The sequence below is a fragment of the Henckelia pumila genome, chromosome 3, assembly GCF_033568475.1.
Source record: "Henckelia pumila isolate YLH828 chromosome 3, ASM3356847v2, whole genome shotgun sequence".
Lineage (NCBI taxonomy): Eukaryota > Viridiplantae > Streptophyta > Magnoliopsida > Lamiales > Gesneriaceae > Henckelia > Henckelia pumila.
Genome location: NC_133122.1, coordinates 150,439,990 through 150,512,078, shown reverse-complemented (window position 1 = coordinate 150,512,078; position 72,089 = coordinate 150,439,990). Strand labels below are relative to the sequence as shown.

Sequence of the window (72,089 nt, the reverse complement as noted above, 5' to 3'; positions counted from 1 at the left end):
GGGGGAAGAGAATTGAAATTGGAAGGCTATACCGACTCTAGCTTCCAAAGCGACGTGGATGACTCGAAATTAACCTCTGGATTTGTATTCATGCTCAATGGCGGTGCTGTCTCTTGGAAGAGTTCCAAGCAGGACACCACAGCGGATTCCATCACTGAGGCAGAATACATTGCAGCATCAGCTGCTGGTAAAGAGACCGTTTGGATGAGGAATTTCGTCCAAGAGTTGGGGGTCATTCTTGAAGCTGTTGGTCCAGTCCCGGTGTACTGTGACAACACTGGTGTCGTTGCTCAGGCAAAGGAACCAAGGTCTCATCAAAGATCCAAACACATACTGAGAAAATACCACATCATCCGGGAGATCGTGGAATGAGGAGACATCACTGTCGAGAGAGTGGCCTCTGCAGACAATATCGCTGATCCACTTATTAAGCCCTTTCCAGGACCATTATTTGACAAACATCGCAAAGCAATAGGACTACTGTTGGAGAACGGCGATCAGATCAATCAGAATTGATACCCGGTGCAGCGGAAGTTTAAAAATTTTATATGGAACGATTCCATAATGGGTATCAAAACTTTTACGATTAAATTGTGTGTGTAAAAATTAAATAACAATTATAAATTTTTACCTCCAATCTCGAATCGAGATTATGGACACCAACAGATTGCTCTGCTCTTGTTGTATCTCCCTGGAACCGATGGACGAACTGTTCTTCAATCAGGTCCACGAACAGAGATTTAATCCCTCTGATAGATTGCATTAGAAAATCTATCAGAAGTTTCTACGAAGAGAATTAACGAATTTGATCCGTTAAACCAGACTGTAATTCAAAATTCACAGGCTGGATTTTTCCGACAGAGAGAGGGAGGGGGGGCCACTTTTGAGAGAAAAAACTAGGTTTTCGAAAATTGTGACCTGTTGTGTATAATTTCTGTACTGCAATAACTTATTTATAATGTAGGCCGCTAACAGCTCAGGGCCCATTAGTCATAAGTTCAAGCCCGACAAGCAAAGCCCGCATGTTCAGAAATTAATATAAAATTCATCGTGACTCTGATTGATAAACCGATTTTACCAATGTTCACAGAAACCATTTCTGCACCTTTTAAAGTCAAGATAAATTTTTCTGAATTCGAATTCAGTGATTTCCAAAAATGCCCATCCCTATGTCATTTTAGGAAATCTTACTCCTCTACTCTTAAATAAGAAGTCCAACTTCTTTGTTCATTAAATTTAACTCTTTAAATTTAACTATCTCAATGGGGATTAAAAATCCATTACTCTGTGTGACCCTCAATGGTTCAGGGATACAGCTAGCCGTGGGCTCACAACTCCTTGTGACTCGGAACAACAATTTCCGACTTGCCCATCGAATCATGGTAAGTGCTCCTAGCAACATCGCCCCATGATTCCCTAGGTATCACTGATAGTGCCTACAAGAACCAATAGATTTTGGTTAGCGTACAGTACGGTCCCTTCATCCATATATCCCGATCGAATCAACAACCATTGGTATATCGAGAGTCGTTCGATCGATAACTATGCAATGCATCTTGAAGATTAAATAGTGACATCGCATGTGTTACTAAGAAACCATTTCTTAAAACACATCATGTACTCTGGCCAGAGATTCGTCACACTAATATCTCCTCAGATCGCATAGGATATCCACACTCGAATGTATGTGGTGAATCCTTGACAACAAAGCATCGACTCCTATATGTGTTGTAACTGTACCCAATCCCGGCACCTGATGACCCCAATAGAGTCGGTAAACGAGTCAAAGCACAGTACTAGCATATAGAGTCTCAATGATGTTTCAAGTAGTAAGGACTAATGGTGTACAACCAAAACCGCGGACTTTATCCACTCGATAAGTGATAACCACTTGGAAAGTCCGGATAGGGTAGTTCGATCATTCATCGTATGAATATCCATTTGCATGCTTCGAACATCTCTATGTTCCTTACCAATGAAACGTGGTACTCTGCATCATAAATGCTAGTCTCAATCTCGAGCGATCCTTATCCTTATTAACGGATGGCTCAATCGACTAGGAACAGTTTAGAATATACAGTGACTATAAGATGTGTTTCATGATAGACATCCCCATGTACTACCACATCTTACATACACTATAGTATATTCAAGGTCTTTATCAAAACAACAATAGTATATCACAATATAACAATATGAAGAAAGATAAAGTCATTGCCATTAATAAAAGTGTAAATTATATTAAACAAAAGATTGTTTATACAAAGAGTCATCAAAGCCCTTACCCACAAGTTGGCTCACCGGGCACCCACTCTTTCAATCTCCCACTTGCCCTACAGCCAACTAGTCATACTACGTAGAACCATTGCTTCGCGATGTTTGTCAAATAATGGTCCTGGCAAGGGCTTAGTAAGTGGATCAGCGATATTGTCTGCAGAGGCCACTCTTTCGACAGTGATGTCTCCTCTTTCCACAATCTCCTGGATGATGTGGTATTTCCTCAGTACGTGTTTGGATCTTTGATGAGACCTTGGTTCCTTTGCCTGAGCAATGGCACCCGTGTTGTCACAGTACACCGGGACTGGACCAACAACTTCCGGAATAACGCCCAACTCTTGGACGAAATTCCTCATCCAAACGGCCTCTTTAGCAGCAGCTGATGCTGCAATGTATTCTACCTCAGTGGTGGAATCCGCTGTGGTGTCCTGCTTGGAACTCTTTCAAGAGACAGCACCGCCATTGAGCATGAACACAAATCCAGAGGTTGACTTCGAGTCATCCACGTCACTTTGGAAGCTAGAGTCGGTATAGCCTTCCAATTTTAGTTCTCTTCCTCCATATACCATGAACATATTCTTAGTCCTTCGTAAGTACTTAAGAATGTCCTTCACAGCTTTCCAATGCATTTGATCGGGATTAGCTTGATATCTGCTTGTGACACTCAGAGCAAATGCTACATCCGGTCTGGTAGATATCATCCCATACATGATACTACCTATGGCTGACGCATATGGTACATGTGTCATTTTCTCTATCTCTTCATCAGTCTTGGGACACATAGACTTGGATAGAGAAACTCCATGACACATGGGTAGATGTCCTCTCTTGGACCCATCCATTGAAAACCGTTTCAATATGGTGTCGATGTAGGTTGATTGAGTGAGTCCTATCATTCTCTTAAATCTATCTCTATAGATCTGTATCCCTAGAATATAGGATGCCTCACCCAAATCCTTCATCGAGAATCTACCTGATAACCATATCTTTGTTGACTGCAACATCCCTACGTCATTCCCAATGAGTAGGATGTCATCAACATAAAGTACTAAGAATGTCACAGCATCCTTAACTACTTTCTTGTACACGCATGGTTCCTCCGGGTTCTTGTTGAAACCAAAATCCTTTATTGTTTCATCAAATTTCTGGTTCCAACTTCTTGATGCTTGTTTTAGACCATAGATTGATCTCTGAAGCTTGCATACCTTATGCTCACTTTCCATGGATGTGTATCCCTCAGGCTGCGTCATATAGATCTCTTTCTTAATGTTTCCATTAAGAAATGCAGTCTTCACATCCATTTGCCATATCTCATAGTCATACCAAGCAGCTATGGCAATAAGGATTCTTATGGACTTTAACATTGCAACTGGTGAAAAGGTTTCATCATAGTCAACTCCTTGTCTTTGAGTATAACCTTTCGCCACCAATCGCGCCTTGTAGGTCAATACCTTACCATCAGGCCCAAGCTTTCTCTTGTAGATCCATTTACACCCTATTGGAACAATTCCATCGGGAGGATCTACTAAAGACCAAATTTGGTTTGTATGCATCGAATCTATTTCCGACTGCATAGCTTCAAGCCATAAATTTGAATCCGCATCAGAAATTGCTTCCTTGAAGTTTCTTGGATCACATCCAACATCGGGTTCATCTTGATCCCCTTCAAGAAGAAGACCATATCGAATAGGAGGATTAGAAGTCCTCTCGGATCTTCTAGGTATAGGCGTGTCTATCAATGGTTCCTGAGGTGTAGGATCATTATTTTGTATTTCGGGTTCTTCTCGAATTTCTTCGAGTTCCATCATCTCGCCTTTCTTATCCAATAAGAACTCCTTCTCCAAGAAGGTGGCATTCCTTGAAACAAACACCTTTGTTTCAGCAGGATGATAGAAATAATATCCGATTGAATTCTTCGGATACCCTACAAAATAACATAAGGTGGATCGACTATCCAACTTATCTCCCACTGTCTGCTTCACGTAAGCAGGACATCCCCAAATCCTCAAGTACGAATACTTAGGAGCTTTGCCATTCCATAACTCGTATGGTATTTTGTCCACTGCTTTAGTGTGTATGTTGTTCAACAACAATACCGCCGTTTCAAGCGCATAGCCCCAAAACGAAGGTGGAAGCTCAGTGAAGCTCATCATGGATCGAACCATGTCCAACAAAGTTCGATTACGACGCTCCGATACACCATTCAGCTGAGGTGTCATAGGAGGAGTCCACTGAGAGAGAATCCCATTCTCTTTCAGATAGTCCAAAAACTCGGTACTCAAGTATTCTCCACCTCGATCCGATCAAAGTGCTTTAATACTTTTACCTAGCTTGTTTTCTACTTCAGCCTTGAATTCTTTGATCTTTTCAAATGCTTCAGACTTATATTTCATTAAATATAAATACCCATACCTTGAATAATCATCAGTAAAGGTAATGAAGTAGGTGTGGCCAAATTTAGTACCAATTCTAAATGGACCACAAACATCTGTATGGATCAAATCCAACAGATTTTGACTACGCTCAGGTTTCCCCTTAAAAGGAGATTTAGTCATTTTTCCTTTCAGGCAGGACTCACAAGTAGGTAGAGAGTTAATATCAGACATATCAAACATGCCCTCTCCCACTAGCTTGTTCATCCTCCTTGAGGAAATATGACCTAGCCTAGCATGCCAAAGGTTTGCCGGGTTTTGACTATCGATTTTCCTTTTGTTTGTTGTTGCCGGTTTATCAACATAATTTATTGGAACGTCTTTTAGTTTTAAGTTATATAGATCGTTTTCAAGTTGTCCATTTCCAATCAAACATTCATTCTTGTAAATATTGCAAATCCCATTCACAAAATTGCAAGAAAAACTGTAGTAGCCCGAACCCTAATTGAGTAATTAAAGGATTAATGCTAATTAAATAAATTGGGGATTGGACGGATCGGAAGCTCCGAAGGGACGATCGGAATCTCCGATCGGGATCGGAAGCTCCGATGAGGATCGGAGGCACCGATGATATTACGTCATCCATGACGTGTGGCTGGATCGGAAGCTCCGATCAGGACCGGAGGCTCCGATCACCCCTATCCGGAGTCAACAAGTGATATTTTGACACGTGGCAGATCAGGATCTTCGGAAGCTCCGATGGCAGGATCGGACGTTCCGATCGAAGTTCGGACGTTCCGATCGAGGATCGGAGGCTCCGATCGTTGTCTATAAATAGAAGGCCGAGACTTCATTTCTCCTTGCCAATTCCGGATTTCCTCTCTATTTCTAGTCATATTCGAGTTGTTCTAGCCTTCCTAGGCTTGAACCGGGAGTCGTCTAGACGTTCGGTAGTCGTAGCGGAGTTGTGCCCAAGTTCTGGAGGCATCGACATCAAAGGGCTAACGACGGACGAAGGTATAGATTTTGCTTCCTATAAATATTTAGGAGTATGCAATAGCTTAGTTAAGGCTTTTAGAGCACTTTAATGATAGTAGTATCATTTGGCAGTGTAGAGCAGACTATAGGCGTGGACCTAGAGTTGGTAGAGCTTGCACTGTTTTGAGGTACGAAAGTACTGTTCGAGATATCCTGACTGAGTATGCATGTATTATGTGACTGCATGATTTATATGTCATGATATTATGCTGCATTCATTTGCATCTTGCTGTATCTCCTTCGAGATGTCTGTTAGTAGGGTTGTACCCTATCCTGTTAGTGGATGGACTTCCATCGATTTGGGTCCGGCGTATCCACAGTTATCTCGGTATGGGAGCCACCTCCTGAAGCAACGGCACAGCGTGCTACATACCAGGGCCCGGTCTGTCTCTGTTATCTGATCCTTGACCTCGAGTCTATAGGGAGTTCACTTTGCATGCATGTATACTCATACTCTCGCACTGAGCGTTTTATGCTCACGTCTCGTACTCTGTATTTTCTGGACACCCTATTCCATGGGTCAGGTTTGCGATTGGACGAGGAGGGTGGATCCAAGAGGGGCTAGTCAGTGGTTGGCCAGCTGGAGCTTCGTCTAGGTTTTATTACTGTTGTTTGGGTTTATACAGCTATTCGATTTGGTTGTATATTATTGGATAATTACAGATTCCTTTACTTGGAATTGTATAATGTTATTGGTTTCCGCAGTTTTATTCTGATATCTGTTTTATTAAGTTAATTGCATGCCTAAGTTCTGTTTAGTAGGTGATCCGGGTAAGGGTCACTACATTTATGGTATCAGAGCATGCAAAAGATTTCTTGGGATTTAGTCTCATCTTGAGGTATTTTTGTAGATGTCAAATCGTGATGACCAGAGTTCTCATGGCAGTGTTGGTGGGCGTTGGGGTGATGCCGACCGGGAGCCTCGTCGAGAACGGCGTCATCGTCACCATGACGACGAGCGTTTCACTGTGCGTCGATTCTTAGCTATGGGTCCTAAGCCCTTAGTTGGAGGTGAGTCTCCGGAGGATGCGGAGAACTGGTTAGACCGCATGGAGACGACTTTTCAGACTTTCCAATGCACCGATGAGCAGAAGGTGGAGACCCTTGGCTATCTTCTGGATGGGCGTGCGCGCAGGTGGTGGAGGTTTACTTCTGCACCTTTTGTTGCGGCGAGAGGAGTGGCCACCTGGACCGAATTCCGCACAGCATTCCAAAAGCGGTATTTTCCTCCTGCACTCCGTCAGTCGAAGGCAGGCGAGCTACTGAGTCTGCGACAGGGAGCCATGTCTATCGATGAGTATCAGCAGAGGTTCTTTGATCTGCTATCCTATTGCCCCGAGATTGCTGATAGCTCAGAGATGAAGTATAATCTGTTCCTTCAGGGCCTTAACCCTGAGATCCATGACCGTGTGGCGGTTGGTGACGACATGTCCTACGAGGGTTTGGTGAGCCGTTGTCATCAGGCAGAGGACAGCATTCGGCGGAACAGGTCTTTCTCTCAGTCGAGACCTGCTAGTTCTTTGGGTCCCCGTGCCTAAACTTTCAAGAAGTCTGGATCTTCTTCTTCCTCTGGTTCTGGAGGTATTTTCCGTTATGGTAAGAAGGACAATTGTGATCATTGTGGGAAGAACCATCCATCCGACAAGTGCCGTAGAGCTTCTGGAGCTTGTTTCCGTTGTGGAGAGACTGGTCATATCCGGAGGGATTGTCCACTGTCTGGGGGAGGCGGTTCTGGTTTTGGTTCAGGATCGGGTTCTCAGGCTACCATACAGCAGAGGTCGCAGGGACAGTCTGCTGGGAGTTCTCATTTGAGGCCACGAGCTTCTGGCCAGGTGTTTGCCCTGAGACATGATCAGGCTGTGGAGGAGAATGAGAAAGTCATCGCAGGTACATTTATGCTTTATGGTATACCTGCTCTTGTACTTATTGACACTGGTGCATCTCATTCCTTCATTTCTGCACGTTTTGTTAAGAGGCATAAGTTACCATGCATTGCACTAGACGTAGTGATGTCTGTTTCTACTCCGACGGGCCAATCTGCTTTGGCTAAGCGTCTAGTGATGGGTTGCCCTTTAGAGTTCGAAGGGAACGCTCTGTTAGCGAATCTCATGGTCCTGGCGATGGACGACTTTGATTGCATTCTGGGAATAGATGTGCTGACTACCTATCGAGCTTCAGTGGACTGCTATCAGAGATTAGTCCGCTTTCATCCGGAAGGGAGTGAGAGTTGGTTTTTCTATGGTGAGGGAGCGCGACCCCCGATGCCTTTGGTATCAGCTTTGAGAGCCTGTCGAGCTCTGGAGTCTGGCGGGGAAGGCTACCTTATCTATGCAGTTGATTTGTCCGCTGAGAGTATTGGGATAGAGAGCATTCCTGTTGTGGATGAATTTCCAGATGTGTTTCCTGATGAGATTCCGGGTTTTCCTCCTGCTAGGGAAGTCGAGTTTGGCATAGAGTTGATGCCGGGTACTTCGCCTATTTCTAGAGCACCGTATCGTCTGGCTCCGTCAGAGATGCGTGAGTTAAAGAATCAGCTACAGGATCTTTTGGACAAGGGGTACATTCGTCCTAGTGTATCTCCTTGGGGAGCTCCTGTTCTCTTCGTGAAGAAGAAGGATGGGTCGATGCGGCTGTGCATTGACTATCGGCAGCTGAATCGAGTGACTGTGAAGAACAAGTATCCGTTGCCTCGTGTTGATGACTTGTTTGACCAGCTGCAGGGCACATCAATTTACTCCAAGATTGACTTGAGATCTGGGTATCATCAGTTGAGAGTCCGTGATCAGGACGTAGCCAAGAATGCATTCCGTACTCGCTATGGGCATTACGAGTTCCTAGTGATGCCATTTGGTTTGACTAATGCGCCGGATATATTCATGGATTTTATGAACCGTGTCTTCAGGGAGTATTTGGACAAGTTTGTCGTGGTCTTCATTGACGACATCTTGGTGTATTCGCGTAATACGAAAGAGCATGCTTCTCACTTGCGGTTGGTACTGCATACTCTTTGAGATGAGCAATTGTACGCCAAGCTGAGCAAGTGTGAGTTTTGGATGGATAGAGTGGTCTTTCTTGGCCATATCATATCCAGGGAGGGGATTTCTGTTGATCCAAGAAAGATTGAAGCGGTACTTAATTGGTCGCGTCCGACGACGGTTGCTGAGATCCGTAGTTTTCTGGGTCTAGCAGGGTATTATCGTCGCTTCATTCTGAACTTCTCTCAGTTAGCTCGACCGTTGACGCAGCTTACCCGCAAGGGTGTGGATTTTGAGTGGTCCTCCGAGTGTGAGGAGAATTTCCGTGAGCTTCGACGGCGGTTGACTTCTGCGCCGGTGTTAGCATTACCGTCAGGATCTGGAGGGTATGTAGTTTACACGGATGCTTCTCTTCAGGGGTTAGGTTGTGTCCTGACTCAGAATGGGCATGTGATCGCATACGCTTCTAGACAGCTGAAGCTTCACGAGGACAACTACCCAGTCCATGATTTGGAGTTAGCAGCCATTGTGTTCGCTTTGAAGATCTGGCGTCATTATCTGTATGGCGAGAAATTTGAGATCTTCACCGACCATAAGAGTCTCAAATATTTGTTCACTCAGGCGGAGTTGAACATGAGGCAGAGACGTTGGATGGATTTGCTTAAGGACTATGATTGCGAGATTAAGTACCATCCGGGAGCTGCTAATCTCACCGCTGATGCTTTGAGTCGCAAGGTGCGACTATCCGCACTTCAGACTTGTTCGATGTCTAGTGCGATCTGTGACTGTTGTACTTCAGGTTATACCTTCAAGCATAAGAAAGGTATGCAGAGTATCCAGATGTTTGCAATATTATCTGAGCCAGCCTTGTATTCGCGGATCCGAGATGCTCAGATGTCTGATTCAAAGACCCAGCGTTTAGCTCGTCTAGCTAACGAGGGTAGCTCGTCTGGATTTCATTATCAGTCAGATGGCTTTCTGTGTTTGTCTGGTAGGCTTGTGATTCCACAGGATGAAGAGTTGCGAGAGGAGATTTTATCTCAGGCACATCGCACTAAGTTGAGTATTCATCCTGGGAGCAACAAGATGTACAAGGATCTACGTACTCGTTTCTGGTGGAAGGGAATGAAACGCAGTGTTTATCAGTTTGTTTCGAGATGTCTGGTGTGTCAACAGGTCAAGGCAGAGCACCGACGACCTGGAGGATTGCTTCACAGTCTGCCTATTCCTGAATGGAAATGGGAGTTTATCACTATGGACTTTGTGACCCATTTGCCGGTATCCCCGAGGAACTGTGATGCTATCTGGGTTGTGGTGGACCGACTCACCAAGTCAGCGCATTTCATTGCCTATAGCCGAGAGTACTCTGTAGATCGCATGGCTCGGTTGTACATTTAGGAGATCGTTCGACTTCATGGAGTGCCTGTGAGCATTGTCAGCGATCGGGACCCCAGGTTTACTTCTAGATTCTGGGGGAGTGTTCAGCGTGCGATGGGTACTACTCTCAGTTTGAGTACAGCCTATCATCCGGAGACTGATGGTCAGTCAGAGCGCACTATCCGTACGTTAGAGGATATGCTTAGAGCGTGCGTCTTGGATTTTGGGTCAGCCTGGCAGGATCATTTGCCGTTGATCGAGTTCGCTTACAACAACAGCTATCACACTAGTATTGGGATGGCACCATTTGAGGCGTTGTATGGGCGACGTTGTCGTACTCCACTCTTCTGGGAAGAAGTGGGGGAGAGACAGGCTGAGGGACCGGAGTTTATCCAGCAGGCGATAGATATTGTTGATCAAATCAAGAAACGGATTAAGACTGCACAGGATCGTCAGACCAGTTATGCTAATATCAAGCGTAGGCCTTTGCAGTTCAAGGTCGGGGAGAAAGTGTTTCTGAGAGTGTCACCTTTCCGCAAGATTCTCAGATTTGGCCTTAAGGGCAAGTTGTCTCCCAGATTTATCGGTCCGTTTGAGATCTTGGAGAGTATTGGCGATTTGGCTTATCGACTAGCATTGCCACCGCATCTATCCAGTATTCACGACGTGTTCCACGTATCTCTGTTGCGACGGTATGTGGCGGATGAGTCCCACATTCTGCAGCGGTCTGAGGTTCATGTAGACAAGGATTTGACTTATGTTGAGAAACCTCTTCGTATCCTGGATTATAAGGATAAGGTTTTACGGAACAAAGTCATTCCTTTGGTTTTAGTTCAGTGGCAGCGCCGAGGCACTAAGGAAGCTACTTGGGAGCTTGAGGACAGGATGCGTAAAGACCATCCTGAGTTGTTTTGATTTCATTCTTTAAGTTGTATTCAGTTGCAAACTCTGTAAACGTTTGTTTGAATAAAGAATGTTTCTGATTTCTGTATTTGCATTCGGTACTTAAGATCTGATTTCGAGGACGAAATATCTTAAGTGGGGGAGAATGTAGTAGCCCGAACCCTAATTGAGTAATTAAAGGATTAATGCTAATTAAATAAATTGGGGATTGGACGGATCGGAAGCTCCGAAGGGACGATCGGAAGCTCCGATCGGGATCGGAAGCTCCGATGAGGATCGGAGGCACCGATGATATTACGTCATCCATGACGTGTGGCTGGATCGGAAGCTCCGATCAGGACCGGAGGCTCCGATCACCCCTATCCGGAGTCAACAAGTGATATTTTGACACGTGGCAGATCAGGATCTTCGGAAGCTCCGATGGCAGGATCGGACGTTCCGATCGAAGTTCGGACGTTCCGATCGAGGATCGGAGGCTCCGATCGTTGTCTATAAATAGAAGGCCGAGACTTCATTTCTCCTTGCCAATTCCGGATTTCCTCTCTATTTCTAGTCATATTCGAGTTGTTCTAGCCTTCCTAGGCTTGAACCGGGAGTCGTCTAGACGTTCGGTAGTCGTAGCGGAGTTGTGCCCAAGTTCTGGAGGCATCGACATCAAAGGGCTAACGACGGACGAAGGTATAGCTTTTGCTTCCTATAAATATTTAGGAGTATGCAATAGCTTAGTTAAGGCTTTTAGAGCACTTTAATGATAGTAGTATCATTTCGCAGTGTAGAGCAGACTATAGGCGTGGACCTAGAGTTGGTAGAGCTTGCACTGTTTTGAGGTACGAAAGTACTGTTCGAGATATCCTGACTGAGTATGCATGTATTATGTGACTGCATGATTTATATGCCATGATATTATGCTGCATTCATTTGCATCTTGCTGTATCTCCTTCGAGATGTCTGTTAGTAGGGTTGTACCCTATCCTGTTAGTGGATGGACTTCCATCGATTTGGGTCCGGCGTATCCACAGTTATCTCGGTATGGGAGCCACCTCCTGAAGCAACGGCACAGCGTGCTCCATACCAGGGCCCGATCTGTCTCTGTTATCTGATCCTTGACCTCGAGTCTATAGGGAGTTCACTTTGCATGCATGTATACTCATACTCTCGCACTGAGCGTTTTATGCTCACGTCTCGTACTCTGTATTTTCTGGACACCCTATTCCATGGGGCAGGTTTGCGATTGGACGAGGAGGGTGGATCCAAGAGGGGCTAGTCAGTGGTTGGCCAGCTGGAGCTTCGTCTAGGTTTTATTACTGTTGTTTGGGTTTATACAGCTATTCGATTTGGTTGTATATTATTGGATAATTACAGATTCCTTTACTTGGAATTGTATAATGTTATTGGTTTCCGCAGTTTTATTCTGATATCTGTTTTATTAAGTTAATTGCATGCCTAAGTTCTGTTTAGTAGGTGATCCGGGTAAGGGTCACTACAAAAACCATCTCTATCAAGCATAGAAACAGAAATAATGTTTTTAATCAAATCTGGAACAAATAAAACATCTCTCAAAAGTAACTTAAAACCGTTCTGCAAAATTAAATAAACATCTCCCACAGCTTTAGCTTCAACTCTGGAACCATTTCCGAGCCTCAGCTGGGTCTCATCCATTCTAAGCCTGCGACTTCTTGTCATCACCTGCAAATCATTGCAAATGTGAGATCCACATTCGGTATCCAATACCCAAGAAGTAGTATTAAGTGAAACATTTATTTCAATATAGAACATACCCTTCGCAGTTCGCAACTGCTCTAGATATTCCTTGCAGTTACGCTTCCAATGACCGGGCTTCTTGCAGTAATGGCAAACATCCTTGGATTTTTCCATGTCTGAAGCCTTTGTCTTGTACTTCTTCTCGGGTTCGATTTTTTTGGGTGGGGAAGAACGTTTCTTACCCTTTGTACTTGGCCCCTTCTTAACAGAAGAAGAGGAGCCCACCAAGAAAGCCGGTTTATCCTTCTTTAAAGTGGATTCATATGTTACAAGAATATTGATCATCTCTTCAAGGGAGGCCTCTATCTTGTTCATATTGAAATTCACCACAAATCCGTCAAACGAAGAAGGAAGAGATAGAAGTAGTAAGTCCACGTTGAGTTCATGCTCCAACACCAAATCAAGCGTTACCAACTTCTGTATGAGCCAAATCACTCGTACCCCATGATCACGGACCGAAGTCCCTTCACGCATGTGACACGTCATTAGCTCTTTTACAGTAGCGAACCTTTCAGCCCTCGATTGAGCCCCAAAAAGTTCCTTGAGTTGTACGTGAATGTCAGCAGCATTCACAGTATCCTCAAATCGCCTCTGGAGTTCATCAGACATCAAGGCTTGCATATAACATTTGGCCTTGATATCATGGTCCCACCATGTATCAAGTTTGGCCAACTCTTCCGGACTTACATCAGCTGGTGCTTCCTTCGGAGGAGATTTTTCTAACACGTAGAGCATCTTCTCCGAAGTCAAGACAATCTTCAACTTACGGAACCATTCCGTATAGTTTGCGCCAGTCAATTTATTTTGTTCGAGGATCGAGAAAAGTGGATTACGCGAATTCATCTTTATGAAATACTGAAAAGAAACAGACAAATATCAGTGATTGTTTAATTAATTTACTAAGACATAAAATAGGCGAAATTTATTTTATGAATCTCACTCCCACTATTTTAACGATTTCACTACCCTCTAGTGAAAACGGGAAACTGTTTTCCTTAGTGAGAACATGGAGTCCAATTGACAAACTATGGTCCCGAATAATATCAGCCAACCATAATTTTCAAAAGGTAGAGCCCAATTGCTTCCAAAGCAACCTCCACGTTTTTACCTCATGTCCAATAAGGGCCCAATAATATGACGTCGTTTATTGTGACATGTCAAGATGACCCATCAATATTAAGTTGTGATGGACGGTCGCCATGTGGATCCCCCAATAATATGAGCCGATCCCATGGGAGTTCCACCCAACTTACAACATGTGTCGATCCAATGTATAGCTTTCCGACGAACGGGCCCCCCCCAATAATATGAGCCGGACCGTATCCGCGGGTAGCATCTCATACATTGATCGTTGATGGAAGGTAGGAACATTTAAACAATTTTAAATTTCCTTTATTTATCTTGATATCAATTTTAAATCATATTTAAAATGAGGGATTTTAATTTTGAAAATTTGTCTCATCATTTTAAAATTTGTATGCTTGCCGGATTCACACAATTTAGTCTAAAACATGCATACAACAATAATATCACATATTATATAGGATGATCGATTCCATTTTTAATTGACCCGTGGTTGCCAATCACGAGTCTTAGTCCAATCCTAGGTAATATGCAATATGCAATGCAATCCTATTACATTGAGCTTTCATTTACATTTCTTCTGTCTTTATTGTCTGCTGGGCCCACCTCCATCTTCAAATCTTCATCTCCCACTATCTAATGTATTTACAATAAATAACCATGACAAGTAGGGGATACATTTCAAGGGGTGGGAACGGGCCATAAACCAGGCCCACTTTTATTACATATGACAATTCATATTGGGCCATAAACCAGGCCCATTAATAAATCCAACAACAATAAAAACAAATGTAAATTCCTAACATACACCTATAAAATTGGTCATGGCAATCGATCATCCTTATCCAATAATATTTAATTCAAAATTAATTTATTGGATAACATGCAATGGCAATTTGAATTAAAAGGATAAAATCATATTCCATATATAAAATCTTATTTTACATACAAAATCATATTTTATCTTTTTATCAAATAAAATCATATTTTACATATAAAATCCAATTTTATACATAAAATCATATTTTACTCAATATATCCATAAGATCATATCTTATCATCAATTGTACCAAAAATAATTAATTTCATAAAATCTGATTTAACGGATAAAATATATAAATTTTCCAAAAATTCAAAATTATCCAAAAATCAATTTTAAAATTTTCGGACTCGAACAATTCGATCCGACGCCTCGTGGACCAATCAAAAACAATTTTCGATCGGACCAAAAAAAGAATTTTAACATATTAAAATTTTAATTTTAAAAATTAAAAATTAATTTTTCCGCGGGCCGCCCGGGACGTTCCCGGGCTGCCCGCGCCCCAAAGGGGCTCGGGCCAGGCAGCCCGGCTGCCCCTAGGGCAGCGCCGTGCGCCGCCCTGTGCAGCGCCTAGCGCTGCGCTGGGCAGCGACTCTCGCTGCCCCCCGGGCAGCGATCCAATCGCTGCCCGTGTTTTTGCCCGAAAAATTTTTAATTTAAAAAATTTATTTTGTTTCAAAAACCGAGGCTTAAAAATTTTTGTACAATCGATTAATTTAATCGCTTTATCTGAGCAACCTGTCTCTGATACCACTGTTGGAGAACGGCGATCAGATCAATCAAAATTGATACCTGGTATAGCAGAAGTTTAAAAATTTTATATGGAACGATTCCATAATGGGTATCAAAAATTTTACGATTAAATTGTGTGTGTAAAAATTAAATAACAATTATAAATTTTTACCTCCAATCTCGAATCGAGATTATGGACACCAACAGATTACTCTGCTCTTGTTGTATCTCCCTGGAACTGATGGACGAACTGTTCTTCAATCAGGTCCACGAACAGAGATTTAATCCCTCTGATAGATTGCACTAGAAAATCTATCAGAAGTTTCTACGAAGAGAATTAACGAATTTGATCCGTTAAACCAGACTGTAATTCAAAATTCACAGGCTGGATTTTTCCGACAGAGAGAGGGAGGGGGCGGCCACTTTTGAGAGAAAAAACTAGGTTTTCGAAAATTGTGACCTGTTGTGTATAATTTCTGTACTGCAATAAATTATTTATAATGTAGGCCGCTAACAGCTTAGGACCCATTAGTCATAAGTTCAAGCCCGACAAGCAAAGCCCGCATGTTCAGAAATTAATATAAAATTCATCGTGACTCTGATTGATAAACCGATTTTACCAAAGTTCACAGAAACCATTTCTGCACCTTTTAAAGTCAAGATAAATTTTTCTGAATCCGAATTCAGTGATTTCCAAAAATGCCCATCCCTATGTAATTTTAGGAAATCTTACTCCTCTACTCTTAAATAAGAAGTCCAACTTCTTTGTTCATTAAATTTAACTCTTTAAATTTAACTATCTCAACGGGGATTAAAAATCCATTACTCTGTGTGACCCTCAATGGTTCAGGGATACAGCTAGCCGTGGGCTCACAACTCCTTGTGACTCGGAACAACAATTTCCGACTTGCCCATCGAATCATGGTAAGAGCGCCTAGCAACATCGCCCCATGATTCCCTAGGTATCACTGATAGTGCCTACAAGAACCAATAGATTTTGGTTAGCGTACAGTACAGTCCCTTCATCCATATATCCCGATCGAATCAACAACCATTGGTATATCGAGAGTCGTTCGAGATTCGATAATGTTGGAGAACGCGGCTTTCAGATCAAACAAGATTGATACCCGGTGCAGCGGAAGTTTAAAATATTTATTATATGGAACGATTCCATATTGGGTATCAAATCTTTACGATTAAATTACGTGTGTGTAAAAATTTAAATAACAATTATAAAATTTTTACCTTTAATCTCGTATCGAGATTTTGGACACCAACAGATTTCTCTGCTCTTGTTACATCTCCCTGGAACCGATGGATGAACTGTTCTTCAATCAGGTCCACGAATAGAGATTTAATCCCTCTGATAGATTGCACTAGAAAATCTATCAGAAGTTTTCTACGAAGAGATTAACGAATTTGATTCGTTAAACCAGACTGTAATTCAAAATCACAGGCTGGATTTTTCTGACAGAGAGAGGGAGGGGGGCGGCCACCTTTTAGAAAAATACTTAGGGTTTTCGAAAATTGTGACCTATATGTGTAATTTCTGTACTGCAATAACTTATTTATAATGTAGGCCACTAACAGCTTAGGGCCCATTAGTCATAAGTTCAGGCCCGACAAGCAAAGCCCGCATGTTCAGAAATTAATATAAAATTCATCGTGACTCCGATTGATAAACCGATTTCACCAATGTGCACAGAAACCATTTTTGCACCTTTTAAAGTCAAGATAAATTTTTCTGAATCCGAATTCAGTGATTTCCAAAAATGCCCATCCCTATGTCATTTTAGGAAATCTTACTCCTCTACTCTTAAATAAGAAGTCCAACTTCTTCGTTCATTAAATTTAACTCTTTAAATTTAACTATATCAACGGGGATTAAAAATCCATTACACTGTGTGACCCTCAATGGTTCAGGGATACAGCTAGCCGTGGGCTCACAACTCCTTGTGACTCGGAACAACAATTTCCGACTTGCCCATCGAATCATGGTATGAGCGCCTAGCAACATCGCACCATGATTCCCTAGGTATCACTGATAGTGCCTACAAGAACCAGTAGATTTTGGTTAGCGTACAGTACGGTCCCTTCATCCATATATCCCGATCGAATCAACAACCATTGGTATATCGAGAGTCGCTCGAGATTCGATAACTATGCAATGCATCTTGAAGATCAAATAGTGACATCGCATGTGCTACTAAGAAACCATTTCTTAAATCACATCATGTACTCTGGCCAGAGATTCGTCACACTAATATCTCCTCAGATCGCATAGGATATCCACACTCGCAAGTATGTGGTGAATCCTTGACAACAAAGCATCGACTCCTACATGTGTTGTAACTGTACCCAATACCGACACCTGATGACCCCAATAGAGTCGGTAAACGAGTCAAAGCACAGTACTAGCATATATTGTCTCAATGATGTCTCAAGTAGTAAGGACTAATGGTGTACAACCAAAACCGCGGACTTTATCCACTCGATAAGTGATAACCACTTGAAAAGTCCGGATAGGGTAGTTCGATCATTCATCATATGAATATCCATTTGCATGCTTCGAACATCTCTATGTTCCTTACCAATGAAACGTGGTACTCTGCATCGCAAATGCTAGTCTCAAACTCGAGCGATCCTTATCCTTATTATCGGACGGCTCAATCGACTAGGAACAGTTTAGAATATACAGTGACTATAAGATGTGTTTCATGATAGACATCCCCATGTTCTACCACATCTTACATACACTATAGTATATTCAAGGTCTTTATCAAAACAACAATAGTATATTAAAATATAACAATATGGAGAAAGATAAAGTCATTGCCATTAATGAAAGTGTAAATTATATTAAACAAAAGATTGTTTATACAAAGAGTCATCAAAGCCCTTAGCCACAAGTTGGCTCACCGGGCACCTACTCTTTCAATCTCCCACTTGCCCTAAAGCCAACTAGTCATACTACGTAGACCCATTGTTTCGCGATGTTTGTCAAATAATGGTCCTGGCAAGGGCTTAGTGAGTGGATCAGCGATATTGTCTGCAGAGGCCACTCTTTCGACAGTGATGTCTCCTCTTTCCACAATCTCCCGGATGATGTGGTATTTCCTCAGTACGTGTTTGGATCTTTGATGAGACCTTGGTTCCTTTGCCTGAGCAACGGCACCCGTGTTGTCACAGTACACCGGGACTGGACCAACAACTTCAGGAATGACGCCCAACTCTTGGACGAAATTCCTCATCCAAACGGCCTCTTTAGCAGCAGCTGATGCTGCAATGTATTCAGCTTCAGTGGTGGAATCCGCTGTGGTGTCCTGCTTGGAACTCTTCCAAGAGACAGCACCGCCATTGAGCATGAACACAAATCCAGAGGTTGACTTCGAGTCATCCACGTCACTTTGGAAGCTAGAGTCGGTATAGCCTTCCAATTTTAGTTCTCTTCCTCCATATACCATGAACATATTCTTAGTCCTTCGTAAGTACTTAAGAATGTCCTTCACGGCTTTCCAATGCATTTGACCGGGATTAGCTTGATATCTGCTCGTGACAATCAGAGCAAATGCTACATCCGGTCTGGTAGATATCATCCCATACATGATACTACCTATGGCTGATGCATATGGTACATGTGTCATTTTCTCTATCTCTTCATCAGTCTTGGGAGACATAGACTTGGATAGAGAAACTCCATGACACATGGGTAGATGTCCTCTCTTGGACCCATCCATTGAAAACCGTTTCAATATGGTGTCGATGTAGGTTGATTGAGTGAGTCCTATCATTCTCTTAGATCTATCTCTATAGATCTGTATCCCAAGAATATAGGATGCCTCACCCAAATCCTTCATCGAGAATCTACCTGATAACCATATCTTTGTTGACTGCAACATCCCTACATCATTCCCAATGAGTAGGATGTCATCAACATAAAGTACTAAGAATGTCACAGCATCCTTAACTACTTTCTTGTACACGCATGGTTCCTCCGGATTCTTGATGAAACCAAAATCCTTTATTGTTTCATCAAATTTCTGGTTCCAACTTCTTGATGCTTGTTTTAGACCATAGATTGATCTCTGAAGCTTGCATACCTTATGCTCCCTTTCCATGGATGTGTATCCCTCAGGCTGCGTCATATAGATCTCTTTCTTAATGTTTCCATTAAGAAATGCAGTCTTCACATCCATTTGCCATATCTCATAGTCATACCATGCAGCTATGGCAATAAGGATTCTTATGGACTTGAGCATTGCAACTGGTGAAAAGGTTTCATCATAGTCAACTCCTTGTCTTTGAGTATAACCTTTTGCCACCAATCGCGCCTTGTAGGTCAATACCTTACCATCAGGCCCAAGCTTTCTCTTGTAGATCCATTTACACCCTATTGGAACAATTCCATCGGGAGGATCTACTAAAGACCAAACTTGGTTTGTATGCATCAAATCTATTTCCGACTGCATAGCTTCAAGCCATAAATTTGAATCCGCATCAGAAATTGCTTCCTTGAAGTTTCTTGGATCACATCCAATATCGGGTTCACCTTGATCCCCTTCAAGAAGAAGACCATATCGAATAGGAGGTCTAGAAGTCCTCTCGGATCTTCTAGGTACAGCCGTGTCCAGCAATGGTTCCTGAGGTGTAGGATCGTTATTTTGTATTTCGGGTTCTTCTCGAATTTCTTCGAGTTCCATCATCTCGCCTTTCTTATCCAATAAGAACTCCTTCTCCAAGAAGGTGGCATTCCTTGAAACAAACACCTTTGTTTCAGCAGGATAATAGAAATAATATCCGATTGAATTCTTCGGATACCCTACAAAAGAACATAAGCTGGATCTACTATCCAACTTATCTCCCACTGTCCGCTTCACGTAAGCAGGACATCCCCAAATCCTCAAGTATGAATACTTAGGAGCTTTGCCATTCCATAACTCGTATGGTGTTTTGTCTACTGCTTTAGTGTGGACGTTGTTCAACAACAATACCGCCGTTTCAAGCGCATAGCCCCAAAACGAAGGTGGAAGCTCAGTGAAGCTCATCATGGATCGAACCATGTCCAACAAAGTTCGATTACGACGCTCCGATACACCATTCAGCTGTGGTGTCATAGGAGGAGTCCACTGAGAGAGAATCCCATTCTCTTTCAGATAGTCCAAAAACTCGGTACTCAAGTATTCTCCACCTCGATCCGATCGAAGTGCTTTAATACTTTTACCTAGCTTGTTTTCTAATTCAGCCTTGAATTCTTTGAACTTTTCAAATGCTTCAGACTTATATTTCATTAAATATAAATACCCATACCTTGAATAATCATCAGTAAAGGTAATGAAGTAGGTGTGGCCATATTGAGTCCCAACTCTAAATGGACCACAAACATCTGTATGGATCAAATCCAACAGATTTTGACTACGCTCAGGTTTCCCCTTAAAAGGAGATTTAGTCATTTTTCCTTTTAGGCAGGATTCACAAGTAGGTAGAGAGTTAATATCAGACATATCATACATGCCCTCTCCCACTAGCTTGTTTATCCTCCTTGAGGAAATATGACCTAGCCTAGCGTGCCAAAGGTTTGCCGGGTTTTGGCTATCGATTTTCCTTTTGTTTGTTGTTGCCGGTTTATCAACATAATTTATTGGAACGTCTTTTAGTTTTAAGTTGTATAGATCGTTTTCAAGTTGTTCATTTCCAATTAAACATTCATTCTTCTAAATATTGCAAATCCCATTCACAAAATTGCAAGAATAACCATCTCTATCAAGCATAGAAACAGAAATAATGTTTTTAATTAAATCCGGAACAAATAAAACATCTCTTAAAAGTAACTTAAAACCGTTCTGCAAAATTAAATAAACATCTCCCATGGCTTTTGCTTCAACTCTGGAACCATTTCCGAGCCTCAGCTGGGTCTCACCCATCCTAAGCCTGCGACTTCTTGTCATCACCTGCAAATCATTGCAAATGTGAGATCCACATCCGGTATCCAATACCCAAGAAGTAGTATTAAGTGAAACATTTATTTCAATATAGAACATACCCTTCGCAGTTCGCAACTGCTCTAGATATTCCTTGCAGTTACGCTTCCAATGACCGGTCTTCTTGCAGTAATGGCAAACATCCTTGGATTTTTCCATGTTTGAAGCCTTTGTCTTGTACTTCTTCTCGGGTTCGATTTTCTTGGGTGGGGCAAAACGTTTCTTACCCTTCGTACTTGGCCCCTTCTTTGCAGAAGAAGAGGAGCCCACCAAGAAAGCCGGTTTATCCTTCTTTAATGTGGATTCATATGTCACAAGCATATTGACCATCTCTTCAAGGGAGGCCTCTATCTTGTTCATATTGAAATTTACCACAAATCCGTCAAACGAAGAAGGAAGAGACAGAAGTAGTAAGTCCACGTTGAGTTCATGCTCCAACACCAAATCAAGGGTTACTAACTTCTGTATGAGCCAAATCACTCGTACCCCATGATCACGGACCGAAGTCCCTTCACGCATGCGACACGTCATTAGCTCCTTTACAGTAGCGAACCTTTCAGCCCTCGATTGATCCCCAAAAAGTTCCTTGAGTTGAACGTGAATGTCAGCACCATTCACGGTGTCCTCAAATCGCCTCTGGAGTTCATCAGACATCGAGGCTTGCATATAGCATTTGGTCTTGATATCATGGTCCCACCATGTATCAAGCTTGGCTAACTCCTCCGGACTTACGTCAGCTGGTGCTTCCTTTGGAGGAGATTTCTCTAACACGTAGAGCATCTTCTCCGAAGTCAAGACAATATTCAACTTACGGAACCATTCCGTATAGTTTGCTCCAGTCAACTTATTTTGTTCGAGGATCGAGAAAAGTGGATTACGCGAATTCATTGTATGAAATACTGAAAAGAAACAGACAAATATCAGTGATTGTTTAAGCAATTTACTAAGACATAAAATAGGCGAAATTTATTTTATGAATCTCACTCCCACTATTTTAACGATTTCACTACCCTCTAGTGAAAACGGGAAACTGTTTTCCTTAGTGAGAACATGGAGTCCAATTGACAAACTTATAGTCCCGAATAATATCAGCCAACCATAATTTTCAAAAGGTAGAGCCCAATTGCTTCCAAAGCAACCTCCACGTTTTTACCTCATGTCCAATAAGGGCCCAATAATATGACGCCGATTATTGTGACATGTCAAGATGACCCATCAATATTAAGTTGTGATGAACGGTCGCCATGTGGATCCCCAAATAATATGAGCCGATCCCATGGGAGTTCCACCCAACTTACAACATGTGTCGATCCAATGTACAGCTTTCCGACGAACGGGCCCCCCCAATAATATGAGCCGGACCGTATCCGCGGGTAGCATCTCATACATTGATCGTTGATGGAAGGTAGGAACATTTAAACAAATTTAAATTTCCTTTATTTATCTTGATATCAATTTTAAATCATATTTAAAATGAGGGATTTTTAATTATAAAAATTTGTCTCATCATTTTTAAAGTTTTGTATGCTTGTCGGATTCACACAATTATGTCTAAAACATGTATACAACTATAATATCACATATTATATAGGATGATCGATTCCATTTCTAATCGACCCGTGGTTGCCAATCACGAGTCTTAGTCCAATCCTAGGTAATATGCAGTATGCAATGCAATCCTATTACATTTGCTTTCAATTTACATTTCTTCTGTCTTTATTGTCTGCTGGGCCCACCTCCATCTTCAAATCTTGATCTCCCACTAAATCTAATGTATTTACAATAAATAACAATGACAAGTAGGGGATACATTTTTAAGGGGTGGGAACGGGCCATAAACCAAGCCCACTTTTATTACATATGACATTCATATTGGGCCATAAACCAGGCCCATTAATAAAACCAACAACAATAAAAACAAATGTAAATTCCTAACATACACCTACAAAATTGGTCAAGGCAATCGATCATCCTTATCCAATAACATTTAATTCAAAATTAATTTATTGGATAACATGCAATGGCAATTTAAATTTAAAAGGATAAAATCATATTTCATACATAAAATCTTATTTTACATACAAAATCATATTTTATCTTTTTATCAAATAAAATCATATTTTATCTATAAAATCCAATTTTATACATAAAATCATATTTTACTCAATATATCCATAAGATCATATCTTATCATCAATTGTACCAAAAATTAATTAATTTCAAAATTCAATTAAAGGATAAAATATTAAAATTTTCCAAAAATTCAAATTTATCCAAAAATCAATTTTAAAATTTTTGGACTCGAACAATTCGATCCGACGCCTCGTGGACCAATCAAAACAATTTTCGATCGGACCAAAAATAGAATTTTAACATATTAAAATTTAATTAAAAAAATTAAAAATAATTTTTCCCGCGGGCCGCCCGGGACGTTCCCGGGCCGGGCAGCCCGGCTGCCCCTAGGGCAGCGACGATCGCTGCCCTGGGCAGCGCCGTGCGCCGCCCTGTGCAGCGCCCAGCGCTGCGCAGGGCAGCGCCGTGCGCTGCCCCTCCCGGGCAGCGATCCAATCGCTGCCCGGGTTTTTGCCCGAAAAAAAAAATATTTTTATTTTTAAAATATTTATTTTGTTTCAAAAACCGAGGCCTAAAAAATTTTTGTACAATCGATTTATTTAATCGCTTGATCTGAGCAACCTGGCTCTGATACCACTGTTGGAGAACGCGGCGTTCAGATCAAACAAGATTGATACCCGGTGCAGCGGAAGTTTAAAATATTTATTATATGGAACGATTCCATATTGGGTATCAAATCTTTACGATTAAATTACGTGTGTGTAAAAATTTAAATAACAATTATAAAATTTTTACCTTTAATCTCGTATCGAGATTTTGGACACCAACAGATTTCTCTGCTCTTGTTGTATCTCCCTGGAACCGATGGATGAACTGTTCTTCAATCAGGTCCACGAATAGAGATTTAATCCCTCTGATAGATTGCACTAGAAAATCTATCAGAAGTTTTCTACGAAGAGATTAACGAATTTGATTCGTTAAACCAGACTGTAATTCAAAATCACAGGCTGGATTTTTTTGACAGAGAGAGGGAGGGGGGCGGCCACCTTTTAGAAAAATACTTAAGGTTTTCGAAAATTGTGACCTATATGTGTAATTTCTGTACTGCAATAAGTTATTTATAATGTAGGCCACTAACAACTTAGGGCCCATTAGTCATAAGTTCAGGCCCGACAAGCAAAGCCCGCATGTTCAGAAATTAATATAAAATTCATCGTGACTCCGATTGATAAACCGATTTCACCAATGTGCACAGAAACCATTTCTGCACCTTTTAAAGTCAAGATAAATTTTTCTAAATCCGAATTCAGTGATTTCCAAAAATGGCCATCCCTATGTCATTTTAGGAAATCTTACTCCTCTACTCTTAAATAAGAAGTCCAACTTCTTCGTTCATTAAATTTAAATCTTTAAATTTAACTATCTCAATGGGGATTAAAAATTCATTACACTGTGTGACCCTCAATGGTTCAGGGATACAGCTAGCCGTGGGCTCACAACTCCTTGTGACTCGGAACAACAATTTCCGACTTGCCCATCGAATCATGGTATGAGCGCCTAGCAACATCGCCCCATGATTCCCTAGGTATCACTGATAGTGCCTACAAGAACCAGTAGATTTTGGTTAGCGTACAGTACGGTCCCTTCATCCATATATCCCGATCGAATCAACAACCATTGGTATATCGAGAGTCGCTCGAGATTCGATAACTATGCAATGCATCTTGAAGATCAAATAGTGACATCGCATGTGCTACTAAGAAACCATTTCTTAAATCACATCATGTACTCTGGCCAGAGATTCGTCACACTAATATCTCCTCAGGTCGCATAGGATATCCACACTCGCAAGTATGTGGTGAATCCTTGACAACAAAGCATCGACTCCTACATATGTTGTAACTGTACCCAATCCCGACACCTGATGACCCCAATAGAGTCGGTAAACGAGTCAAAGCACAGTACTAGCATATAGAGTCTCAATGATGTCTCAAGTAGTAAGGACTAATGGTGTACAACCAAAACCACGGACTTTATCCACTCGATAAGTGATAACCACTTGGAAAGTCCGGATAGGGTAGTTCGATCATTCATCATATGAATATCCATTTGCATGCTTCGAACATCTCTATGTTCCTTACCAATGAAACGTGGTACTCTGCATCGCAAATGCTAGTCTCAAACTCGAGCGATCCTTATCCTTATTATCGGACGGCTCAATCGACTAGGAACAGTTTAGAATATACAGTGACTATAAGATGTGTTTCATGATAGACATCCCCATGTTCTACCACATCTTACATACACTATAGTATATTCAAGGTCTTTATCAAAACAACAATAGTATATCACAATATAACAATATGGAGAAAGATAAAGTCATTGCCATTAATGAAAGTGTAAATTATATTAAACAAAGGATTGTTTATACAAAGAGTCATCAAAGCCCTTAGCCACAAGTTGGCTCACCGGGCACCTACTCTTTCAGATAACTATGCAATGCATCTTGAAGATTAAATAGTGACATCGCATGTGTTACTAAGAAACCATTTCTTAAAACACATCATGTACTCTGGCCAGAGATTCGTCACACTAATATCTCCTCAGATCGCATAGGATATCCACACTCGCAAGTATGTGGTGAATCCTTGACAACAAAGCATCGAATCCTATATGTGTTGTAACTGTACCCAATCCCGACACCTGATGACCCCAATAGAGTCGGTAAACGAGTCAAAGCACAGTACTAGCATATAGAGTCTCAATGATGTTTCAAGTAGTAAGGACTAATGGTGTACAACCAAAACCGCGGACTTTATCCACTCGATAAGTGATAACCACTTGGAAAGTCCGAATAGGGTAGTTCGATCATTCATCGTATGAATATCCATTTGCGTGCTTCGAACATCTCTATGTTCCTTACCAATGAAACGTGGTACTCTGCATCGCAAATGCTAGTCTCAATCTCGAGCGATCCTTATCCTTATTAACGGACGGCTCAATCGACTAGGAATAGTTTAGAATATACAGTGACTATAAGATGTGTTTCATGATAGACATCCCCATGTACTACCACATCTTACATACACTATAGTATATTCAAGGTCTTTATCAAAACAACAATAGTATATCACAATATAACAATATGAAGAAAGATAAAGTCATTGCCATTAATAAAAGTGTAAATTATATTAAACAAAAGATTGTTTATACAAAGAGTCATCAAAGCCCTTAACCACAAGTTGGCTCACCGGGCACCTGAAGGTGGAGCTAACCAAGACTCACCTGAAGATTCTTATGATATATGTCACAATGAAATTCAGAAGTCAGAGGTCTCAAATGAAAACAAAGATGAACAAGATGTTGATACAGATTCTGAACACAATCTGGAAGACTATAAACTAGCAAGAGACAGAATAAGAAGAGAAATTAGGCTTCCCTCAAGATTTGCATCATCTGAGTTCACTGCCTTTGCTCTTAATATGGCTGAATTAATGGAAGTAAAAGAACCTACAACATATGAAGAGGAAATGAAAGGTAAAGATAGAGCACTCTGGCAGAATGCTATGCAAGAAGAGTATAAGTCATTGATCAAGAATGACACATGGACATTAGTCAATAAACCAAAAGATAAGAGGGTGATTGGATGCAAATGGATATACAAAAGAAAACCTAGAATCCCAGGAGTTGAAAAACCGAGATACAAGGATAGATTAGTTGCAAAAGAATTCTCTCATGTTGAAGGTATAGACTACCATGAAGTGTTTTCTCCAGTCGTGAAGCACACTTCTATCAGAATTTTGCTTGCCATTACAGCTATGGAAGATCTTGAATTAGAACAACTAGATGTTAAAACAGCGTTCTTACATGGAAATATAGAAGAAGAGATTCTGATGACACAGCCTAAAGGCTTTGAGATTAATCCTCGAGCAGGACAAGTCTGTATGCTGAAAAAATCCTTGTATGGCCTTAAACAATCACCAAGACAATGGTATAAACGTTTTGATGATTTTATGCTCCAGCAAGGTTATGAAAGGTCCAAATTTGACAGTTGTGTTTATTTCAAGAAGCTTCATGATCAGTGTTTTATCTATCTGTTGATTTATGTGGATGACATGATAATAGCATGTAAAGAGCTTAAGGAAATTCAGAGACTAAAGCAGCAGCTTAATATTGCATTTGAAATGAAAGATCTTGGTCCAGCAAAGCAAATACTAGGAGTTGAAATTCAAAGAGATAGAAGGACAAGTATTTTGTGTTTGACTCAAGAAAGTTACATAAACAAGGTCCTAGAAACTTTCAATATGGCAGAAGCTAGATCAGTAACTACTCCTATTGGTGCTCATTTCAAGTTAAAAGCTATGAAGGAAGATCAAGAAGAGTTAGAGGCTTTGCATATGAAGAATGTTCCATATTCTAATGCAGTAGGAAGCATCATGTATATGATGGTTTCAACACGTCCAGATATTACTTATAGTTTGGGTATTGTTAGTAGGTTCATGAGTAAACCAAGTCGAGATCATTGGAAGGCTGTACAGTGGTTACTAAAATACCTTAAGGGAACTAAAAGACTAAAGCTGAAGTATTCAGAACCTGCATTGAAACCATATGAAGTCACTGGTTATTGTGATTCAGATTATGCAGCTGATTTGGATAAACGGAGGTCAATTTCAGGATATGTGTTCACTTTTGGAGGAAATGTAGTGAGCTGGAAGTCAAATTTGCAAAGTGTGGTTGCATTATATACTACTGAAGCGGAGTATATAAGCTTAACAGAAGCTGTAAAAAAAGGTCTTTGGATCTCAGGATTTGTGACAGAAATTGGATTCAAGCAGAAAGGTGTTACAATATTCTGTGATTCACAAAGTGCTATACATCTATCAAAAAATTCTGTCTTTCACGAAAGGACAAAGCATATAGATGTAAGGTTGCATTTTGTAAGGAACATTGTATCAAAAGGATTGGTTAAAATTCTGAAAATTGATACAAATGTTAATCTGGCAGATATGTTAACTAAAGTAATACCGGTTGGCAAGCTCAATCAAGCTTTGAGCATGTTGCATCTTGTGGAGTGATCTAATCTATATTGAAATGGGAACTCATTGAATTCATTTTGGAAGCAACGAATCTGTCAAAGGTGGAGATTTGTGGGATATAATGTTGACTTGTTGACTTGAGCATTAGTTGCATTCAACGGCTTAGATCAGTCTAATGGAGTCAAGATGTTATCCATCAAATTAGATTAGCTCAGTTAGTTAAGGTAGTTAATTAGTTGAGTTAGTTTAAGTAGAGCTTGGATCTGGGGGTTAATCGACACAGAAAATCAAAAGATCTGGGTGCTCTTCTCCTTCTTGATTTGTCGAACAGTTCATATCCTTGAAGAATATTAGGGATCTTCTTCTTGATACTAGAGTGAAGATTGAAGGGTTCCTAATTGGAGCTGAAACTTCGGTGATTCTGTCCCTGTTGTTCTTGTTCGTTTCATGCCTTATTTACTTGTTTTAGTTCGTGGCATAATATTGATTGAGAGGATTGTATTAAAATGATTTTGTCTCGATTCTTAGTGAATTCTTTGGGAGTTTTCCAGATCCTTGGATGTAGGATTAATCTCAATCCGAACCAAGTAAATTGTCGTGTTGTTATTATTTCTCTTGCGTGTGTTCTTATTCTTTGAATGTTGGCTGGATTTTGGTGAATCGTCTATTGATAGTGGTTGTCGTGAATGTTATAAATTGATCTCCTTGTGCTCTGAAATACAACAACAACATTATATGGCATCAATATATTTGACGATGTGCCTACAGTGGAAATGAACTCATCCAACACTACAAGTTAATGGCAGATATGATCACCAAAGCAAAATGGTTAGATGTGTGGGATGCAGCTTACTGACATTTAGGTCAGTGTTCTAATTCTTGCTAGGCTATGCCTCTAGGCATTGCCCGCCTACTGTTTTTTATTAAAAAAAATTAAAAATAAAAAACTAAAAGAGAGACGCGAAGCGAGAAACAAACACAAAAAGAAAGAAGAAGCGCAGAAAAGAAAGTCAAGCAAAAAATTAAATCTCATATTACATATGAAGACTTGATATCTATTAATATTTATGTTTTTGTTGTTGTTATTATTATTATTATTATTATTAAAATTTTATAAGATTTTCGTACAAAAGCTGAAAAACATAAGACATAAAAATTATATTTTATAGTAAAATTCATGAATATATCAAGTTATTTATTATTTAGTTTTTTTAAAAAAACCCCGTCTAGGCTATGCCTAGGCGATCGCCTAGGTGGCTAGGCGCTAGGCGCTAGGCGGTGGGTCGCCGCCCGCCGCCCGCCGCCCGCCTAGCGCTTTTTAGAACATTGATTTAGATTAACATCAGAGATCTAAATGGCATGTTTTATCATCATACAAATGGATGCATCTAATATCTTAGCACTAATACGAGTGAAAGCAAGACTGATATTGCAGCCAAATAGTAATTGGACAACATCAAAGTATTCGAACAAAATGACGCCAATTACCAACTATTTGTGCAACAATTCAAGATTCTAGCTTTATTGCAATAAAAGTAATTACGAATATCAGCAATTCTCTTGGGAGCTAAAACTAAAAAAGAGCATCAGTCCCCTATTTGACATTACCAGCCAGAAGGAGAAAAGTCAGGCATCTTTCTCCCCAAGCAGAAACTAGGTTTGATATTATGTCAAAATTGTTATCAACCAACGATTCTTAGAGCAAAAGGGATTTTAAACCAAACAATTACAGTGTTTGATCAGGACAGGAGCTAGTCAATCCATTAACAAACAAGATTCTCAAGGAGAAAAAGACAAAGAAACATGGACGACCAAAATATTATATCAAACATTCAAATACCATATAAAATAACATCAACATAAAATCCATTATCTAAAATCTCACTAGTCACAACAAAGCGAGAATAAAACAATAAAATTGATCATCAAATATCCGTCATTTGCCAGAGTCCAATACGACGATACCCAATAAATAACATCATGACAATAATTTCACTCACAAAATCAATCTTAATACTTCAACTTAAGATAAGTCCCGAGACAATACAGAATTCGAAAATCCATTAGAAAAAAATTGCAAAGGCATTGGACTACCTTGCAAGGTCCATAAAAAAAAATTTAAGGTTTCTCAATTCATCAAGAAGCACATAATATATTTAAATTCAAAAAACAAATGAACTTTACCACTTCAAAGACAATGAGCATTGTGAGTTTTTCATGTTGGAGTGCGCGACTTTCAGATCAAACAAGATTGATACCCGGTGCAGCGGAAGTTTAAAAATATTTATTATATGGAACGATTCCATATTGGGTATCAAATCTTTACGATTAAATTACGTGTGTGTAAAAATTTAAATAACGATTATATAATTTTTACCTTTAATCTCGAATCGAGATTCTGGACACCAACAGATTTCTCTGCTCTTGCTGTATCTCCCTGGAACCGATGGACGAACAGTTCTTCTATCAGGTCCACGAATAGAGATTTAATCCCTCTGATAGATTGCACTAGAAAATCTATCAGAAGTTTTCTACGAAGAGATTAACGAATTTGATTCGTTAAACCAGACTGTAATTCAAAATCACAGGCTGGATTTTTCTGACCGAGAGAGGGAAGGGGGCGGCCACACACGTTAGAAAATTAGGGTTTTTTCGAAAATTGTGACCTATTGTGTAATTTCTGTACTGCAATAACTTATTTATAATGTAGGCCACTAACAGCTTAGGGCCCATTAGTCATAAGTTCAGGCCCGACAAGCAAAGCCCGCATGTTCAGAAATTAATATAAAATTCATCGTGACTCCGATTGATAAACCGATTTTACCAATGTGCACAGAAACCATTTCTGCACCTTTTAAAGTCAAGATAAATTTTTCTGAATCCGAATTCAGTGATTTCCAAAAATGGCCATCCCTATGTCATTTTAGGAAATCTTACTCCTCTACTCTTAAATAAGAAGTCCAACTTCTTCGTTCATTAAATTTAACTCTTTAAATTTAACTATCTCAACGGGGATTAAAAATCCATTACACTGTGTGACCCTCAATGGTTCAGGGATACAGCTAGCCGTGGGCTCACAACTCCTTGTGACTCGGAACAACAATTTCCGACTTGCCCATCGAATCATGGTATGAGCGCCTAGCAACATCGCCCCATGATTCCCTAGGTATCACTGATAGTGCCTACAAGAACCAGTAGATTTTGGTTAGCGTACAGTACGGTCCCTTCATCCAAATATCCCGATCGAATCAACAACCATTGGTATATCGAGAGTCGCTCGAGATTCGATAACTATGCAATGCATCTTGAAGATCAAATAGTGACATCGCATGTGCTACTAAGAAACCATTTCTTAAATCACATCATGTACTCTGGCCAAAGATTCGTCACACTAATATCTCCTCAGATCGCATAGGATATCCACACTCGCAAGTATGTGGTGAATCCTTGACAACAAAGCATCGACTCCTACATGTGTTGTAACTGTACCCAATCCCGACACCTGATGACCCCAATAGAGTCGGTAAACGAGTCAAAGCACAGTACTAGCATATAGAGTCTCAATGATGTCTCAAGTAGTAAGGACTAATGGTGTACAACCAAAACCGCGGACTATATCCACTCGATAAGTGATAACCACTTGGAAAGTCCGGATAGGGTAGTTCGATCATTCATCATATGAATATCCATTTGCATGCTTCGAACATCTCTATGTTCCCTACCAATGAAACGTGGTACTCTGCATCGCAAATGCTAGTCTCACACTCGAGCGATCCTTATCCTTATTATCGGACGGCTCAATCGACTAGGAACAGTTTAGAATATACAGTGACTATAAGATGTGTTTCATGATAGACATCCCCATGTTCTACCACATCTTACATACACTATAGTATATTCAAGGTCTTTATCAAAACAACAATAGTATATCACAATATAACAATATGAAGAAAGATAAAGTCATTGCCATTAATAAAAGTGTAAATTATATTAAACAAAAGATTGTTTATACAAAGAGTCATCAAAGCCCTTAGCCACAAGTTGGCTCACCGGGCACCCACTCTTTCAATCTCCCACTTGCCCTATAGCCAACTAGTCATACTACGTAGACCCATTGCTTCGGGATGTTTGTCAAATAATGGTCCTGGCAAGGGCTTAGTAAGTGGATCAGCGATATTGTCTGCAGAGGCCACTCTTTCGACAGTAATGTCTCCTCTTTCCACAATCTCCCGGATGATGTGGTATTTCCTCAGTACGTGTTTGGATCTTTGATGAGACCTTGGTTCCTTTGCCTGAGCAACGGCACCCGTGTTGTCACAGTACACCGGGACTGGACCAACAACTTCAGGAATGACGCCCAACTCTTGGACGAAATTCCTCATCCAAACGGCCTCTTTAGCAGCAGCTGATGCTGCAATGTATTCAGCTTCAGTGGTGGAATCCGCTGTGGTGTCCTGCTTGGAACTCTTCCAAGAGACAGCACCGCCATTGAGCATGAACACAAATCCAGAGGTTGACTTCGAGTCATCCACGTCACTTTGGAAGCTAGAGTCGGTATAGCCTTCCAATTTTAGTTCTCTTCCTCCATATACCATGAACATAATCTTAGTCCTTCGTAAGTACTTAAGAATGTCCTTCACGGCTTTCCAATGCATTTGACCGGGATTAGCTTGATATCTGCTCGTGACACTCAGAGCAAATGCTACATCCGGTCTGGTAGATATCATCTCATACATGATACTACCTATGGCTGATGCATATGGTACATGTGTCATTTTCTCTATCTCTTCATCGGTCTTGGGACACATAGACTTGGATAGAGAAACTCCATGACACATGGGTAGATGTCCTCTCTTGGACCCATCCATTGAAAACCGTTTCAATATGGTGTCGATGTAGGTTGATTGAGTGAGTCCTATCATTCTCTTAGATCTATCTCTATAGATCTGTATCCCAAGAATATAGGATGCCTCACCCAAATCCTTCATCGAGAATCTACCTGATAACCATATCTTTGTTGACTGCAACATCCCTACATCATTCCCAATGAGTAGGATGTCATCAACATAAAGTACTAAGAATGTCACAGCATCCTTAACTACTTTCTTGTACACGCATGGTTCCTCCGGATTCTTGATGAAACCAAAATCTTTTATTGTTTCATCAAATTTTTGGTTCCAACTTCTTGATGCTTGTTTTAGACCATAAATTGATCTCTGAAGCTTGCATACCTTATGCTCGCTTCCCATGGATGTGAACCCCTCAGGCTGCTTCATATAGATCTCTTCCTTAATGTCTCCATTAAGAAAAGCAGTCTTCACATCCATTTGCCATATCTCATAGTCATACCATGCAGCTATGGCAATAAGGATTCTTATGGACTTGAACATTGCAACTGATGAAAAGGTTTCATCATAGTCAACTCCTTGTCTTTGAGTATAACCTTTCGCCACCAATCGCGCCTTGTAGGTCAATACCTTACCATCAGGCCCAAGCTTTCTCTTGTAGATCCATTTACACCCTATTGGAACAATTCCATCGGGAGGATCTACTAAAGACCAAACTTGGTTTGTATGCATCGAATCTATTTCCGACTGCATAGCTTCAAGCCATAAATTTGAATCCGCATCAGAAATTGCTTCCTTGAAGTTTCTTGGATCACATCCAACATCGGGTTCACCTTGATCCCCTTCAAGAAGAAGACCATATCGAATAGGAGGTCTAGAAGTTCTTTCGGATCTTCTAGGTATAGGCGTGTCCAGCAATGGTTCCTGAGGTGTAGGATCGTTATTTTGTATTTCGGGTTCTTCTCGAATTTCTTCGAGTTCCATCATCTCGCCTTTCTTATCCAATAAGAACTCCTTCTCCAAGAAGGTGGCATTCCTTGAAACAAACACCTTTGTTTCAGCAGGATAATAGAAATAATATCCGATTGAATTCTTCGGATACCCTACAAAATAACATAAGCTGGATCGACTATCCAACTTATCTCCCACTGTCCGCTTCACGTAAGCTGGACATCCCCAAATCCTCAAGTACGAATACTTAGGAGCTTTTCCATTCCATAACTCGTATGGTGTTTTGTCCACTGCTTTAGTGTGGACGTTGTTCAACAACAATACCGCCGTTTCAAGCGCATAGCCCCAAAACAAAGGTGGAAGCTCAGTGAAACTCATCATGGATCGAACCATGTCCAACAAAGTTCGATTACGACGCTCCGATACACCATTAAGCTGTGGTGTCATAGGAGGAGTCCACTGAGAGAGAATCCCATTCTCTTTCAGATAGTCCAAAAACTCGGTGCTCAAGTATTCTCCACCTCGATCCAATCGAAGTGCTTTAATACTTTTACCTAGCTTGTTTTCTACTTCAGCCTTGAATTCTTTGAACTTTTCAAATGCTTCTGACTTATATTTCATTAAATATAAATACCCATACCTTGAATAATCATCAGTAAAGGTAATGAAGTAGGTGTGGCCATATTGAGTCCCAACTCTAAATGGACCACAAACATCTGTATGGATCAAATCCAACAGATTTTGACTACGCTCAGGTTTCCCCTTAAAAGGAGATTTAGTCATTTTTCCATTTAGGCAGGATTTACAAGTAGGTAGAGAGTTAATATCAGACATATCAAACATGCCCTCTCCCACTAGCTTGTTCATCCTCCTTGAGGAAATATGACCTAGCCTAGCGTGCCAAAGGTTTGCCGGGTTTTGGCTATCGATTTTCCTTTTGTTTGTTGTTGCCGGTTTATCAACATAATTTATTGGAACGTCTTTTAGTTTTAAGTTGTATAGATCGTTTTCAAGTTGTCCATTTCCAATTAAACATTCATTCTTGTAAATATTGCAAATCTCATTCACAAAATTGCAAGAATAACCATCTCTATCAAGCATAGAAACAGAAATAATGTTTTTAATTAAATCCGGAACAAATAAAACATCTCTTAAAAGTAACTTAAAACCGTTCTGCAAAATTAAATAAACATCTCCCACGGCTTTTGCTTCAACTCTGGAACCATTTCCGAGCCTCAGCTGGGTCTCACCCATCCTAAGCCTGCGACTTCTTGTCATCACCTGCAAATCATTGCAAATGTGAGATCCACATCCGGTATCCAATACCCAAGAAGTAGTATTAAGTGAAACATTTATTTCAATATAGAACATACCCTTTGCAGTTCGCAACTGCTCTAGATATTCCTTGCAGTTACGCTTCCAATGACCGGGCTTCTTGCAGTAATGGCAAACATCCTTGGATTTTTCCATGTTTGAAGCCTTTGTCTTGTACTTCTTCTCGGGTTCGACTTTCTTGGGTGGGGAAGAACGTTTCTTACCCTTTGTTCTTGGCCCCTTCTTAGCAGAAGAAGAGGAGCCCACCAAGAAATCCGGTTTATCCTTCTTTAATGTGGATTCATATGTCACAAGCATATTGACCATCTCTTCAAGGGAGGCCTCTATCTTGTTCATATTGAAATTTACCACAAATCCGTCAAACGAAGAAGGAAGAGACAGAAGTAGTAAGTCCACGTTGAGTTCATGCTCCAACACCAAATCAAGGGTTACCAACTTCTGTATGAGCCAAATCACTCGTACCCCATGATCACGGACCGAAGTCCCTTCACGCATGCGACACGTCATTAGCTCCTTTACAGTAGCGAACCTTTCAGCCCTCGATTGAGCCCCAAAAAGTTCCTTGAGTTGAACGTGAATGTCAGCAGCATTCACGGTGTCCTCAAATCGCCTCTGGAGTTCATCAGACATCGAGGCTTGCATATAGCATTTGGTCTTGATATCATGGTCCCACCATGTATCAAGTTTGGCTAACTCCTCCGGACTTACGTCAGCTGGTGCTTCCTTCGGAGGAGATTTCTCTAACACGTAGAGCATCTTCTCCGAAGTCAAGACAATCTTCAACTTACGGAACCATTCCGTATAGTTGGCGCCAGTCAACTTATTTTGTTCGAGGATCGAGAAAAGTGGATTACGCGAATTCATTGTATGAAATACTGAAAAGAAACAGACAAATATCAGTGATTGTTTAAGCAATTTACTAAGACATAAAATAGGCGAAATTTATTTTATGAATCTCACTCCCACTATTTTAACGATTTCACTACCCTCTAGTGAAAACGGGAAACTGTTTTCCTTAGTGAGAACATGGAGTCCAATTGACAAACTTATAGTCCCGAATAATATCAGCCAACCATAATTTTCAAAAGGTAGAGCCCAATTGCTTCCAAAGCAACCTCCACGTTTTTACCTCATGTCCAATAAGGGCCCAATAATATGACGCCGATTATTGTGACATGTCAAGATGACCCATCAATATTAAGTTGTGATGGACGGTCGCCATGTGGATCCCCCAATAATATGAGCCGATCCCATGGGAGTTCCACCCAACTTACAACATGTGTCGATCCAATGTACAGCTTTCCGACGAACGGGCCCCCCCAATAATATGAGCCGGACCGTATCCGCGGGTAGCATCTCATACATTGATCGTTGATGGAAGGTAGGAACATTTAAACAAATTTAAATTTCCTTTTTTTATCTTGATATCAATTTTAAATCATATTTAAAATGAGGGATTTTTAATTATAAAAATTTGTCTCATCATTTTTAAAATTTTGTATGCTTGTCGGATTCACACAATTTTGTCTAAAACATGCATACAACTATAATATCACATATTATATAGGATGATCGATTCCATTTCTAATCGACCCGTGGTTGCCAATCACGAGTCTTAGTCCAATCCTAGGTAATATGCAGTATGCAATGCAATCCTATTACATTTGCTTCCAATTTACATTTCTTCTGTCTTTATTGTCTGCTGGGCCCACCTCCATCTTCAAATCTTGATCTCCCACTAAATCTAATGTATTTACAATAAATAACAATGACAAGTAGGGATACATTTTTAAGGGGTGGGAACGGGCCATAAACCAAGCCCACTTTTATTACATATGACATTCATATTGGGCCATAAACCAGGCCCATTAATAAAACCAACAACAATAAAACAAATGTAAATTCCTAACATACACCTACAAAATTTGTCATGGCAATCGATCATCCTTATCCAATAATATTTAATTCAAAATTAATTTATTGGATAACATGCAATGGCAATTTAAATTTAAAAAGATAAAATCATATCTCATACATAAAATCTTATTTTACATATAAAATCATATTTTATCTTTTTATCAAATAAAATCATATTTTATCTATAAAATCCAATTTTATACATAAAATCATATTTTACTCAATATATCCATAAGATCATATCTTATCATCAATTGTACCAAAAATTAATTAATTTCAAAATTCAATTAAAGGATAAAATATTAAAATTTTCCAAAAATTCAAATTTATCCAAAAATCAATTTTAAAATTTTCGGACTCGAACAATTCGATCCGACGCCTCGTGGACCAATCAAAACAATTTTCGATCGGACCAAAAATAGAATTTTAACATATTAAAATTTAATTTAAAAAATTAAAAATAATTTTTCCCGCGGGCCGCCCGTGACGTTCCCGGGCCGGGCAGCCCGGCTGCCCCTAGGGCAGCGACGATCGCTGCCCTGGGCAGCGCCGTGCGCCGCCCTGTGCAGCGCCCAGTGCTGCGCAGGGCAGCGACCATCGCTGCCCCTCCCGGGCAGCGATCCAATCGCTGCCCGGGTTTTTGCCCGAAAAAAAAATATTTTTATTTTAAAATATTTATTTTGTTTCAAAAACCGAGGCTTAAAAAAATGTTTGTACAATCGATTTATTTAATCGCTTGATCTGAGCAACCTGACTTTGATACCACTGTTGGAGTGCGCGACTTTCAGATCAAACAAGATTGATACCCGGTGCAGCGGAAGTTTAAAAATATTTATTATATGGAACGATTCCATATTGGGTATCAAATCTTTACGATTAAATTACGTGTGTGTAAAAATTTAAATAACGATTATATAATTTTTACCTTTAATCTCGAATCGAGATTCTGGACACCAACAGATTTCTCTGCTCTTGTTGTATCTCCCTGGAACCGATGGACGAACAGTTCTTCTATCAGGTCCACGAATAGAGATTTAATCCCTCTGATAGATTGCACTAGAAAATCTATCAGAAGTTTTCTACGAAGAGATTAACGAATTTGATTCGTTAAACCAGACTGTAATTCAAAATCACAGGCTGGATTTTTCTGACCGAGAGAGGGAAGGGGGCGGCCACACACGTTAGAAAATTAGGGTTTTTTCGAAAATTGTGACCTATTGTGTAATTTCTGTACTGCAATAACTTATTTATAATGTAGGCCACTAACAGCTTAGGGCCCATTAGTCATAAGTTCAGGCCCGACAAGCAAAGCCCGCATGTTCAGAAATTAATATAAAATTCATCGTGACTCCGATTGATAAACCGATTTTACCAATGTGCACAGAAACCATTTCTGCACCTTTTAAAGTCAATATAAATTTTTCTGAATCCGAATTCAGTGATTTCCAAAAATGGCCATCCCTATGTCATTTTAGGAAATCTTACTCCTCTACTCTTAAATAAGAAGTCCAACTTCTTCGTTCATTAAATTTAACTCTTTAAATTTAACTATCTCAATGGGGATTAAAAATCCATTACACTGTGTGACCCTCAATGGTTCAGGGATACAGCTAGCCGTGGGCTCACAACTCCTTGTGACTCGGAACAACAATTTCCGACTTGCCCATCGAATCATGGTATGAGCGCCTAGCAACATCGCCCCATGATTCCCTAGGTATCACTGATAGTGCCTACAAGAACCAGTAGATTTTGGTTAGCGTACAGTACGGTCCCTTCATCCAAATATTCCGATCGAATCAACAACCATTGGTATATCGAGAGTCGCTCGAGATTCGATAACTATGCAATGCATCTTGAAGATCAAATAGTGACATCGCATGTGCTACTAAGAAACCATTTCTTAAATCACATCATGTACTCTGGCCAGAGATTTGTCACACTAATATCTCCTCAGATCGCATAGGATATCCACACTCGCAAGTATGTGGTGAATCCTTGACAACAAAGCATCGACTCCTACATGTGTTGTAACTGTACCCAATCCCGACACCTGATGACCCCAATAGAGTCGGTAAACGAGTCAAAGCACAGTACTAGCATATAGAGTCTCAATGATGTCTCAAGTAGTAAGGACTAATGGTGTACAACCAAAACCGCGGACTATATCCACTCGATAAGTGATAACCACTTGGAAAGTCCGGATAGGGTAGTTCGATCATTCATCATATGAATATCCATTTGCATGCTTCGAACATCTCTATGTTCCCTACCAATGAAACGTGGTACTCTGCATCGCAAATGCTAGTCTCACACTCGAGCGATCCTTATCCTTATTATCGGACGGCTCAATCGACTAGGAACAGTTTAGAATATACAGTGACTATAAGATGTGTTTCATGATAGACATCCCCATGTTCTACCACATCTTACATACACTATAGTATATTCAAGGTCTTTATCAAAACAACAATAGTATATCACAATATAACAATATGAAGAAAGATAAAGTCATTGCCATTAATAAAAGTGTAAATTATATTAAACAAAAGATTGTTTATACAAAGAGTCATCAAAGCCCTTAGCCACAAGTTGGCTCACCGGGCACCCACTCTTTCATTTCATAGTCGATGGTAATGACTTTAAGTGATTTGATTTTTTTCAGAATTCAATTTAAATTGATCAACATTCAAATATCAAACAAAAAGGTTGTCAATAAACCTCCAATAAGCTATTGAGTTCTGATTTGAGGCTAATAATAATCAAACTAAGGCTAAGTTTTCGTGCATTCAATGACCTCTCAAAATGTGATCATCCCACATCAATAAGACAATACTCATCTTTGATTCAAATAATTCATCCCTAGCTAGCAATAATCGGATGGAAAAATTAATAAAAAAACATAACACGTCTAAATCGCTACCTAGGGTTCCCGAAAAAACTCGAATACGAGGCTTACCCTTGCAAATGGTGTCAAATTGAAGCTTAAAACCAGGGCTTCAAATCCGGGCAACCTGATCAAACCAAGAACTAAGCCGGAAAACGAGTTTAAAAGATTCAATACTTGAAGCTAAGATGATCCGGAACCGAACAGCGCAAATGGTGTCAAATTGAAGCTTAAAACCAGGGCTTCAAATCCGGGCAACCTGATCAAACCAAGAACTAAGCCGAAAAACGAGTTTAAAAGATTCAATACTCGAAGCTACGATGATCTGGAACCGAATAGCAACTATATCGCGGGCGGTGGCACGACAGAGAATTTCAAAACGCAGCTGAAATGCAAGGACTGTCAGTATAGTTCCTTAACTCGAATCCAATCAAAAACACCAAGAATTAACCGATAACATCGCAACAACTCGAAGAATCAGATCTCGCGAAGCTCCAGCGGCGAACAGAGCGCGATTTGGGCAGAAAAAACCATCAAAATCAGCTATTCATGGCTCAAATCGAATTTCGTAAATCGAATCTACGAATGTAAGGAAGAAAACTCGCGGATGAAGGAGATATGAGCCAAATCAGCGCGGAGGGAGATGAGAGTAACGGGTTTGGGGACTGGGTTTTATTTTATTTTATTTCTTTCCCCTTCACGTGTGTTAGCGTGTATATAAGAGCATCCACAATGCTAAAAATTCCACCACTCTTTTGTTGTTTGTCCCGCTCCGTCACATCATTGTCACATCAAAAACAAAAACCTCATTCAATTTTTCACTATAACAAAAAACTCAAACAATATTTTATGGACCCCACACTCATTTAAAATATCTCAACTATTAATTTATTTTATATATACATAATTTATATAAATAGTTTAATTTTATAAGGAACTTTTGTATTTTTTATAGTTAAAGAAAACAAATATAATTTTTTTGTAAATTTTTAATAAATTTATTTCATAAAAAAATATAATTTTAATACAATTTCAAAGTTTTGTAACAATATTACATACTTATTTTTATTTAAAAAACAACTAACAATTTATTTTATGTATTTATTTATTACAATAATTCATTATATTCAATATATGATAGTGAAAAGCTCTCAACATTAATTAATAATTAAAATTTCGATTACATAATGCTTCAGTAGATAAAAAAGAGATACAGAAATTACAACCGATATTAAAAATAACTAAAATACATCTACTCTATTTCTTGCTTCCTTTTAAGCTTTGCAGATATTTTGAGATGTATGTTAAGTTGTTTCGGTGTCATGTCACTAGTATCTTTCATAAGGATTTCATAATCCTTATGAAGGGCCTCAGCATCTTGGGTCGCCACCTCATATTTTTGAAATTCTATTTTCTCCACGTGAAGTTCTTCCAACTTTTGCCACCTAAGGTCCATTTTCTCTTCCCATTTTTTGACATTTACAGCATTTATTGTGCCCTTCCTCTTCGCAGCTTTCTGTCCCATCGAATGAATACAAACTTCACAGTCATCTACAACAATGCTTGTATACGGATTGGATGAGGTTGTATGTCCCCCCCCCCCCCCCCCCCCCCGCGACTCAGAGGTTCGAGCCTTCTTATTAGCGTGATCATGTTGCGGAGCATATTTTTCACACTCTCTAAGAATTCTCCATACATCATGTTCATGTTTGAAAGGCTTACTGTTATGAGTTGTCTTCCATATTTCATGAGCTCTGACAAGTATATCCTCATCGCTCCATCCACTCGGACGATGATTGTACAAATTATTGTATACACCAGAAAACTCATTTACCAAAGGATGAAATAAATAGAAATGTGATTTTACCTTCTTCCAGTCTCTTTCCTTAGATCCGGTAGCGTGATGTTTGTTGTAGTAATTTGTAATTCGTTTCCAGAATGCTTGATCCTTCTGGTCATTACCGATAATTGGGTCGGTGCTAATGGTGACCCATGACTTTGCAAGGAGCTTGTCTACATCGACTGACCAAGGTGCTCGTTTTTCATCCATCTCATTATATTTATCGAAAACAATGTTGTCTAGTCCTAGTTGTGTTGAAAAAGTAGGAAATTGAGAACCTGGAATTGAGGATGGTGTTGTGGGTTCCTTGTTTGCATCTGTAGTCCTTGATTCATTTGAAGGTATGACCGGTGGTTATTGTGGAGAAAATGCATAAGGGGGTGTTGACATTGCAAACTGACTAGCCATGGCTCGACAATATTCTTGTGGACACGCATAAAATGGAGCTTGAGGTGGATATTGCTCGAAAAAGTTGGCAAGCTTTGAGAGCTTTGAAAATTAAGCGGATATTGTGAAGAGTTTGGAAAATTATGAGGGTATTGTGTGGGAGCAATAAATTGGCTGTTAGGATGATTTTGAGAATTTTCTGCGGTATTTTCTTCGATATTTTGAGAAAGCAAATAGTTTTTAAAAGCCCCAAAAAAAATTTCATCCATTTCGGATAAATTGATGAAATGACTTAGTGATTTTGTGTGACATAATTGCAGCATGAAAAATGAAAATGTGCTGTGTATTTATAGAAAAATTTAACGGCTAGTTTTAATTAAAAAAAAATCAATTTTAATATTTTTTTAACGCTGCATGCAAAAATTGAAAATAAAAACAAAAGAGACAAACGGTAATATGTGTGGGTAATGTGTATTATTATTAAATAATAAAAAAATTAAAAAAAAGAAAGAAAGCAACGGATATAATATGAAGAAAAGTGTTTGTATGTAAATATAATATATATAAATATAATAACAGTTATATTTATTTATATTTAAATAATAAAAAATATATATAAAAAAAAATTAAAGACAAAGGTCAAGAGCGCCCTTTGTCTGACAAGGGAAAAAGCTTCTCCCACTATGGGAGAAGCTTTTTCCCTTTTGCCACATGGGACAGTGGGAGCTCTTTCGAGCTCCCACTGTGGATGTCCTAATGCTAAAAATCCCACAACCACACTTTTGTGGTCCCCGCTCCGCCACATTATTGCCACATCAAAAACAAAAAACCTCATTCAATTCTTCACTATAACAAAAAATTCAAACAACTTTTTTATGGATCCCACACTCAATTAAAATATCTCAACTACCAATTTATTTTATATATTGTATATACATAATTTATATAAATAGTTTAATTTTATAATGAACTTTTTGTATTTTTTATAGTTAAAGAAAATAAATATAAATTTTTAATATTTTTTTTATAAATTTATTTCATAAAAAAAAATAATTTTAATACTATTTCAAAGTTTTGTAACGTTACATACTTATTTTTATTTAAAAAACAACTAACAATTTATTATATATTTATTTATTACAATAATTCATAATATTCAATATATGATAGTGAAAAACTCTGAACATTAATTAATAATTAAAATTTCGATTACATAATGCTTCAGTAGATAAAAAGAGATATAGAAATTACAACCGATATTAAAAATAACTAAAATACATCTATTCTATTCCATGATTCCTTTTAAGTTTTGCGTATATTTTGAGATGTATGTTAAGTTGTTCCGGTGTCATGTCACTAGTATCTTTCATAAGGATTTCATAATCTTTATGAAGGGCGTCGGTCTCTCGGGTTGCCACCTCATTTTTTTGAATTCTATTTTCTCCATGTCAAGGTCTTCCAACTTTTGCCAACTAAGGTCCGTTTTCTCTTCCCATTTTTTGACATTTACGGCTTTTATTTTGCCCTTCCTCTTTGCAGCTTTCTGTCCCATCGGACGAATACGAATTTCACAGTCATCTAAGTCAATGCTCGTATCCGGATTGGATGATTTTACATGTCCCCCCGACTCAGAGGTTCGAGCCTTCTTATTAGCGTGATGATGTTGCGGAGCATATTTTTCACTCTCTAAGAATTCTTCATACATGTTCATGCTTGAAAGGCTTACTAATATGAGTTGTCTTTCATATTTCATGAGCTCTGACAAGTACATCATCATCGCTCCATCCACTCGAACGATGATTGTACAAATTATTGTATACACCAGAAAACTCATTTAACAAAGGATGAAATAAATAGAAATGTGATTTTACCTTCTTCCAGTCTCTCTCCTTAGATCCGATAGCGCGATGTTTGTTGTAGTAATTTGTAATTCGTTTCCAGAATGCTTGATCCTTCTGGTCATTACCGATAATTGGGTCGGTGCTAATGGTGACCCGTGACTTTGCAAGGAGCTTGTCTTCATCGACTGACCAAGGTGCTCGTTTTCCATCCTTCTCATTATCTTTATCGAGAATAATGTTGTCTAGTCCTAGTTGTGTTGAAAAAGTAGGAAATTGAGAACCTGGAATTGAGGATGGTGTTGTGGGTTCCTTGTTTGCATCTGTAGTCATTGATTCATTCGAAGGTATGACCGGTGGTTGTTGTGGAGAAAATGCATAAGGGGGTGTTGACATTACAAACTGACTAGCCATGGCTCGCCAATATTCTGGTGGACACGCATAAAATGGAGCTTGAGGGTAGATATTGCTCGGAAAAGTTGGGAAGCTTTGAGAGCTTTGAAAATTAAGCGGATATTGTGAAGAGTTTGGAAAATTTTGAGGGTATTGTGTGGGAGCAATAAATTGACTGTTAGGGTGTTTTTGAGAATTTTTTGTGGTATTTTATTCGAGATTTTGAAAATGCAAATAGTTTCTAAAAGCCCCAAAAAAAATTTCATCCATTTCGGATAAATTGATGAAATGACTTAATGATTTTGTGTGACAAAATTGTAGCATGAAAAATGAAAATGTGTTGTATATTTATAGAATAATTTGAACGGCTAGTTTTAATTAAAAAAAATCAATTTTAATATTTTTTTAACGTTTCATGAAAATTTAAAATAAAAACAAAAGAGACAAACGGTAATATGTGTGTGTAATGTGTATTATTATTAAAAAAATAAAAAATTAAAAAAAAAGAAAGAAAGCAACGGATATAATATGAAGAAAAGTGTTTGTATGTAAATATAATATAAATATATATAATAACGGTTATATTTATGTATATTTAGATAATAAAAAAATTATATAAAAAAATTAAAGACAAAGGGCGCTCTTGACAGCAAGAGCGCCCTTTGTCTAAGAAGGGAAAAGCTTCTCCTGCTATGGGAGAAGCTTTTTCCCTTCTGCCACATGGGACAGTGGGAGCTCTTTCGAACTCCCAATGTGGATGCCCTTAGGGCATCCACAATGCTAAAAATCCCACAACTACTTTTTTGTGGTCCCCGCTCTGCCACATAATTGTCAAATCAAAAACAAAAAACCTCATTCAATTCTCCACTATAACAAAAAACTCAAACAACTTTTTTATGGACCCCACACTCAATTATAATATCTCAACTACCAATTTATTTTATATATTTATATATACATAATTTATATAAATATTTTAATTTTATAATGAACTTTTGTATTTTTTATAGTTAAAGAAAATAAATATAATATTTTTTATTAATTTTTAATAAATTTATTTCATAAAAAAATATAATTTTAATACAATTTCAAAGTTTTGTAACGTTATATACTTATTTTTATTTAAAAAAATAACTAACAATTTATTTTATATATTTATTTATTACAATAATTCATAATATTCAATATATGATAGTGAAAAGCTTTCAACATTAATTAATAATTAAAATATCGATTACATAATGCTTCAGTATATAAAAAAAGATACAGAAATTACAAACGATATTAAAAATAACTAAATACATCTACTATATTTCATGCTTCCTTTTAAGCTTTGCGCATATTTTGAGATGTATGTTAAGTTGTTATGGTGTCATGTCACTAGTATCTTTCATAAGGATTTCATAATCCTTATGAAGAGCCTCAGCTTCTCGGGTCGCCACCTCATTTTTTTGAATTTCTATTTTCTCCATGTGAAGGTCTTCCAACTTTTTCCACCTAAGTTCTATTTTCTCTTCCCATTTTTTAACATTTACGGCTTTTTTTTGTCTTTCCTCTTTACAACTTTCTGTCCCATCAGACGATTAAGAACTTCAAAGTCATCTACGTCAATGCTCGTATCCGGATTTGATGAGGTTATATGTCCCCCCAACTCAGAGGTTTGAGCCTTATTATTAGCGTGATGTTGTTGCGGAGCATATTTTTCACACTCTCTAAGAATTCTCCATACATGTTCATGCTCGAAAGGCTTAAGGTTATGAGTTGTCTTTCATATTTCATGAGCTTTGACAAGTACATCCTCATCGCTCCATCCACTCGCACGATGATTGTACAAATTATTGTATACACCAGAAAACTCATTTACCAAAGGATGAAATAAATAGAAATGTGATTTTACCTTCTTCCAGTCTCTCTCCTTAGATCCGGTAGCGCGATGTTTGTTGTAGTAATTTATAATTCGTTTCCAGAATGCTTGATCCTTCTGGTCATTACCGATAATTGGGTCGGTGCTAATGGTGACCCATGACTTTGTAAGGAGCTTGTCTTCATCGATTGACCAAGGTGCTCGTTTTCCACCCATCTCATTATCTTTATCGAGAACAATGTTGACTGGTTCTAGTTGTGTTGAAAAAGTAGGAAATTGAGAACCTGGAATTGAAGATGGTGTTGTGAGTTCCTTGTTTACATCTGTAGTCCTTGATTCATTTGAATGTATGACCGGTTGTTGTTGTGGAGAAAATGCATAAGGGGGTGATGACATTGCAAACTGACTAGCCATGGCTCGCCAATATTCTGGTGGACATGCATAAAATGGAGCTTGAGGGTGGATATTGCTCGGAAAAGTAGGAAAGCTTTGAGAGCTTTGAAAATTAAGCGGATATTGTGAAGGGTTTGGAAAATTACGAGGGTATTGTGTGAGAGCAATAAATTGGCTGTTACGACGATTTTGAGAATTTTCTACGGTATTTTCTTCGATATTTTGAGAATGCAAATAGTTTGTAAAAGCCCCAAAAAATTTTTAATCCATTTCGGATAAATTGATGAAATGACTTAGTGATTTTGTGTGACAGAATTGTAGCATGAAAAATGAAAATGTGTTGTGTATTTATAGAAAAATTTTAACTGCTAGTTTTAGTTAAAAAAAATCAATTTTAAAATTTTTTTAACATTGCATGCAAATTGAAAATAAAAACAAAAGAGACAAACGGTAATATGTGTGTGTAATGTGTATTATTATTAAATAATAAAAAATTAAAAAAAGAAAGAAAAAAAGCAACGTATATAATATTAAGAAAATTCTTTGTATGTAAATATAATATATATATATATATATAATAACAGTTATATTTATATATATTTAAATAATAATAAAAATTATATAAAGAAATTAAAGGCAAAGTGCGCTCTTGACAACAAGAGCGTCCTTTGTCTAACAAGGGAAAAAGCTTCTCCCGCTATGAGAGAAGTTTTTTCCCTTCTGCCACATGGGACAGTGGGAGCTGATGCATTTAGGGCATCCACAATGCTAAAAATCCCACAATCACTCTTTTGTGGTTCCCGCTCCGCCACATCATTGCCTCATAAAAAACAAAAAACCCCATTCAATTCTTCACTATAACAAAAAAATCAAACAATTTTTTTATGGACGCCACACTCAATTAAAACATCTCACCAACCAATTTATTTTATATAATTATATATACATACTTTATATAAATAGTTTAATTTTATAATGAACTTTTCTATTTTTTATAGTTAAAGAAAATAAATATAAATTTTTAATAAATTTTTTATAAATTTATTTCATAAAAAATATAATTTTAATACAATTTTAAAGTTTTGTAATGTTACATGCTTATTTTTATTTAAAAAAACAACCAACAATTTATTTTATATATTTATTTATTACAATAATTCATAATATTCAATATATGATAGTGAAAAGCTCTTTACATTAATTAATAATTAAAATTTCGATTACATAATGCTTTAGTAGATAAAAAGAGATACATAAATTACAACCGATATTAAAAATAACTAAAATACATCTACTCTATTTCATGCTTCCTTTTAAGCTTTGCGCATATTTTGAGATGTATGTTAAGTTGTTCTGGTTTCATGTCACTAGTATCTTTCATAAGGATTTCATAATCCTTATGAAGGGCCTCGGCCTCTCGGGTCGCCACCTAATTTTTTTGAAGTTCTATTTTCTCCATGTCAAGTCTTTCAACTTTTGCCACCTAAGGTCCATTTTCTCTTCCCATTTTTTGACATTTACGGTTTTTATTTTGCCCTTCCTCTTTGCAGCTTTATGTCCCATCGGACGAACACGAACTTCATAGTCATCTAAGTCAATGCTCGTATCTGGATTGGGTGAGGTTATATGTCCCCCTGACTCAGAGGTTCGAGCCTTTTTATTAGCGTGATGATGTTGCGGAGCATATTTTTCACACTCTCTAAGAATTTTTCATACATGTTCATACTTGAAAGGCTTACTGCTATGAGTTGTATTTCATATTTCACGAGCTCTGACAAGTACATCCTCATCGCTCCATCCACTCGGACGATGATTGTACAAATTATAGTATACACCAGAAAACTCATTTACCAAAGGATGAAATAAATAGAAATGTGATTTTACCTTCTTCCAGTCTCTCACCTTAGATCCGGTAGCGCGATGTTTGTTGTAGTAATTTGTAATTTGTTTCCAGAATGCTTGATCCTTCTGGTCGTTACCGATAATTGGGTCGGTGCTAATGGTGACCCATGACTTTGCAAGGAGCTTGTCTTCATCGACTGACCAAGGTGCTCGTTTTTCATCCATCTCATTATCTTTATCGGGAACAATGTTTTCTAGTCCTAGTTGTGTTGAAAAAGTAGGAAATTGAGAACCTGGAATTGAGGATGGTGTTGTGGGTTCCTTGTTTGCATTTGTAGTCCTTGATTCATTCGAAGGTATGAACGGTGGTTGTTGTGGAGAAAATGCATAAGGGGGTGTTGACATTGCAAACTGACTAGCCATGGCTCGCCAATATTCTGGTGGACACGCATAAAATGGATCTTGAGGGTGGATATTGCTCGGAAAAGTAGGGAAGCTTTGAGAGCTTTGAAAATTAAGCGGATATTGTGAAGGGTTTGGAAAATTATGAGGGTATTGTGTGGGAGCAATAAATTGGCTGTTAGGGCGTTTTTGAGAATTTTCTGTGGTATTTTCTTCGATTTTTTGAGAATGCAAATAGTTTCTAAAAGCCCCAAAAAAAATTTCATCCATTTCGGATAAATTGATGAAATGACTTAATGATTTTGTGTGACAAAATTGTAGCATGAAAAATGAAAATGTGTTATGTATTTATAGAAAACTTTTAACTGCTAGTTTTAATTAAAAAAAAAATCAATTTTAATATTTTTTTAACGTTGCATGCAAATTGAAAATAAAAACAAAAGAGACAAACGGTAATATGTGTGTGTAATGTGTATTAATATTAAATAATAAAAAATTTAAAAGAAAGAAAGAAAGCAACGGATATAATACGAAGAAAAGTGTTTGTATGTAAATATAATATAAATATATATAATAACGGTTATATTTATTTATATTTAAATAATAAAAAATTATATAAAAAAATGAAAGACAAAGGGCGCTCTTGACAACAAGAGCGCCCTTTGTCTAACAAGGGAAAAAGCTTCTCCCATCTGCCACATAGGACAGTGGGAGCTCGAAAGAGCTCCCACTGTGGATGCCCTTAGGGTATCCACAATGCTAAAAATCTCACAATCACTCTTTTGTCGTCCCCACTCTGCCACATCATTGCCAAATCAAAAACAAAAAACTTCATTCAATTCTCCACTATAACAAAAAACTCAAACAACTTTTTATGGACCCCACACTCAATTATAATATCTCAACTACCAATTTATTTTATATATTTATATATACATAATTTATATAAATATTTTAATTTTATAATGAACTTTTGTATTTTTTATAGGTAAAGAAAATAAATATAATTTTTTTTATAAATTTTTAATAAATTTATTTCATAAAAAAAATATAATTTTAATACAATTTCAAAGTTTTGTAACGTTACATACTTATTTTTATTTAAAAAAACAACTAACAATTTATTTTATATATTTATTTATTACAATAATTCATAATATTCAATATATGATATTGAAATGCTCTCAACATTAATTAATAATTAAAATATCGATTACATAATGCTTAAATATATAAAAAGATATACAGAAATTACAAACGATATTAAAAATAACTAAAATACATCTACTCTATTTTATGCTTTCTTTTAAGCTTTGCGCTTATTTTGAGATGCATGTTAAGTTGTTATGGTGTCATGTCACTAGTATCTTTTATAAGGATTTCATAATTCTTATGAAGGGCCTCAGCCTCTCGGGTCGCCACCTCATTTTTTAGAAGTTTTATTTTCTCCATGTGAAGGTCTTCCAACTTTTGCCACCTAAGGTATATTTTCTCTTCCCATTTTTTAACATTTACGACTTTTTTTTACCCTTCCTCTTTGCAGCTTTCTGTCCCATCGGACGACTATGAACTTCACAGTCATCTACGTCAATGCTCGTATCCGGATTGGATGTGGTTGTATGTCCCCCCGACTCAGAGGTTCGAGCATTCTTATTAGCGTGATGATGTTGCGGAGCATATTTTTCACACTCTCTAAGAATTCTCCATACATGTTCATGTTTGAAAGGCTTACTGTTATGAGTTGTCTTTCATATTTCATGAGCTCTGACAAGTACATCCTCATCGCTCCATCCTCTCGGACGATGATTGTACAAATTATTGTATACACCAGAAAACTCATTTACCAAAGGATGAAATAAATAGAAATATGATTTTACCTTCTTCCAATCTCTCTCCTTAGATTCAGTAGCGCGATGTTCGTTGTAGTAATTTGTAATTAATTTCCAGAATGCTTGATCCTTCTGGTCATTACCGATAATTGGGTCGGTGCTAATGGTGACCCATGACTTTGCAAGGAGCTTGTCTTCATCGACTGACCAAGGTGCTCGTTTTCCACCCATCTCATTATATTTATCGAGAACAATGTTGACTAGTCCTAGTTGTGTTGAAAAAGTAGGAAATTGAGAACCTGAAATTGAAGATGGTGTTGTGGGTTCCTTGTTTGCATCTGTAGTCTTTGATTCATTCGAATGTATGACCGGTGGTTGTTGTGGAGAAAATGCATAAGGGGGTGTTGACATTGCAAACTGACTAGCCATGGCTCGCCAATATTCTGGTGGACAGGCATAAAATGGAGCTTTATGGTGGATATTGCTCGGAAAAGTAGGAAAGCTTTGAGAGCTTTGAAAATTAAGCGGATATTGTGAAGGGTTTGGAAAATTATGAGGGTACTGTGTGGGAGCAATAAATTGGCTGTTACGACGATTTTGAGAATTTTTTGCGGTATTTTCTTCGATATTTTGAGAATGCAAATAGTTTCTAAAAGCCCCAAAAAAAATTTCATTCATTTCGGATAAATTGATGAAATGACTTAGTGATTTTGTGTGACAGAATTGTAGCATGAAAAATGAAAATGTGTTGTGTATTTATAGAAAAATTTTAACGGCTAGTTGTAATTAAAAAAATCAATTTTAATATTTTTTTAAAGTTGCATGCAAATTGAAAATAAAAAACAAAAGAGACAAATGGTAATATGTGTGTGTAATGTGTATTATTATTAAATAATAAAAAATTAAAAAAGAAAGAAAGCATGAAGAAAAGTGTTTGTATGTAATTATAATATATATATAAATATATATATATATATATAATAACGGTTATATTTATATATATTTAAGTAATAGAAAAAATAATATAAAAAAATTAAAGACAAAGTGCGCTCTTGACAGCAAGAGCGTCCTTTGTCTAACAAAGGAAAAAGCTTCTCCCGTAGCGGGAGAAGCTTTTTCCCTTCTTCCACATGGGACAATGAGAGCTCTTTCGAGCTAGAGCTCCCACTGTGGATGTCCTTAGGGCATCCACAGTGCTAAAAATCCCACAACTACTATTTTGTGGTCCCCGCTCCACCACATCATTGCCACATAAAAAACCAAAAATCCCATTCAATTCTTCACTATAACAAAAAACTCAAACAACTTTTTTATGGACCTCACACTCAATTAAAATATCTCAACTACCAATTTATTTTATATATTTATATATACATAATTTATATAAATAGTTTAATTTTATAATGAACTTTTGTATTTTTTATAGTTAAAGAAAATAAATATAAATTTTTAATAAATTTTTTATAATTTTCTTTCATAAAAAATATAATTTTAATACAATTTGAAAGTTTTGTAACGTTACATACTTATTTTTATTTAAAAAAACAAATAACAATTTATTTTATATATTTATTTATTACAATAATTCATAATATTCAATATATGATAGTGAAAAGCTCTGAAAATTAATTAATAATTAAAATTTTGATTACATAATGCTTCAGTAGATAAAAAGAGATACAGAAATTACAACCGATATTAAAAATAACTAAAATACATCTACTCTATTCCATGCTTCCTTTTAAGCTTTGCGCATATTTTGAGATGTATGTTAAGTTGTTCCGGTGTCATATCACTAGTATCTTTTATAAGGATTTCATAATCCTTATGAAGGGCCTTGGCCTCTCGGGTCGCCACCTCATTTTTTTGAAGTTTTATTTTTTCCATGTGAAGGTCTTCCAACTTTTGCCACCTAAGGTCCATTTTCTCTTCCCATTTTTTGACATTTACGGCTTTTATTTTTCCCTTCCTCTTTGCAGCTTTCTGTCCCATCAGACGAATACGAACTTTACAGTCATCTAAGTCAATGCTCGTATCCGGATTGGATGAGGTTATATGTCCCCCCGACTCAGAGGTTCGAGCCTTCTTATTAGCGTGATGATGTTGCGGAGCATATTTTTCACACTCTCTAAGAATTCTCCATACATGTTCATGCTTGAAAGGCTTACTGTTATGAGTTGTTTTCCATATTTCAAGAGTTTTGACAAGTAAATCTTAAATGCTCCATCCACTCGGACGATGATTGTACAAATTATTGTATACACCAGAAAACTCATTTACCAAAGGATGAAATAAATATAAATGTGATTTTACCTTCTTCCAGTCTCTCTCCTTAGATCCGGTAGCGCGATGTTTGTTGTAGTAATTTGTAATTCGTTTTCAAAATGCTTGATCCTTCTGGTCATTACCGATAATTAGGTCGGTGCTAATGGTGACCCATGACTTTGCAAGGAGCTTGTCTTCATCGACTGATCAAGGTGCTTGTTTTTCATTCATCTCATTATCTTTATCGAAAACAATATTGTCTAGTCCTAGTTTTTTTGAAAAGGTAGGAAATTGAGAACCTGGAATTGAGGATGGTGTTGTGGGTTCCTTGTTTGCATCTGTAGTCCTTGATTCATTCGAATGTATGACCAGTGGTTGTTGTGGAGAAAATGCATAAGGGGGTGTTGACATTGCAAACTGACTAGCCATGGCTCGCCAATATTCTGGTGGACACGCATAAAATGGAGATTGAGGCTGGATATTGCTCGGAAAAGTAGGCAAGCTTTGAGAGCTTTGAAAATTAAGCGGATATTGCGAAGGGTTTGGAAAATTATGAGGGTATTGTGTGGGAGAAATAAATTGGCTGTTAGGACGATTTTGAGAATTTTCTGCGTTATTTTTTTTTGTTATTTTGAGAATGCAAATAGTTTCTAAAAACCCCAAAAAAAATTTCATCCATTTCGGATAAATTGATGAAATGACTTAGTGATTTTGTGTGACAGATTGTAGCATGAAAAATGAAAATGTGTTGTGTATTTATAGAAAAATTTTAACGGCTAGTTTTAATTAAAAAATCAATTTTAATATTTTTTTAACGTTGCATGAAAATCTAAAATAAAAACAAAAGAGACAAACGGTAATATGTGTGTGTGATGTGTATTATTATTAAATAATTAAAAATTTAAAAAAAAAAAGAAAGAAAGCAACGGATATAATATGAAGAAAAGTGTTTGTATGTAAATATAATATATATATATATATATATATAATAACGGTTATATTTATATATATTTAAATAATAAAAAAATTATTTTAAAAAAAATTAAAGACTGTCAAAAGCGCCCTTTGTCTGACAAGCTTTTTCCCTTATGCCAAATGGGACAAGCTCCCACTGTGGATGCCCTTGATGCTTTATGTAGCTTTAATATCTTATATCGTTTAAATTAATACATATTTTTAACATAGTTTATTTACTATAAAAATAAAATATGTATTTTATATTATTCTAAAATTTACTAATATATATTTTTAACAGACAATTATATTATCTCACTTAATTATTTTAATTTAGAACTTAAAAATAATTATCAATAAATCTTATTAAATAAATAGACAATTAACATCGGATCCTTACAAAGGTCACGAAAAAGAGAAAAAAGAATTGTGCTGACAAAATTAAAAAAATAAAACTCAATAAATATTATCAAATAATTAGACAATTAGCACTTACTTTTTAATTGAATTGTCATTTCATTTGATTAGAAAAATTATTGACTTAATCATCAGTTATTAGTAATATTAAAGAGATAAATATTACTATGTTATTCTATAATTTTTTTCTCACATTCGTTATATTCTTATTCATTCTAAATTTCTAGTGATCACATAATAAACATCATAATTTTTAACAAGAGTGAATTCATAGTTTTAATTTTTAATTAATCATACTAAAAGTAGGTTTTAGAATTTATTTGATTATTGATAAGCTTAATTTTATTACCTACATCCATAAAATGATATTATTATTTCACAAATTTTTTTAATTATATATAATGATTTAATTAGTTTTTCAAAATATACCAACGCGATAATGTGTTGTTTTGGACTTTAAATTTAAATGAATATATTTTAGTTTAAAAATTTTCAAACAGTAATCGGAACTCGAATTATATCTAAGCGGTTCGTTTCCAGTTTCACCTTTTATTGGACTGGATTTGATGGACACCATTGTTTTATTTTATATGGGATCAATATATATGTTTTGATCGATAAATAATTATTGATGCTCCCCAACTAAGGATAATACTTCGATCCACTGTAGTCACGAGTGATGCTGCATAGAGGTTAGGGGGGACAATTGTCATTCTTTAAATTTTGACGTGGTAATTATCGGATTTATTTAACTAAATAACCTTCGTTTGACCATGATTTGGAATTATAACCTCTTCAATTTTTTCCTTTGTTTTGTTTTTTGCATTTTCTTTGTATTTGAAGGTTATTTTGCAAAGTTTTTTTGAAAGAAGATCATAAATCAAAAAATTTGGTTGATCAAGGTCATTTTTCAAACTCTCCCGGTAATTATCAATATATAATAAATAATAAAATAACTTTCAAACCCCATCTGAAGAGTGAGAAAATGACTTTCTTCCTTGTTATTATAACTCAATTTTGTAGCTATTTGTCGGTAGTTCAACTAAAGTTCTCGTCAAATTAGTTCTCGTCAAATTAATCGAATGAAAGATGAATATCTGAATAATAATTTAATTAAAAAGAATATATTCCATATGATAGGTATAATCCATTTTATTGTTTTAATTATGAGACAATGGATAACCCATTTTTACCCATTTGTTATTTTAGGTATGATATAATAATACTAATTAAATAAAGGAAAGTTGAAAAAAATTAAATAAGTAGCTCAAATTATAAAAATTTATCCCTTAAGGACTAATTAATAATTTTTAGCCCTTGAAGGGCTTATTTCCAGTTCAAGAACATCTTACTTTGTCAATAAATACCACGAACTTCTCTCCATTTAAGTGTAAGTGATTTTTATATACTCAAAAGCTCTCTACATCTGGTTATGTCAAGAGGTAATCGGTGACTTAAGCGTTGGAAGGTTTTTTTTACCAACATCTCTAACGTTCATTCGTGAATCATGAGACAGCCTCGAGGAGATCGAATATTGGATTTCGAATCTTTTAGGTGATCTGTTGGAGTAGGAGATTATTTGAAACTTCGAACTTTCTGATTTGGTGGATCACCGGAATCTCACCGATTCAGGTAGTCAATTTATTGTCCCATCGTCATAATTCATAGCTTTTTTAGTGTAGTATTGCTAATTCTTTTCAGAAAATTTCAAGTCGTATGAGATATTGTAAGTTAAATCTGAAATTAAAAAATAAATTATTAATATTTTTTATCTTTAATTTTGTTATGGATGATTATATGTATATATATGTGTGTGCAACAAAAATTTCTGGATCCGTTGTGCCTCCTCTCGACAAATTTTTGGATACACATGTCTGTAGCTAGAGGTGACCAGGTGCGGTTTTTTTGTGGTTTTCTTTAATAAAAAATGAAACAAAATTACCATATGCTATCGATTATCTTTTTTTAAAAAATAATTGCGGTTTTATATGTAGAATAAGTTTTATGGCTGTGAGCGATTGCAATTGGTTTGCGATTTTTTTTTAATGATCTAGTAGATTGCAAAATATTAGAACATATAGGGACAGTTTGGATACAAAAGTCATTGGCTTAAAAAACACTTAAATCATTCCATCTTTTTAAAGTGTTTTTTATTAAAAAAAAAAGCATAAGTGATTTTAGCGTTTGAATAAATGTTGAAAAAGTTATGTTTAAAAATAGAAACAGAAGCAGAAGCCAAAAAGTTAAAACCTATGAATTTTAAAAAACACTTATTTGGACTTAAATACGTGTTTTTTTTAAAAAACGGCTGTTGTAACCAAACGCCTAAGTTTTTAAGAAAAAAACTTTTTTAAAAAAATGATTTTTTTTTGGTTGGCTTCCGTAACCAAACGCAATCATAGTCAAATTGATTCGAAAACAATAACAACAGAGTGTTTTTTAAAGATAAAATATAGTTCAAATCGTTAAAAATAAAACAAGCTAGATAAAACTGCTAAGTAAAATAATAAGTAAAGGTGATGAAAAAAGTGACGTGGACAAATACAAGACTAAAAATGGCTTGGATGGAGGCAGATTAGAATGACTTACAAATATCTAACTCAAACTGGTAAAAATTTATCTAGACTAAAATGAAGATTGATATGCTAAGTAAACTGATATAGAAGAATAAAATCGATCTACATACATTGTGTAGGACCAAATATTTGTCACTTTATCAAAAGTTATAGCTAAAGTTATAGCTGAAGTAATAGTGCAACTCAAATTTTTTAAACCGCACAGCAACCCAAGTGTCATGGTTCGTTCATTCTACCAAGCAGGGATAATTATTACACCTCAATAATCTCTCTCCCAATAATTTCACTCCTTAAAATCAATGAAAATCAAAATCATGGTTATGGCTCTGATTCCAATTATAGAACCGAGTGCTTGTCGTTTTACCAAAAATTATAGTTGGTGGTAATTGTGCAACTCAAATCTTTTAAACTACACAGTCGTTCCAAGTGCTATGGTTCGATCGATCTACCAAACATGGACAATTATTGCGCATCAATACATTGAACTAACATGCCAATAAATTGTTGGAAATAATGGATGGTAAATAAGATGGTGAATGAGGCTTTCATGCTCATTATCCCACATTGGTAAAATATGGGAATGGATGACACAATATAATGCCCAAGTTTAGACAATGGGTTGGGGTCCCAAGGGGTACCCATGTTTGTTAAAGGGAGCGGACCTAAACTATGCTAGGTTCGAACCATAAGCCACGCGCGCCGCCGCCGTCTGACCGGCCGGCTCGGCTCGGGCGTGGGCGTGGATTTGGCACATATTTAAGTTTTTGGATAAATAAACAATTTATTTATTTTGTTTTATTTTATTCCGGAAATTAATTATTAATTCGAAGAGTTGTGCCTCTTGGATCTGAATGTGCGCGCCCCTTCGAGCCGAACCAGTGCGTCTTACCAACTGAACATGTGCGTCCCTTCGGTCTGAACCAGTGCATCCCCTCGGCCGAGTGTGCATCTAACGGATGCATCCGTTCGCATGCAACTGTCCAACGTCTATAAATAGACCACCCCACTTGCATTCATTCTCACCAATTCACTTATTCTCTTCTCTTCTACATACTTCTGCATCTGAAGTTTCTTACAACACTTCTATTCGAAGTTCTTCGTGTTGGCAGTGCTGCTACTCGAAGTTGATCAGCATTCTATCTTGGGAGACATTTTGCACCATTCCCGTTAGCACCTAGGAGGGGCAAATCTGTCTTAAAGATAAAGAGTGAAACTCTCGGCTCGCTGTAGTTGATCGTGTTGATCATTCATTGTGTACTGAGGTTGTTCGTGATATACTTGATAACAAGTTTAAGGAAGATTTCATATGATGGCTACTGATCCTTTTGCCACTGTCACGTCGCCCTATGTTACGCCCCCACCACCGCCCCCTGTTACGCCACCACCACATGTTACACCGGTTGTCACGGCCCCTGCCACTTCTAATGCACATGCCGAGAAACCTGAGAAGTTCTCCGGTACTAACTTCAAAACATGGCAACAGAAGATGTTGTTTTACCTCACGACACTTCATCTTGCGAGGTTTTTTAAGGAAGTGGTTGTTGTTTCGGCACCAAATGCTGACACACAAGCAAGGTCTGCTTTCGATGCATGGTCTCACAGCGACTTCTTGTGCCGGAACTATAAACTGAATGAGTTGGATAATACGCTATACAGCATATACTCTGCAACCAAGAATGCTAAGGAACTGTGGGAATCCTTGGAGAAAAAGTATAAGACCGAGGATGCATGATCAGTGAGTCCTTCCAAGTGGCTGCATTAATCGAGAAACTGCCACCTTTATGGAAGGAGTTCAAGAATTATTTGAAGCACAAACGCAAGGAAATGGGGTTCGAGGACTTGATCGTCAGGCTGAAAATTGAGGAAGACAATCGTAAAGCGGAGATCAAAGCTGGTAAGATGCCGATGGAAGCAAAGGCAAACTTGGTAGAGCCGAACGCTATGAAGAAAAGGAAGAAGTTTGGGAAAGATGTGATGCAAGGGAAAAATAAGAAGTGGAAAGGAACATGTTGGAATTGTGGGAGGACGAACCACAAGGCCAAGGATTGTCGCTTACCAAAGAAGGACAATTAGTACCAGGCAAATGTTGTCCAACACAAATCTGTGCCTATTGACTTGTCTGAGATAGATCTGTCAGCAGTAGTCTTCGAATCTGTCAGCAGTAGTCTTCGAGGCTAACATGGTTGATCATCCTAGAGAATGGTATATCGACACTGGAGCAACACGACATCTCTATGCTGACAAGGAGTTATTCTCAAAATATACTCCTATAAGTGGAAGAGAGCTCTATATGGGTAACAATGCAACTTCTAAGATCGTTGGTTTAGGCAAAGTGGTGATCAAGATGGCTTCGGGAAAAGAGCTTACTCTTATTGATGTCCTTCATGTTCCGGACATAAGGAATAATCTTGTATCCGGTTCTAGGCTGGTTAAGGCCGGATTTAGAATAGTTTTTGAAGCTGGAAAAGTTGTAATCATGAAAAATGGACAGTTCCTAGGAAAAGGATATATAGAAAAGGGACTGTTCAAGATGAATATAATGACTGTACTTCGTGATTTTGAAAGTAATAAAGTTAATGCTTTGAATTACTTGGTTGAATGTTCTAATTTATGGCATACTAGATTAGGACATGTTAACTTCAACACTTTGAGAAAACATGGAAAATTAAATCTTATTCCAAGGACTAAGATTGATTCAAACTACAAATGTGAAGTATGTGTTGAAGCTAAATTAACTAAAGTATCTTTTCACACAGTGGAAAGAAGTACAATACCTCTAGAACTAATTCGCACCGATGTTTGTGATTTAAAGTTTGTACAAACTAGAGGTGGGAAAAAGTACTTTATTACATTCATAGATGATTGCACAAGATTCTGTTATGTGTTTCTTTTAAGAAGCAAAGATGAAACTTTTGAAGCATTTAAGACCTATAAGAATGAAGTTGAAAATCAATTAGGCAAACGAATCAAGAAAATTCGTAGTGATAGAGGAGGTGAATATGTTGCTCCGTTTGAAGAATTTTGCAATGAATTTGGCATTATTCATCAAACAACTGCTCCTTATTCACCACAATCTAATGGTGTTGCGGAAAGAAAAAACCGTACTCTGAAAGAAATGATGAATGTCATGCTAATAAGTTCTGGACTACCCCAAAACTTGTGGGGGGAAGCAATACTTTCGGCAAATCATATTCTTAACAAAATTCCACATAAAAAGAAGAATGAAACTCCTTACGAATTATGGAAAGGACATAAGCCCTCATACAAATACTTGAAAATGTGGGGGTGTTTGGCGAAAGTAGAAATACCAAAGCCAAAACAAGTGAAGATTGGACCTAAGACCGTAGATTGCATCTTCGTTGGATATGCAAATAACAGTAGTGCATATAGATTCCTAGTGCACAAATCACTGATTCCTGATATACATGAAAATACCATTATTGAATCAAGGAATGCTGCATTTTTTGAGAACGTCATTCCTTATAAAGAAAGAAAAGAAAAGAGCTCTTCCAAAAGTGTTCATGAATCCACTAATGAGAAAACTCATGAAAGTGACGAACCAAGGCGTAGTAAGAGAGCTAAGATAGCTAAAACTTTTGGTCCTGATTTTCTTAGTTATGCTATAGAAAATGATCCAAGGACTTTAAGTGAAGCGCTATCCAGTCCTGATGCTCCATTTTGGAAAGAGGCCATAAAAAGCAAAATAGATTCCATCATGCAAAACCACACTTGGGAGTTAGTAGATCTCCCACCGGGAAGCAAACCTTTAGGATGCAAATGGATCTTAAAAAGGAAATACAAAGCTGATGGAACGGTGGAAAAATACAAAGCAAAGTTAGTGGCCAAAGGATTTAGACAAAAAAAAGGGTTGGATTTCTTCGACACATATTCACCTGTTACGAGAATAACATCTATTCAAGTACTTATAGCAATTGCTGCTTTAAATAATCTCGAAATTCATCAAATGGATGTAAAAACGGCCTTTTTAAATGGTGAGTTAGATGAAGAAATATATATGGCACAACCTGAAGGATTCATTGCTCCCGGTCAAGAAAGAAAAGTGTCTCGACTCATTAAATCATTGTATGGACTAAAACAAGCTCCTAAACAATGGCATGAAAAATTTGACAAAACAAAGATGTCAAATGGATTTAAGATTAATGAGTGTGATAAATGTGTTTATATAAAAGGCACACATGACTCGTATGTAATTGTCTGTTTATATGTAGACGACATGCTCATAATGGGTAGTAATCATGATATCATCATGAAAACTAAGAAAATGTTGACAAGACATTTTGATATGAAAGATATGGAAAAAGCAGACGTTATCTTAGGAATTAAGATTGTAAAAACACCTGAAGGAATTATCCTAACACAATCTCATTATATTGAGAAAGTACTTAGGAAATTCAACGCGTATGATGTTACGCCGTTAAAATCACCCGTGGATTTAAGTTTACATTTATCCAAAAATCGAGGTGAACCCGTATCTCAACAGCAATATGCAAGGATAATTGGGAGTCTAATGTATATTACAAATTGTACTCGTCCTGATATTGCATACTCAATAAATAAATTGAGTAGATTTACAAGTAATCCTAGTCATGATCATTGGAAAGCGTTAGAAAGAGTATTTAAATACTTAAAGTACTCAATGGATTATGGATTACATTATACCACATATCCTTCCGTACTAGAAAGATACTGTGATGCAAATTGGATATCCGACACAAAAGACTCTAAGTCCACAAGTGGATATGTGTTCACCATCGGTGGAGGAGCTGTGTCGTGGAAATCCTCTAAACACACGTGTATAGCTCGTTCAACAATGGAATTGGAATTCATAGCTTTAGACAAAGCGGGAGAAGAAGCGGAATGGCTTTGTAATTTCCTAGAAGATATTCCGTGTTGGACGAAACCAGTGCCAGCAATAATGATACATTGCGATAGTCAGTCGGCTATAGGTAGGGCACAAAGTAGTATGTATAATGGTAAGTCAAGACACATACGTCGAAGACATAATACCATTCGGCAGTTGATCTCAAATGGTGTTATCACAGTTGATTATGTCAAATCAAAAGATAACTTAGCGGATCCATTGACAAAAGGTTTAGGGAGAGATCAAGTAAACTGCTTATCAAGAGGAATGGGATTAAAACCTACAAAATTAAAGAATATTCATAGCGGAAACTCAACCTTGTAGATTGGATATCCCAAGATCTTGGTTCAATGGGAAAATCAAGTTATGAATGTTCGCTTGCACTTAGAACTTCATTCTATTCTAATTCCTAAGATAAAAGTGCAACCTGTGCAAGTAGTGAGGATAAGTTTTAACAAACTTTTAATGATTCCTATATTTCTTTAAGAAATAGGGTATGACAGGATACGCATATAATAGGAGGTCACCTATTTAAGTGTGAAGACGAGCCGCTTCAATGAAACACTTAAGAATCCAAGATGTTGTCCAGGGTCAAAACGGACAAAACCATGAGAACAAATAAAGTGTGAGAAAAATTATTGTGTGAATACTATTGTCTTTGTTTACATCAACGACTGAATAGTTCAAGACATCACGTTCACTAGGCAGCCTAGTAAATCCGATAGTATTTCACTAAGGAAGGTTCAAAGCCACAAGCTACCTCTCCCCATGCAATAATTTTTCGGAAGAAACTGTCTTTTAGCATATGCATACATATTCGCATAAAAACAAATTCATGTGGGGGATTGTTGGAAATAATGGATGGTAAATAAGATGGTGAATGAGGCTTTCATGCTCATTATCCCACATTGGTAAAATATGGGAATGGATGACACAATATAATGCCCAAGTTTAGACAATGGGTTGGGGTCCCAAGGGGTACCCATGTTTGTTAAAGGGAGCGGACCTAGACTATGCTAGGTTCGAACCATAAGCCGTGCGCCGCCGCCGTCCGTCCGACCGGCCGGCCGGCTTGGCTCGAACCGGACCGGGCTCGGGCGTGGGCGTGGCTTTGGCACATATTTAAGTTTTTGGATAAATAAACAATTTATTTATTTTGTTTTATTTTATTCCAAAAATTAATTATTAATCCGAAGAGTTGTGTCTCTTGGATATGAATGTGCGCGTCCCTTTGAGCCGAACCAGTGCGTCTTACCAACTGAACATGCACATCCCTTTGGTCTGAACCAGTGCATCCCCTCGGCTGAGTGTGCATCCAACGGATGCATCCGTCTGCGTGCAACTATCCAACGTCTATAAATAGACCACACTACTTGCATTCATTCTCACCAATTCACTTATTCTCTTCTCTTCTGCATACTTCTGCATCTGAAGTTTCTTACAACACTTCCGTTCGAAGTTCTTCGTGTTGGCAATGCTGCTACTCGAAGTTGATCAGTGTTCTATCTTGGGAGACATTTTGCACCATTCCCGTTAGCACCTAGGCGGGGTAAATCTATCTTAAAGATAGAGAGTGAAACTCTCGGCTCACTGCAGTTGATCGTGTTGATCGTTCATTGCGTACTGAGGTTGTTCGTGTTATACTTGATAACATAAATATATTCATAATCGGTCTGGACCAAATCAATTTATTTATAGATAAACAGAACAGTTTGGAAAACTGATTATTCAAAATTTGAAAATGATCTGGTTAATTGAAGTTAAAGATAAAACTTGAATAGTGACGTTGGCTTCTGTATTTAACTAGAGTCCAAATATCCCCAAACCACAATACCATTTTTGGAAGATAAAAAACAAAAAACAAACAAACGCGACACAATCTGGATCGATGTCGGCTATTTTTTGGAACATAACTACACCGGCTATTTTTATGGACATTAGATTCATTTCTATGAATAATTGAAGATCAAGAATGACAAAATCAAGAATTCTCTACAAAGTTCTCATGTGAAGCTTACAAGTCATTTCAAAGAAGTCAACTCAAATATTGAAGCTTCCATCACACTTTTACTGTGATATCATATCGACATTGATATTAACCGTGCTACACTTAAAGCTCAAAAAGCTCTGAATATAGAAGTGTTGTTGTAATTCTATCAGAAAGTGTCCTGATTAGAAATAGTAATTTTTTTAGACTGATTTGCTATGAGTTCTAATCAAGATCGAGTCGGATCGATTGAATTTGTACAAGTGGTTGTGTAAATCAAAGTCTTTTAGTAGAAATCTTTCTGGAAATTAAAAAAAAAAAAAAGAAAGGTAGAAGTTTAGCCTTTGAACGTCCACAAAAATCTCCATTTTATTTTATTTAATGCATTTTAAATAGTAATAATCTTAGTTTTGTTGCAAGATTTTTCAGCACAGACCAGATCAGTTCTTTCACAAACTAATATGTTAAGAAAATAAGATAATCTAGCTGGTAACTCAGCTTCTTTGTCACAAGCTCAAAAGTAAATTTTAAAAGTATTTAATATTCAAAACTAAGTTAATAATTGAGCACAACAATACATTCATAACAAAAATGGCATTTAACCTATGTTGTCATTTTTTTTCTTTCAAATTTCAAACAAAATATTTGTAGTGAAAGAAATAAATATTCTAACAAATAAAAGACTAATTTGAAGAAAATTTAAACAAATATGAGTTCTCTTTGTAAAAATAATTTTGCATGAGAGTTGAGATAGAGTGAATTACGATTTATTTAACTGAGTATATTGTTTACATATTATTATAATTTAAACAAATATGAGTTTTCTTTGAAAAATAACTGCATCATGTATGTGGTCCAGTTTATGATTTCTATTTTTTTATCGCGGTTTTTAAAATATATTTTAAAAAAACGGTGCGGTAAAATTTGGTTAGAGAGTTAATTAAAAAAATTTGATCACCCCACCTGTAGCAAAAGCTGAGCAAAAATTTTCAATAACTGCCCAAACCGACTGCACCGCACCGCACCGTACCGAACCTCTTTTTAAATTTTTTATAAATAATCGCAGATTTTTTTAAAAAAATATGAAACCGCACCGCCTCCACGGTGCGGTTATTTTTTTTTACCCAAAATCTCCTCCATCACACCGCCTTACCTTATATATTTACTTTAAATAATGTTATTAATGACAACTTAATATATAATATATTTTTTGTTTCTAAATTGCACTCCGTCACTTTCTCTCGCAACATTCTTTCAATATTTTTTTCCTTTCTTAGCAAAATAAATATTCTTCAAAAATATTTTATAATCATGATTAAAAATAAAACTTAAAACATCCTATTTATCTATTTTAAATTTATTTTGATACTTTATTTTTTATGTTATCTATTTTATCTAATTATGTTTTGTACTATTTGTGGTTTGTATTAACTTTAAATATGTTATTTATTATTTTTTATTATTTTTTTAAATAATTTGAGAATTTTTTTCCATTCCACTTATCACTAAAAAAAACGCAAACCGACCGCAACCGCTCAAAACTGCTCAAAACCATGACACCAATTTTATATGTAAAACCACAATAAAAAAAATAAATTATAATCGAACCGCAAAGAGCAATTCGGTTTTAAATTTTTTTTTAAAAAAACCGTAAAACCGCACCGTGATCACTCCTATCTGTAGCAAGTCATCAACCACATAAATCTATGAGATTATGCACAATTTTTAACTGGTTTCATATTAGTAGTCTAAACCAAATCCATACTTCTTTTTTTCTTATTATTATTATTACAAAGGAAGAGGGGAGGGCTCAAACTCGAGTCTCCGTCAATTGACGTACATGTGATACCAATTAAACTACAAACATGGTCTCCAAATCACACTTTTTCATTATCGTTCACTGATATGAATCTTGTTGGAATGAAAAGCAAATACTAATATTGATTTAAACGTGCACTCAATTCAATGAACAAAAGATCCAAGTGTTCTTTTCGATCTTTGAAATAAGGAACAAGTTTGTGAAATTCACCCTTAGCTTAAGATAAAGTAACAAATAATCACGATAAAACAATTGAAATCTAATGAAGCTTCAAAGGAACTAGTATTTGACAATCCACAATGATAATCAATTGACAAACACCACAAAATATGAACTTTGATAAGTTTGATTTTGAACAAAGCAAAAAGCTTCAATAAAATTTTAGAGATAATTTTAAATGATAAATATCATAAAAACTTCAATTATGATCAATAATCAATAAGTTTACAAACTTATAAGATTCAAAATATAGCAACCAAAAAGTTTTCTAAAATAATAAAACCCTAAAAGTTGCATAAAATCAAAATCTTCACGCATTACATAGTACACACATAATTATGTGTTAGGCACGGACCTTGGAAGGGAGTCCGTGTACCTTCGGCATTTAAAATTTAATGCACGAACATGGGCATAGTTGGGGCACGGGGTCCGTGCATGGTCCGTGTGCATGGGGGTCCGGACATGGGTCCGTGGATATTCTTATTTTCTTGATCACTTAACACTTCAATGATATTCATGAATCCTTGAAGTGCTTCTTTAAACTTCTTGTTTTGGCCCCTCATTATCGGTCTTTCCATCAACACCAATGGATCTCATGATTTATCAGAAACTTGATCTCATGAATCCATGATCGCATCATAACTCATCATATCAGTTTGAGTACCGATAACTGATATTAATTCAAAGTATTTCCCTTTTTCTTTTCTTATCATTCTACAATATACTTTTTTATGTTGTAAATAATTTTAAACAAAAAATATTTTTTTGCATAATATTTATAACAAAGTTCCTAAAATTATTCTCTCTCGTAATTTTAAATTATCACAAAAACACATGCAAGATCGTTTTAAACGATCAATTTATAATACGGATTCCTGATTCGACCCAACTCATGAAAAAATATTAATTTTTATGCCAAAATTATTATTAATCAGATCCACTTGTCCATAAGAGACATACTGTAAGGCCCGGGATTATTTAATTTTAATCCAAGAATATTTAATTTGAGAATATTTAGAGTTTAGAATTAAATTCTAATATTCTTAAGTGAATAAGGATTGAAATTGAATTAAATCGCTTTTTCGGGTACTGAATTACAAATAGCCAAACGTTCAGGGACTAAAGTGCAATTTGACTATATATATCTTAATTCCCACTTGTAATATATCATTTTACACGTGAATATCATCAGACTAAAGGAAGGAAACGACCAACAAGGGTGAAGACGCCATTTTTGTTCCTTTCAAGCTCCGATAACTTTTGATACGGCCGTCAGAAATCAGATTTGAATATATATCTGCGATCACCGCTCCGAGAGCTTCGTTTTGGTAAACCTTTTATTGAGATTTCTCATATTTGATTTTTATGTTGAAGATGGTTTTTTATTATTATTGGATATATGCGTCTATGAGTTAGTACCGATTATATATTCGAAGACGGATCGGGAAAAGACTGTTATTCGGATTTATTATGAATTTTAGAGAAAAATTCGAACACTTTCAGGTTTGAGAATCTGATTTGTCCATGTATATGCTGAAGTGAATGTGTATATATATTGTTGAGGATTGTTGTATCATATTTGATATTGTTTTGGTTGCCGGTTTGTAGCCATTACGCCGCCGGTTTCAGAATTTCTATATTGTTGAATCGATTGAACTAGCCATCTTTAGATTGAGTTGTGAGCTGCTTCTCACTTCATTTAAGATTGTTATTATCGTGTTTTGAGTTCGAGAATTCAGCGGCGCAATCGGAAAAGACAAGAGCAAGATTTGAAGAAGGTTTGAAGTCATTTGCCTTTGACGAATTGAGTTGAAAAGTTGAGCAGAATTTGATATATGTTCTTGATGTTATGTTTTCAGATTTGAAGTACTTTCAGAGTCGACATTGAAAGGTATAAATGACAGCATATCTAGATGGGATAGAACACTCGAGATAGATATGATTCTCGAGTATTCCATTGTCAATCACATATTTGTTTGATTATATGTCTTTATGTGACTTTGATGAATTTGTTGCTTTGATTGCTTATGTGATTAGATTTTCAATATGTTTTACAGTCTTTAATGCATACAACTTATGTTGAATTCATCTTGAACTCTAGCCTGAAAAGCACAGAGGGCTGAAAGGCCTAGAGTGCAGATGATGTTTGGAGGGCTATAGTTGAGTGGCACGGAATGTAGATTTACTTCCAAAGCTAGATGACTCAATATATTGCACCAAAGTCAGGGGAAATGAGATACTTGACGTCACCTCGATTGGTGAGTTGGTGATTGGTAGAGATTTTATTCCCCGGGATCCCAAGAACCGAAATTCTATTGTTATCAGACTTGATAGCCTATCTTTGAAACATGCATTGCATTCATGTTTATTATCTCGCATGTTATGTTATTTATACTGGGAATTTTATTTCTCACCGGAGTTATCCGGCTATTGCTGTGTTTTGTATGTGTGCATGGCAATAGGTGGGGCAGGAGCTGGACAGAGAGGTCGTGAATAGCTCGAGATAGCAAGATTAGTACGTGGTGACCTTGGGTTATGATTAGAGTTGTTATCAAACTTTGTATTGCTTGTAGTTGGAACTTTCTTGTACATAGAATAAACCTTGTAGAACACTTGGTTATGATTGTATCTAGCATGTATTTATGTTTGGCACCAACTTTGGAAAGATTGAGGTAGCAATACATGTTTAGTTTGTGTTTTTGATGTGTTCTTCTTTTGTATATCATATTTGGCATGTATAGATGCATTCACATCAACAAAACAAGAAAGATCAGCAATAAAGCAGAAATTCAGCAGGACGGGCAGAACTCAGCTCGCTCGAGCGCAGCTTGGGCTCGCTCGAGCTAGCTTAGGGGGTCCTAGACCCGAGTGGTGCTCGCTCGAGCGCAACCTAGGCTTGCTCGAGCGAGCCACCCTATTAAAAAAAATTTGGTTTTTGCATGCCTGGTTGATGATTATTAGTTAATGATGTTTAACTTCTAATTGCCCCTTAAGATGAGATTAGCACCCGAGGTCCCCACAACAGGTGGTATCAGAGCATAAGTTTTTGGATTAAGATAGAAGTTGTTGAGCGGGGTATATTGAGTCTGTATGTTTGCTTTATACTGCATGAGATTGTCTATTATCTATGATTATGTGCCTTACATGCAAGCATGCTTTATGTTTACAAGAATTGTTTGATTGCATGATTTTGTGCTTTCAATATAAATGCATGCTTTGCATGAGCTATGATTCCAGATTATCCTCGATCAGAACCTGAATTCTCATGAGAATGCATGAGAATTCTAATCAGAGAATGATCGAATAAATTACAGAATATGATATTGTTTATGCACTAATCTGTTTGACAATCAGATATGCCTCCTCGTAAAGCACCGGTGATTAGGCAGACAGTGGCTATTCCTCAGCCGGAACAGCCGAATATAACACAACCAGCGGCAGAACCTCAGAATGCACAGGGAAGTACATCTGCTGATATGATGGATGTTACAGCTACACCCGTGGAGACTCTGTTGAAACTATTTCAGTCGTTCAAACTGCCAACATTGAAAGGAACATAAAATTCAGTTGATTGTGAGAATTGGCTCGAAGATATAGAACAGCTGTTTGAATCACTTGACTATTCAGATGATCATCGTATCAGATTAATAGTACATCAACTTCATGAAGTTGCTAAAAGTTGGTGGATTACTACAAAGAAAGCTCTAGAACATCGAGGTATGACTATCACCTGGATTGTTTTAAAACTGAGTTCTATCAACGTTTCTTTCCAGTCTCTTACAAAAAAGATAAGGGTGCTGACTTTGTCAATCTGAGGCAAGGCGATTTGAACATTGAAGAATATGTGGCCCAATTTTAAAGTCTTTTGAAGTTTGCCCCACATATAGCAGCGACTGATGAAGCTATGGTGGACCAGTTTATTAATGGCCTCAATCTAGATGTGTTTACTCTGGTAAACAGTGGACGACCCAATAACTTTGCTGAAGCACTGAATAAAGCTAAGGGAGCAGAAGCAGGTTTATTGAGACAAAGAGGAGCACCGTTCATTCCACAGCCATCTCCAAAGCCCGTATCAGCATCAGTGTCACAGAATCCGCCACCGTTTCAGCAACCATCTCTCAGATTTGAGGGTGGAAGCAGTGGCAGAAGGGATTCTAGATTCAGGCCGAAAGGTAAAAATGTGGTGGACGACATGCTACTAATCAATGCAAAGGAGTATCAGGTAGTTGTAATATTTGTCGCCAACCTGGTCACTATGCCAAAGTATGTCCCCAAAGAGCAACAGACAGATCAACTGGTGCAAGTTATTCTCGACCAGTACCTCAGGCAGAAAGGCAATCAGTGCATTCATTTCAGCCACAGCAACAAACCAAAACAGGAGAAAGCCAGACTGTGACTCAACCTCCTAGGTAACAGGCAAAAGTGTTTGCATTGGCTGAGGAGCAGGCTCATGCAGCACCTGACGATGTTATAATAGACTGCTTTATCTTTGGTTATCCTGCCTATGTTTTGATAGATACAGGTGCATCACATACATTCATATCTGAAAAAATTTCTATGATGCATTCTTTATCGTCTGAGCCATTGTCTACTGTTGTTTCTATTTCTTCACCTTTGGGTGAAGGCATTGTATCTGTTAAATTGATTCGAAACTGTACACTACAATATGATGGGAATGTGATAGATTTGGATTGCATAGAACTTGGATTATCAGATTTTGACTGCATTATTGGTATAAACATGTTAACCAAGTACAGGGCGACTGTAGATTGTTTCCACAAAGTAATCAGATTTAGACCAGACATGGCAGATGAGTGGAAATTCTATGGTAAGAGTTCTCGAGCCAAGATCCCTTTGATATCTGTGTTATCTATGACCCATTTATTGCAGAGAGGGGCAGAAGGATTTCTGATTTATGCAGTATATGTATTGAAATCCAGTCCAGCGGTGACAGATATTCCAGTGGTGCATGAATTTGCTGATATATTTCCTGATAAAATTCCTGGTTTACCTCCAGTTCGAGAAATAGACTTCAGCATTGAGTTAATGACAAGTACGCACCCAATATCTAAAGCTCCTTACATAATGACACCTATTGAATTGAAGGAGTTGAAGGACCAGTTGAAAGATTAGCTAGCCAAAGGGTACATTAGGCCGAGCGTTTCACCCTGGGGCGCTCCGGTACTTTTTGTACAAAAGAAATATGGTTTTATGCGGTTGTGTATCGATTATCGACAACTAAACAAGGCAACAGTAAAGAATAAATATCCATTGCCAAAAATCGACGACTTATTTGATCAGCTACATGGTTCAGCTATCTATTCTAAAATTGATTTGCGATCCGGATATCATCAGCTGAGGGTACGAGATGTAGACATCCCTAAAACTGCTTTCAGAACAAGGTATGGTCATTATGAATTTATTGTCATGCCTTTTGGTTTAACCAATGCTCCTGCAGTATTTATGAGATTGATGAATAGAGTATTTCAGAAATACTTGGATGACTTTGTCATTATTTTTATCGATGATATCTTGATATATTCCAATAATATGCATGATCATGCTGAACATCTCAGAATCATATTACAGACTTTGTGTAATGCCCCGAATCTATATTAATTGAGTTATTTGAGATAATCAGAGTTTCCAGAAGTCGAGAGCCGACTTGATTTTGATCAGGGTCTATTTTACAAATTTTGGAAATTTCAGGGACTGAAACGCCATTATTGGATTTGTTTTATTATTAAACTTGACTAATTCTTCTCTTTCACCACTTCATCCCCTCCAAGCCGTGCTCCACCATCGAAGATGCCCCAGCACCCA

At 37.4% G+C, this 72,089-nt stretch overlaps 1 protein-coding gene across 1 annotated transcript; it reads right to left on the bottom strand.

Annotated features, from left to right (window-relative positions):
- Window positions 1-51,066: 51,066 nt before the first annotated feature.
- Window positions 51,067-51,576, bottom strand: LOC140889737 (glutathione S-transferase T3-like). The gene has a single exon (XM_073297457.1). It carries the CDS (start codon window positions 51,574-51,576, stop codon window positions 51,067-51,069), a length of 510 nt encoding a protein of 169 aa, XP_073153558.1.
- Between the last annotated feature and the right edge of the window lie 20,513 nt (window positions 51,577-72,089).

Excerpts from the sequence above, each read along its gene's own strand:
- LOC140889737 (XM_073297457.1), bottom strand. The coding sequence starts at position 51,576 with ATGGCTAGTCAGTTTGCAATGTCAACACCCCCTTATGCATTTTCTCCA.